The sequence below is a fragment of the Salvelinus sp. IW2-2015 genome, unplaced genomic scaffold (assembly GCF_002910315.2).
Source record: "Salvelinus sp. IW2-2015 unplaced genomic scaffold, ASM291031v2 Un_scaffold16312, whole genome shotgun sequence".
Taxonomy (NCBI): Eukaryota; Metazoa; Chordata; class Actinopteri; order Salmoniformes; family Salmonidae; genus Salvelinus; species Salvelinus sp. IW2-2015.
Genome location: NW_019957531.1, coordinates 1,248 through 73,336, shown reverse-complemented (window position 1 = coordinate 73,336; position 72,089 = coordinate 1,248). Strand labels below are relative to the sequence as shown.

At 41.5% G+C, this 72,089-nt stretch overlaps 3 protein-coding genes across 9 annotated transcripts in view; all 3 read right to left on the bottom strand.

The window, feature by feature from the left end:
• LOC112080392 (2-oxoglutarate dehydrogenase complex component E1) overlaps positions 1-11,400 on the bottom strand; it is a 123,122-nt gene extending 111,722 nt beyond the window's left edge. For 3 of the 5 annotated variants that reach the window (XM_070442542.1, XM_070442540.1, XM_070442541.1), the window contains exons 1-2: positions 11,244-11,400; positions 4,226-4,593 (exon numbers count right to left, since the gene is read on the bottom strand). In XM_070442542.1, coding sequence (XP_070298643.1) covers positions 4,226-4,441 — 216 coding nt within the window. In that variant the 5' untranslated portion in view covers positions 4,442-4,593; positions 11,244-11,400. Of the gene's footprint in view, positions 1-4,225; positions 4,608-11,243 lie in introns of all 5 variants that reach the window. The other 2 variants (XM_024146129.1, XM_024146130.2) reach the window with 2 other exon arrangements.
• Positions 11,401-23,203: 11,803 nt separating this feature from the next.
• LOC112080391 (spindlin-Z-like) lies at positions 23,204-49,777 on the bottom strand. 2 transcript variants are annotated; one of them, XM_024146128.2, is made up of 7 exons: positions 49,693-49,773; positions 49,047-49,107; positions 32,625-32,784; positions 29,684-29,732; positions 29,315-29,562; positions 27,486-27,719; positions 23,204-27,308 (listed from the first exon to the last, which is right to left on the bottom strand). In XM_024146128.2, the coding sequence occupies exons 3-7, from the start codon at positions 32,674-32,676 to the stop codon at positions 27,109-27,111; spliced, it is 783 nt and encodes a 260-aa protein (XP_024001896.1). In that variant the 5' UTR covers positions 32,677-32,784; positions 49,047-49,107; positions 49,693-49,773; the 3' UTR covers positions 23,204-27,108. The 2 variants fall into 2 exon arrangements, with proteins under 2 accessions (XP_024001896.1, XP_024001895.1); XM_024146127.2 differs by lacking the exon at positions 49,047-49,107 and having other exon boundaries at positions 49,693-49,777.
• A 16,730-nt stretch (positions 49,778-66,507) lies between these two features.
• On the bottom strand, positions 66,508-69,388 carry LOC112080390 (peptidyl-prolyl cis-trans isomerase C). Of its 2 annotated transcripts, XM_024146126.2 has the most exons (6): positions 69,084-69,388; positions 68,917-68,966; positions 68,045-68,158; positions 67,583-67,676; positions 67,087-67,271; positions 66,508-66,811 (listed from the first exon to the last, which is right to left on the bottom strand). In XM_024146126.2, exons 1-6 carry the CDS (start codon positions 69,088-69,090, stop codon positions 66,683-66,685), a joined length of 579 nt encoding a protein of 192 aa, XP_024001894.1. In that variant the 5' UTR covers positions 69,091-69,388; the 3' UTR covers positions 66,508-66,682. The 2 variants fall into 2 exon arrangements, with proteins under 2 accessions (XP_024001894.1, XP_024001893.1); XM_024146125.2 differs by having other exon boundaries at positions 68,917-69,118.
• Between the last annotated feature and the right edge of the window lie 2,701 nt (positions 69,389-72,089).

Genomic DNA, 72,089 nt, shown 5'->3' with positions numbered 1-72,089 from the left:
TACAAGGAGTCGCTCATTTCGTGAAGAAAAACATTGCAGCACTGCGCTAAGCTCCGTCTGCCCTGTTTGTGTATTGTTTGTCGACCCCTTGAGTTTAGAGAGCCAAGAATTACATCCCAAATGGCAACATTCCCTATATAGTGCAATACTTAGATCAAGGCCCATATGGCTCTGGTCAATAGTGCACCATGTAAGGAATACGGTGACATTTCGGACACAACCATGACGTTAATCTTCCTCTTTCAGATAATAGGCCAACTTGCCATCCGCTAAGCCCGATTCTAGTATATCGTTAATACTATGTATTAACATAGCCATTGTAAGCAAAAACTCACCTCTAATGCAGATAACCATCTATTGAGGTGATATGCAAGAGCTATTTGACATTGTACTGTATATGGACAACCCAGAGCAATGTTATTATGCAAGAAGACAAAGGATATTGGATTAATTAAAAGTTCATCATGTTCCTAAACACCAGTCAAAACCACAATAGTTTGTGCCAAGTAGTCTGTTGCAGACTAGTGGTAAAGTGGAGGCACCAACTTCACTGCAAATTACTGCTGAGCTCTAACAGCGGTTAGTGTGGTCAGACGTGATGTAAAACATCTTAAATTAAACAATCAAGTAGAACAGCCCATTTATCATTCTGTATAACAGAGAGGAGAAAAGCTTTCCAAAACACACCCTGGCACTGGAAATATAATATGGAATCTGTCTGAAGGATGGTGGGAAATGTAAGTAACAATATGAATAAGTAACAATATGAATAAGCCCCCTCCCATCTTGCCTGTGTGAGTCGGGAGCACTCAACCCAGCCCTCCAGCTCCCAACTGACGGGCCAGCTGTCTGAGAGCTGTTAAACGAAATGTCGGTTATTAAAGCACTGTTTGTGAAGGATCACCTTGATCTTGCCCTGGACCAAGGGTTTGTAAATGTTTTCGCTCAGGCCAGCTTTGGGCAACATCCCACGTGCCACATCTATTTTTCTATTGGCACAAGCACTGTTAACACGCATCTTGTTGGTGGGGAGAATGTGCAGTTTCAAGCAAATTTTCTTGCAATTCTATACTTTTTGCCACATCTAATGTGTATTCATGTGATATGAGTGACTCAAACATTACTATAAAATATATGAGATAAGAAACCTAGCATGGTTTAGTTCATTAGACATTTCTGAGAAGTTATAAATGGCTCTCCAAGGTATGACAAGAGAAACTGATGCACTACCAATTTCGATATTACATTGTACTATTAATTTCAAGAGTTGAAAGCCGAAAGTTGAAAAGCTGGGATGTGGGGGGGGCACAGTTTGGGAACCACTGCCCTAGACCTTCTACAATTTGCATACCGCCCAACAGATACCGCCCAACAGATCCACGGATGACACAATTGCCATCGCACTGCACACTTCCCTATCCCATCTGGACAAGAGGAATACTCATGTAAAAATGCTGTTCAACTACAGCTCAGCCTTCAACACCAAAGTGCCCTCCAAGCTCATCACTAAGCTTGGGGTCCTGGGTCTGGACCCTACAAGGGTACGTGCTCAGCCCCCTCCTGTACTCTCGGTTCACCCATGACTGCATGGCCACACACCTCAAGTGCAATCCAGTTTGCAGATGACAACAATGACGAGACAGCCTACAAGGAGTAGGTGAGGGCCCTGGCGGAGTGGTGCCAGGAAAAAAAAATAAAAATCTACTCTTCGGTTAACTTCTTTGGGACTAAGGGGGCAGTATTGAGTAGCTTGGATGAAAAGGTGCCCAGAGTAAACTGCCTGCTACTCAGGCCCAAAAGCTAGAATATGCATATAATTAGTAGATTTGGATAGAAAACACTGAAGTTTCCAAAACTGTTTGAATGATGTCTGTGAGTATAACAGAACTCATATGGCAGGCAAAACCTGAGAAAAAAATCCAACCAGGAAGTGAGAAATCTGAGGTTTGTAGGTTTTCAAGTCTTTGCCTATCCAATATAGTGTCTATGGGGTCATATTGCACTTCCACTAGATGTCAACAGTCTTTAGAACATTGTTTCAGGCTTCTACCATGAAGGGGGAGAGAATGAGATCTGTTTCAACCAGGTGTCTTGCAGAGTGCCATGAGCTCAGTCAGGCGCGCCCCCGTGAGAGGTAGCTGCGTTCCATCGCATTTCTACAGACAAAGGAATTCTCCGGTTGAAACATTTTGAAGATTTATGTTAAAAACATCCTAAAGATTGATTCTATACATCGTTTGACATGTTTCTACAAAATGTAATATAACTGACTTTTCATCTGGCCTGCGCATCGTGAATTTGGATTTGTGAACTAAACGTGAACAAAAAGGAGGTATTTGGACATAAATTATGGACTTTATCGAACAAAACAAACATTTGTGGAACTGGGATTCCTGGTAGTTCATTCTGATGAAGATCAAAGGTAAGTGAATATTTATAATGCTTTTTATGACTTCTGTTGACTCCACAACATGGCGGGTATCTGTATGCCTTGTTTTGGTCTCTGAGCGCTGTACTCAGATTATTGCATGGTGTGTTTTTTCAGTAAAGCTTTTTTGAAATCTGACACAGCGGTTGCATTAAGGAGAAGTATATTTATAATTCCATGTATAACACTTGTATTTTCATAAAGGTTTATGATGAGTATTTCTGTAAATTGATGTGGCTCTCTGCAAAAATCACCGGATGTTTTGGAAGCAAAACATTACTGAACATAACGCGCCAATGTAAACTGAGATTTTTGGATATAAATATGAACTTTATCGAACAAAACATACATGTATTGTGTAACATGAAGTCCTATGAGTGTCATCTGATGATCATCAAAGGTTAGTGATTAATTTTAGTTCTATCTGCTTTTTGCGACTCCTCTCTTTGGCTGGAGAAATGGCTGTGTTTTTCTGTGACTAGGTGCTGACCTAACATAATCGCATGGTATGCTTTCGTCGTAAATCCTTTTTGAAATCGGACACTGTGGTGGGATTAACAAGTTTATCTTTAAAATGCAATAAATGCAAATTAATTACTTAAAAATCATACAATGTGATTTTCTGGATTTTGGTTTTAGATTCCGTCTCACAGTTGAAGTGTACCTATGATAAAAAAATACAGACCTCTACATGCTTTGTAAGTAGGAAAACCTGCAAAATCGTCAATGTATCAAATACTTGTTCTCCCCACTGTATATACACAGATTATTTTATTAGTTATACTATTTTGATATTGATTACTGCACTGTTGGATAGAGCTTGAACTTGATGACTTTAAGGAATGAAAAATAAAGTCTAATAAAAACATAGAAATATACACAAATGGAGATATTTTATTATTTCATAGAAATTTCCTATTGATGTCTACCCAATGTGGACCTGACTGAGACAATGGGATGTTTTGGCAATTGAATGTTCCCTATTTTTGGCTTTGGAAAAAAATATTGAAACCCAAAACCGTTATTATTTTAATAACCAAAGCACTAATCGCAATGGCACAGAGGACTGGCTCTGGTCTATACTGCCGACCTGCATTCAGGCTAAAGGCTAGCCTAATAATAGCAGAACAGGCAGACCGTGGTCAGAGATCACAGCAATCCTATGACAACGCTCCAGTAGCTAGCTATAAATACACAAACTGGGATCCCAGCAATGTGACCTTGCTGTCAAACAGGTGCCTATGCTGCTGTACATAATTAACCTGGCTTTCCTAAATTCATTATATTATGTAAACTGGTAACGTTTAAAACCATCAAAGAATTACTCAAAGCTACAATTGGTGTGTGCACGGAGTAAGAGTAAGTTAAATGTTAAATGGCAGCAGAACTCATTCTGGAGCAATTGCTTTTGTCACAGGACTGTAATGTTCGAGTAGTGAGAATGTTTCATAGGCAGTATTGGTTAATAACCGTGTTTTTTGGGGGGGGCATTAACAAAACATTAAAAACCCTTGTAACGCATGGGCATATTTGGGGATGCAGTCTACAAATACTTTGCCACTTGGTATTGCAAGCGTTTTTTAAAATAACCAAAGAAAAACGCCTCTGAATCATGTCTATGATAATTAGACCATCATACATGTTAACAATGCTGCATTCTCTGCACTGTAACTGCCCATGAATTTCACACCACAAAAAAAGAGAACCCCCAGAGACAGGAGAGAGAAGGAACATCTCCCTCTATAGGAGGTAGATGTCCCTCCAGCACCCCAATATTCTGGAAGTAAAGGGCCTTACCTTATGCACACTCTTGGGGTCCTCTAACCATGAATAGTACATCTCCTCCACGTAATTAGAGCTCGTTCCATTGAGGAAAGGCTCTGCAGCCACAGGTGAAGTGTAGCATCTGACTGGCTGAAACGTCTTTGGTACGGCCGCAGGCCTCTGCTGTGAAAAGGTCTGAGAGACAGTCAGTGGCCGCAGCCGGGCAGCACAAGTCCTTAAGCGGTGCATCGCAGTCCTTTAGCACACACACAACTCGCCTGTCTCTCCAAAACAACCACAGAGCAGGTTTGAGACTACTTTCACTTCAACCAAACTGCAGTCAAATGATCCACTGGAAACCTATTTCTCCAGAGGGCCTTTGATTTCCACTTGTCAGCGGTCTTTGTTTCCTGACCTGCAAAAGATTGAGAGGTTGTGTGAATATATAGGCAATGATAACAGAGAGGAAAAGGGACAGCCCGATACTTAAAATAAAACAGGGCAAAGCCAACTTTGATTGATGTCACTGCCAGTACAATTCTTTACACCAAGGTTCAGCAACCTTTTCTAGCATGAGAGCTACTTTTAAAACATGAAACGTCACAAGCTAGTGTTTTTTATAGCTTTCAAATAGTCCCATTCTTCTGCTTTACCCTGCAACTCTTCCCCGGGTCCTTGGTGTACAAGAGTGTTGTGTCAATATACACCTAGTAAAATAAATGGTTAATACATTTTTTTCTCTCAATATTACAATTATTCAGAGAAACAACGAAATTGGAAAAAATATGAAAAAACAATGCATGTAGCCTCCTTTCAGAATTGCATGGCAAGCTACTCATAGGTGGGCTGCGAGCTACTGGAAGCTCACGATCTACCTGTTGGAGACCCCTGCTATATATACACACACACAGAGAGAGTAATAAACTGTCAAAATTTAAATTGCATCATTTGTTTTAAGGGCATGAGAGTACAGTTTAATGAGGGCTGGGTTAAAGCCCCAAAACATCTCATGACTGAAACTTAAGTTCATCTCAGATGGGTAAAAAATAAAATAAAAAAAATAAAAAATACTTTTTTTTTTAAAGTGGCCTTGGGGGCCACACCGGATTTTCTAAATTCAAACGGTAGGCCGCACAGATTTTTTTTATGACCAATTTGTTTATCAAAATTGATTTGCGGGCCAGAAAAAGGCTAGTCGTTTGAAAATATATAGGTCCATTATACAGTGTACAAAACCTTATCACCTGATATTTCCATGACAGACTGACCAGGTGAATCCAGGTGAAAGCTATGATCCGCTTCAATCAGTATCGAAGGTAGAAGGCTTGAGACAATTGAGACATGGATTGATTATGTGTGCCATTCAAAGGGTGAATGGGCAAGACAAAATACTTAAGTGCCTTTGAACGGGTTATGGTAAGTAGGTGCCAGGCGCACTGGTAAGTGTCAAGAACTGCAACGCTGCTGGGTTTTTCACAATCAACAATATCCCGTGTATCAAATGGTCCACCGCCCAAAGAACATTCAGCCAACTTGAAAACTGGGACGCAGTCCCTGTGGAATGCCCCAAGAAATTGAGGCTGTTCTGAGACAAAAAGGGAGGTGCAACTCAATATTAAGGTGTTCAGTATAATTTCTAGACTTTATCTAGTTTTAGACGTTCAAGTGTGGCCTTGAGTTTTACAACCCCCCCCCCCCCCCCCAAAAAAAAAGATGTACTTCAAAACTTCAATTAAATGCAGTCTCAAATAGCCACCTGTCCCTTTTAATAGCCGGACAATGGCACACATTTCAGCAAATAAACAATGGCTCTAAATGAATTGTTTACAAGGATACCATTAACTGTTTAAGGTTTAATGTTTGATTTGTTACATTAAATAATTCAGTAATGACTCAGAAAAATGGCAATCAGTTTTTAATCGCCATTAAGAAACGGCTAGCCATTGGCTGCTAACAACTGAGAACTGTTAACTGGCAAGTACAAAAAGTAAAAACAGCAAATGTATCCAACAAATTTGTAGTCACTGTATGAATATGGGACCAAATACTTCACTTTTTACTAGGGTTGTGCCGAGTAGTAGGACAAAACGAGTATCGTAACAGATATGGGCAATTTTCTGGATATTATTATGATCGTTTGACATGTTTCTACGAACTGTAATATGACTTTTCGCCTGGACTTGCCCGCGCCTCCTGAGTTTGGATTTGTGTACTAAACGCACTAACAAAAAGGAGGTATTTGGACATAAATGATAGACTTCATCGAACAAAACAAACATTTATTGTGGAACTGGGATTCCTGGGAGTGCATTCTGATGAAGATCATCAAAGGTAAGTGAATATTTATAATGCTATTTCTGACTTCTGTTGACTCCACAACATGGCAGGTATCTGTATGGGTTGTTTTGGTCTCTGAGCGCTGTACTCAGATTATTGCATGGTGTGCTTTTTCGAAATCTGATACAGCGGTTGCATTAACTTCTTTGGGGTAGGGGGCAGTATTTTCACATCCGGATGAAAAGCGTGCCCAGAGTAAACGGCCTGTTACTCAGCCATAAAAGCTAGAATGTGCATATTATTAGTAGATTTGGATAGAATACACTCTGAAGTTTCTAAAACTGTTTGAATGATGTCTGAGTATAACAGAACTCATATGGCAGGCAAAAACCTGAGTAAAATCCAACCAGGAAGTGGGAAATCTGAGGTTGGTCGATTTTCAACTCTGCCCCTATTGAAGATAGTGGGATATTGGTAATTTTGTACTTCCTAAAGCTTCCACTAGATGTCAACAGTCTTTAGAGCCTTGTCTGACGCTTCTACTGTGAAGTGGGGCCGAATGAGGGGATTGAGTAAGGTCTACCATGAGCTGAACATGCGCTTACCATGCGCGTTCATGTGAGAGCGAGCTCTGTTCCATCGCACTTCTGAAGACAAAGGAATTCTCCGGTTGGAACATTATTGAAGAATTATGTTAAAAACATCCTAAAGATTGATTCAATACTTTGTTTGTCATGTTTTTACAGGCTGTAATATAACTTTTTTTACTTTGCGTCCGTACTTTCCGCTGGACTTGAACGCGCGTCGTGAGTTTGGAAAGTGTACTGAACGCTAGAACAACAAGGAGGAATTTGGACATAAATGATGGACATTATCGAACAAAACAAACATTTATTGTGGAACTGGGATTCCTGGGAGTGCATTCTGATGAAGATCATCAAAGGTAAGTGAATGTTTATAATGTTATTTCTGACTTCAGTTGACTGCACAATATGGCGGATATATTTTTTCTTGATTGGGCTCTGAGCGCCGACCTCAGATTATTGCATGGTTTGCTTTTTCCGTAAAGCTTTTTTGAAATCTGACACAGCGGTTGCATTAAGGAGAAGTGCATCTAAAGTTCCATGCATAACACTTGTACTTTCATCAACAATAATGAGTATTTCTGTAAATTGATGTGGCTCGCTGCAAAATCACCAGATGTTTTGGAACTACTGAACGTAACGCGCCAATGTAAACTCAGATTTTTGGATATAAATATGAACTTTATCGAACAAAACATACATGTATTGTGTAACATGAAGTCCTATGAGTGTCATCTGATGGAGATCAAAGGTTAGTGATTAATTTGATCTATATTTCTGCTTTTTGTGAATCCTCTCTTTGGCTGGAAAAATTGCTGTGTTATTCTGTGAATAGGCACTCACCTAACATAATCGTTTGGTTTGCTTTCGTCGTAAAGCCTTTTTCAAATCGGACACTGTGGCTGGATTTACAACAAGTGTATCTTTAAAATAGTGTAAAATACATGTATGTTTGAGGAATTGTAATTATGGGATTTCTGTTGTTTTGAATTTGGTGCCGTGCAATTTCACTGGCTGTTGGCGAGGTGGGACGCTACGTCCCACATATCCCAGAGAGGTTAACACCCTTACTCTTACGATAAGTGCCATGGGATCTTTAGTGACCACAGAGTCAGGACACCCGTTTTTAACGTCCCATCCGAAAGACAGTACCCTGCACAGGACAATGTCCCCAATCACTGCCCTGGGTCATTGGAATATTTTTTTATAGACCAACGGGTGCCTCCTACTGGCCCTCCAACACCACTTCCAGCAGCATCTGGTCTCCCATCCAGGGACTGGCCAGGACCAACCCTGCTTAGCTTTAAAAGCAAGCCAGCAGCTGGATTTAACTGTATCAGTAGTCAAAGTGAGTTGGGAGAAAACTGAAATAATGCCCATTTCGAGTTTAATTTTCAAGCGTAGAAAGTAGATTTTAGTGGAAATGGTAAACCTGGGTGTGACATACCTAAGTGTATTGATACCATGCAATTTGTGACCTATTTCAGGAAGCTAGGCGTATGTCACTACTTCACAGAAGGCATTAGAACGTTTTTAAAAAATGATCAGGAACATATGAAATTTCCTGTGCCTCAATAACAAACTTGCATGCCATCTGTAAATACAAATAAAATTGTTAAATTACTAGTTGGTTTAGCCACGGAAAAAGCCAGGAACTTTCCCGATAGCCATGATTGGCTGAGAATTAATGGGCTGGACATGAGATTAGTTCAGATTGGTTGACACCACGGGCAAAAAAAAGCATTAATCCATGGATATGGTAAGAGTCTAGCTACATTTTCAGATATTATGTTTCTAATTTCGTCAGAAAGTCATTTTCATTGCACGTTAAAGTGTAATGTTAGCTAGCCAGCGAATGTTAGCTTGTTGGCTCGCTAGATAACACCACGTGTATGATCTTTGTATCTCAGAAATCCCATTTGCATTGCTAGTTATAGCATAATGTTAGCTAGCTAACATTGAACATAGTTGGTTAGCTTTTGCTGCAGATTCATACTACAGCATTTCATGCATGGTGACTAGCTATGATAAACCATCTGTACTGTATCTATGGGTTGGGAGTTTGGTTCATTATTCATCTTGCAGGCAATTTTTGTGGGGTGAAATACTCTGAATTCTGCATTAACACAACCCCTAAATTCAACATGCTATTTAATCCAAGTAAGTGGCCGAATTAATAAGGTGCCAGGGCATAATATTGTGTTAGCTTTCTGCCGTGTTCGACAAGTCTTCTCTCCCCTGTTCTCGGAGTAGAGCAGGCCTGTTGCCCTAGGGCAGGGCTGTCCAACCCTGTTCCTGGAGAGCTATCCTACTCTAGGTTTTCAATCCAACCCCAGTTGTAACCAACCTGATTCAGCTTTTCAAGCAGCTAATTATTAGAATCAGGTGCACTAGATGAGGGTTGGAGTGAAAACCTACAGGATGGTAGATCTCCAGGAACAGGGTTGGACAGCCCTGCCCTAGGGACTCCAGACAGACAACGTGTAGCCTACACATGCTGCTCCACAGCCAGTACTGTTCATTTGCACAATGTCTCTTGTTCACATCCGCTTGTAAATGTCCAAACTCACCAAAAATGACATTCGGTAGCTCCCCCACACATATATAAACTTTATGAGTTGGATTGCCTATCTTTGCAATTTGGCTATTTTCGTTAGGGCTCGTTAGCAAATGTAATGGTTATTTCTTAATTTTCTGGCGCACCCTTGTGCAACGTATATCCCGAGTGGCGCAGCGGTCTAAGGCACTGCATCATCCGGCCGTGATAGGGAGTCCCATTGGGCTGCACACAATTTGCCCAGCGTCATCCGGGTTTGGCCGTCATTGTAAATAAGACTGTTCTTAACTGACTTGGATAGTTAAATAATGATTAAAAAATTCTAAAAAATGAGACAGTATGAAAATCTGAATAAAGTCCAACCCTAGAGGCTATGTTTTTGGTGCATTCGTGGACATGCTGTGGTGTGTACTGTGCATAGTATGGGGTGCTGCAGGACCCCCTGAAAAATCGGAATGAAAAAAATATATATATATATATATAACCAAAGTAGTGCACTGGGCGTTTACTACTACTACTTCTGTAGTATCCGCACGGATATAGCCGTCTGTAGCGCGGGCAACAAAACTATCAGCATGAGATTTGTCACTAGCCGCTTACCAATGAAAGTCGCTGGAGGGGTCTGAAAACTCGCTAAAAATAGCAGCAATGGCCGCTACGCCTGTTTTGATCTTGCATTCATACTTTAAATATTCTCATTCACCACCTAATGTGAAGCCGCCTAAAATTGCTTTTCTAAAAGAGCCCATTGGTTCTCTAAATGAAATCCCGCATGAAAACAGGACCAAATGTCAAAAACTTTGTTCATACAAGACATGGGTTTCCGACTCGCAAAACACAATGTTCTAACGTCAGTTAACAAACAAGCATATTTTGAATTCTAACAGTTGGTTTGTAGTTTCTATACTTATTTAGATACCTTTAGTCAAATGATATACTAAGCCGGGCGAGGGGCCTGCTTCAATGACATGATTCTCTCGCACACACAAGATAGCTAACGGAGCGAATTAACGTTAGCTGGCTAGTTATCCAACTAACGTTATCTATCTTTTAGCCGCTAACTATCTGCTAGATAACATAGATATCGACCATTACTTACCACAAACCATTAAAACGTGTGAATGTTTTTTTTTTTTACTGTTAATTAGGAACAAAGTTCCCAAGAATTGCTGGCTAGCCAACTCTTGAGAAACCAGAACTGGGTGGGTATAATTTGTGGAACGTTCCAATAGGAATCTGTTCCAAAAACGTCGTAAACAACGCATACAACGTTGTATAGCGGCAGAGTAAGATACCAGGTAGGGAGTGAGCAATTTTGTTGAGTTTTTCCACTCACCACGTTTATTCCTAAAAATGTCTAACCTCACACTGGTAGCCTATGGACAAACATTAAGAATAAGCTACGTGGTGAGTTGATGCCTATTCGGCAGCTAGTTAGCTAGGTGAATTGATCATGCTACGTTGTATGCATTGTTTGTTGACATCCTTGTTATTTACGCAGTTTTGGGAACAGATTCCTGTTGGAACGTTCCCCAAATTATACCCACCCACCAGAACTAGCTAACGTTACTTCGTCGCAGCGACTACTGGACTGACAATGCCCCTCGTTGAAGCAAAATTGTATAAACTTCACAAAATCACCTACTTTCAATATCAAGTCGTTTGAAGATTGAATATGACGCTAATCCAGTGGCTCCTAAATTACCTCTTTCTCGTTGCCCTCTGTGTCCTGAATGAAAGTGACAGCTAAGCACACACAAAAGCAACAGCGATATGTGTAGGAGCCTGCTTCTTCTTCTATGGTATAAATGCTTCCTCTTCGATGGGGTTTATTGGTGCAATTACCGCCACCAGCTGGACGGGGTATTGAATAAGAAACAAAAACTGCGGGAAAGGGGGAAAACGACATCATACAAAATTAAACACTTCAACTAACAAAACCCATACTACTTCAATCACAGTCCACTCCAAAATACATCCATACACACGCTCAAGGTCCTGTGATGGCAGAGCATTCAACAACAGGATTTCTTTCAAGGCCTCGGCTGTGAAATCACAAAGACCCCAAAAACGTTCAGCTGCATTCACAATAATTCCAATTGTCTTAGACTTCTCCTCCGCTTGTACTGTACAGTTTATGACCATTGCAATAAATAATAGAAAGTCCACTTTTTTAACATGTATCATTTCACTATCCCTCGGTCGATGAGAAACCATCAAATCAAACTTTATTGGTCACATACAAGTGTTTAGCAGATGTTATTGCGGGTGTAGCGAAATGCGTGTGCTTCTAGCTCCAACAGTGCAGTAATATCTAACAATATATACCCAATACACACAAATCTAAGTAGAAATGAATTAAGACTATATACATATGGCCTAGCGATGTCCGAGCGGAACGGACTAAGATACAGTAAAATAGCATAGAAAAACAGTATATACATATGAGATGAGTAATGCAAGATATGTAAGTATTATTAAGTGAATGAGATACCGTAGAATAGTATAGAAAACAGTATATACACATGAGATGAGTAATGCCAGATATGTAAACATTATTAAGTGACTAAGAAACCGTAGAATAGTATAGAATATAGTATATACATATGAGATCAGTAATGCCAGATCTGTGACTAGTGTTCCATTCCTTAAAGTGGTCAGTGATTCCTAGGCTGTGCCTATAGGCAGAAGCCTCTAATGTGCTAGTGATGGCTGTTTAACAGTCTGATGGCCTTGAGATAGAAGCTGTTTTTCAGTCTCTCAGTAACTGCCATTTGTTCCTTAACTATAGACTTAAGAAGAAAGTTAAGCAAAGTTGCTATTCCTCAATAAAGTTATTGGAAATGTTCTTAATTGTTTTCCTGAGTTTCTTCCTTCAGAAGAAATTTAAGAAGAAATGGATTCTTGAAAATAATGCTTTAGGATTTGTTCTTGGAAATGTACCTTTAGGACAGCTAAACCCGTCTCTTGTGCAGACTGGGCCCAGGAGGTGAGCGTTTTAAAAATACATTATAACTAAAAACACCAATGTAAACCTTAATTTGAAAAGCTTTTAATGACATATTTGACAATAATTAGTATTATTATTATAATTTTTGAAATGGTCATAATATCAAATGATGACAAACGCTAAATGTATTGATTAGAAAAGCTATTAAAATAACATAAGTCAAAAAACAGAATAATCAAACTGGAATATTTAGTAATTCAAAGCTTTTCTAATACTGTACATTAAAGGATTCTTTGGGTAGGTGCTAGAGAGAGGGAGAACCCACAGAGACCTCTCAGAGATCGGATGAATCCTCGACATGTCCCTGACCATGTTCTAGTGAGGAAATATCGACTACCACGAGACTCTATCATGTACTTGGCTGATCTTCTAAATGAAAACTTAAAAAGAAAGACCATGAGATCATGATAGCACTGAGATTCCTAGCATCGGGATCCTTTCAAGCCTTGCTTGCAGGGACAGTGGGAGTTAGTCAGTCCTCTGTGAGTCGGGTGGCTAGTGCGGTGTGTGATGCACTGTGTCGTCATGTGCAAAGATTCATCAAGTTCTCATCAACTGCAGCTGAACAAATAAGCACCAAACAAAAGTTTGAGGTGGCTAACTTCCCCAATGTCCTTGGTGTTGTGGATGGGACCCATGTGGCAGAAAAGGTCAGTGACGATAACCAGCTTCTGTCAAAACATGTCTACATAAGTAGAGTTTGCACACCATCAAAATGTATTATTTCAGTAGTATCGTGTCTTTGGCATCATTAAAGTGAAGACTGTTATTTTATCAAATCAATTCTCTGTAATTATTGTTACGTGATTAAACTAATCATGTAAATGTAATTAACTAGGAAGTCGAGGCACCAAGGAAAATCTTCAGATTACAAAGTTATATTTTCCTAATATAACTCCTTAGATAATTTAATATCTGATCAATTAGTCTTCTAATTAATGAATTATTCTTTACCTCACGTTAGTCTCATTCCAAACATCGTAAATTGTTGGTTATCTGTACGAACCCAGCCTTTACTATGAATCATCCATACACCAATTGTCTTAATAATTTATTTACTAACTAACAAAATAATCACAGAAATGCATAAACAAACAAACAGTAGATAAGGTTACAAGGAAATGATAGGGGAGGTTCCCTAGCGGGCTAAGCCGATATGACGGCTTGGTGGACAAAGGGAAGTGGGTGTGGACTGAGAACAGCGGGAAAGACAAAAAAGGAATCACTACACAGTTGATATTTATATTAATTGAAATGCTAATCCTTTAAACATGAACTCATTCGGGAATAACTCCAATCAATATACACTGCTCAAAAAAATAAAGGGAACACTTAAACAACACAATGTAACTCCAAGTCAATCACACTTCTGTGAAATCAAACTGTCCACTTAGGAAGCAACACTGATTGACAATAAATTTCACATGCTGTTGTGCAAATGGAATAGACAACAGGTGGAAATTATAGGCAATTAGCAAGACACCCCCAATAAAGGAGTGGTTCTGCAGGTGGTGACCACAGACCCCTTCTCAGTTCCTATGCTTCCTGGCTGATGTTTTGGTCACTTTTGAATGCTGGCGGTGCTTTCACTCTAGTGGTAGCATGAGACGGAGTCTACAACCCACACAAGTGGCTCAGGTAGTGCAGCTCATCCAGGATGGCACATCAATGCGAGCTGTGGCAAGAAGGTTTGCTGTGTCTGTCAGCGTAGTGTCCAGAGCATGGAGGCGCTACCAGGAGACAGGCCAGTACATCAGGAGACGTGGAGGAGGCCGTAGGAGGGCAACAACCCAGCAGCAGGACCGCTACCTCCGCCTTTGTGCAAGGAGGAGCACTGCCAGAGCCCTGCAAAATGACCTCCAGCAGGCCACAAATGTGCAAAAAAATCCTACTAATATTAGGCTGTTTGCCTCATAGCCTACCTTAGCCAGTTAAGTTATTTTATATAGGCTCTGAAGAAATAGACTCAAATTAAGCCCTCTTGTTTTTTGTAAATTAAAATTAAAATAATGATTATTGTTGAAATGAATTGCTTGACTGGTGTAGGTTTTCTCCATCTGTTGGTGTGCAACACTTGCATAACAAGTTAGCTATATTTTCAGCACCAGCCACTGTTCACCTCTTATTGATTGCGCTGTTGTTGCCGGCAGTTTTTTAAATTGAACCTTTATTTAACTAGGCAAGTCAGGTAGGAACAAATTCTTATTTACAATGACGGCCTACCCCGGCCAAATCCGGATGACGCTGGGCCAATTGTGCGCCACCTTATGGCACTCCCAATCACGGTCGGATGTAATACAGCCTGAATTCAAGCCAGGGACTGTAGTAAAGCCTCTTGCACCGAGCTGCAGTGACTTAGACCACTGCGCAACTCTGGAGCCATGATGTCATGGCAAATTGAGGGGGAGGGGGGTTCACACCTAGCGCGGCTATTAGACAATTCTTTAGTAAAGGTTGAATAGTCTATTGTTCAGCTAATAGCCCATCCTGCTAAGCTTGTGAAAAACTATAATAATATTTTTTCCCTTTCCACATGTTAAAGATTTCAGTTGATAAAGTTTTTTTAGCCACAATCGGCCCCAACCCCAATTAATACATTTGGTGCAATTAATCAATAGTGTGCTGGACTTCGGGCAAGATTGTTGAGGGTTCGAAACCTGCTCCCTGCTTGTTTCATTACATTATTATGCCGGTCTCAGAGCAAATAGCCTGGCTTGTTACTTCCATCTCGTTCCTCGCTCTCTTACACACGTCATTCTCCGCCTGAGTGGCTCGCTTGTGGGCGTGCTGGAAGGATGTACTGTTTTTATTCTGTTTATATGATTTACAAATCAGCCTTTAGTTAAATCATGTTTCTAGTCTATTGCATAGTTACAATGTGTAATCTATGATGTCCCAGGAGCAGGAGTGGTAAAAACTGTTGAAGTGTATAATTTTAATACATACATGCATACACAGCATCATTCAAAGAATGGAGTTTGATACACCTGGTATTGGATATGACTGGAAAAATCTTGCTAAATAGAAATTTTTGTAAATTAACTTTATGACAAACAAATATGCACAATCGTTTGTCTCTACATTAACTAACATATTCCTCTCAATTGTAATTTTTTTGCTTGACCTGTTATGACGTTATAATTACTTACATTTGCTTCCACCATAAAGTCACCAGGGACGGGTGGTTCGCGTCAAATTCGTCATTGGAACCACTCGATATGATTGGTCATATAAAAACCTTGGGACCCAACTGCATAATGAGTGCTCTAACTCCCCATTGCGGTGGTCTGGAGCAATGAAGCCGTGCCGCTGGGTACCTTTAAGTCCCGCGGTGTAAGCTCGCAACTTTCAAAGGAGGAACCACTGTACCTCTGCTTGTTCTTCTGTCAAATGATCATAATGATCCATGGCTCCCACATCCGGCCACATGGGCATATGGATGAGGTCCAGTGTTATTCCTGGAAGATCATACACATCGTGTCGGCATGACAACAACATTTCAAGAGCTGTAGGCTCGATATGATGAGAGAAGTAAACAAGTGTGACGTTAGCTGCACGACTGGATACTTTTGTAACCATTAACGTAATCTTGGGCCACTGCCAAAGACGGCTACCAAACATTTAAATAAGGCAAGAAAACGAATTAAACGTGATGTATCTAGCTAGCTAGTAATTAACAATATATTACAATATTCTAGAAGTGTTATATAGCTAGAGTTAGCTCGTCAATTTGCAAAGAACTTGTCTAAATTAGCTAACGTTAACATCGTTAGCTATGTTGGCTAATTAGCTAACGTTAATGTTGTTTCGCGTTAGCTAGCTAGATAACTTACCAGTCGCGCAGTCCAAGTCGATGCCCCGAACGCAGTCCCTCTACCAACGTCTGTCCTGTCATGGACAACACCTTCTCCTCTAGCTGATCCACATGAACGGTCGATACCCCCCCTCCAGTCTACTTCAACTCCCTGCTTCTCTCAGCTCCCTTTTTCTTAGCAGCCGACTTGATGTCGGCCCACATCTTTTTTCACGGCGTCACTGTCCCTTGCCATACCCCCGACGGCAGAGACAGACTCGGCCACTATCGTCCATCCTCTCTTTTTGGTCTCTGCAGTGACCCCACAGTTATCGAGTCTCCCCAACAGCAACCTTTTCCTGGCTGCTATTTCTTTACCTAGCAGAGACCTGTAGATGACCTGGAGCCAGTGGGTTTGGCGATGAGTATGAAGCGAGTGCCAGCCAACGAGAGCGTACAGGTCGCAATGGTGGTAGTCTATGGGGCTTTGGTGACAAAACGGATGGCCCTGTGATAGAATGCATCCAATTTGTTGAGTAGAGTGTTGGAGGCTATTTTGTAAATGACATCACCGAAGTCGAGGATCGGTAGGATGGTCAGTTTTACGAGGGTATGTTTGGCAGCATGAGTGAAGGATGCTTTGTTGCGATATAGGAAGCCGATTCTAGATTTAATTTTGGATTGGAGATGCTTAATGTGAGTCTGGAAGGAGAGTTTACAGTCTAACCAGACACCTAGGTATTTGTAGTTGTCCACGTATTCTAAGTCAGAGCCATCCAGAGTAGTGATGCTGGACGGGCGGGCAGTGATCGATTGAATAGCATGCATTTAGTTTTACATGCATTTAAGAGCAGTTGGAGGCCACGGAAGGACAGTTGTATGGCATTGAAGCTCGTCTGGAGGTTAGTTAACACAGTGTCCAAAGAGGGGCCAGAAGTATACAGAATGGTGTCGTCTGCGTAGATGTGGATCAAGGAATCACCCGCAGCAAGAGCGACATCATTGATATATACAGAGTAAAGGGTCGGCCCGAGATTTGAACCCTGTGGTACCCCCATAGAGACTGCCAGAGGTCCGGACAACAGGCCCTCCAATTTGACACACTGAACTCTATCTGAGAAGTAGTTGGTGAACCAGGCAAGGCAGTCATTTGAGAAACCAAGGCTGTTGAATCTGCCGATAAGAATGTGGTGATTGACAGAGTTAAATGCCTTGGCCAGGTCGATGAAGATGGCTGCACAGTACTGTCTTTTATTGATGGCGATTATGATATCGTTTAGTACCTTGAGCGTGGCTGAGGTGCACCCGTGACCAGCTCGGAAACCGGATTGCACAGTGGAGAAGGTACGGTGGGATTCAAAATGGTCAGTGATCTGTGTTAACTTGGCTTTCGAAGACTTTGGAAAGGCAGGGTAGGATGGATATAGGTCTGTAACAGTTTGGGTCTAGAGTGTCACCGCCTTTGAAGAGGGGGATGACCGCGGCAGCTTTCCAATCTTTAGGAATCTCAGACGATACGAAAGAGAGGTTGAACAGACTAGAGTACCACAGTATAAGTCATAATACCCATAAAACCAAGAGATCAAACAGGGAAATGGTTCCAGTCGTTTTCCACCATTCATTTTTCCCATAGGGGGTTTAAAGCACTTAAAATAAATAAAATCAAATCTTATTGGCAACATACACATGGTTAGCAGATGTTAGTGCGAGTGTAGCAAAATGCTTTTGCTTCTAGTTCCGACCATGCAGTAATTTCTAACAAGTAATCTAACAATTTCACGACAACTACCTTTTACACACAAGTGTAAAGGAATGAATAAGAATATGTACATATAAATATATGGGTGAGCGATGGCCGAACGACATAGGCAAGATGCAGTAGATGGTATAGAGTACAGTATATACATATGAGATGAGTAATGTAGGGTATGTAAACATTATATAAAGTGTCATTGTTTAAAGTGACTAGTGACACATTTATTACATGCAATTTTTAATTATTAAAGTGGCTAGAGATTTGAGTCAGTATGTTGGCAGCAGCCACTCAATGTTAGTGATGGCTGTTTAACAGTCTGATGGCCTTGAGATAGAAGCTGTTTTTCAGTCTCTCGGTCCCTGCTTTGATGCACCTGTACTGACCTCGCCTTCTGGATGATAGCGGGGTGAACAGGCAGTGGCTCGGGTGGTTGTTGTCCTTGATGTCTTTATGGCCTTCCTGTGACATCGGGTGGTGTAGGTGTCCTGGAGGGCAGGTAGTTTGCCCCCAGTGATGCGTTGTGCAGACTACCCTCTGGAGAGCCTTACGGTTGTGGGCGGAGCAGTTGCCGTACCAGGCGGTGATACAGCCCGACAGGATGCTCTCGATTGTTCATCTGTAAAAGTATGTGAGGGTTTTTGTTGACAAGACAAATTTCTTCAGCCTCCTGAGGTTGAAGAGGCGCTGTTGCGCCTTCTTCACCACGCTGTCTGTGTGGGTGGACCATTTCAGTTTGTCCGTGATGTGTAAGTCGAGGAACTTAAAACTTTCCACCTTCTCCACAACTGTCCTGTCGATGTGGATAGGGGGGTGCTCCTTCTGCTGTTTCCTGAAGTCCACGATCATCTCCTTTGTTTTGTTGACGTTAAGTGTGAGGTTATTTTCCTGACACCACACTCCGAGGGCCCGTTACCTCCTCTCTGTAGGCTGTCTCGTCGTTGTTGGTAATCAAGCTTACCACTGTAGTGTCGTCTGAAAACTTGATGATTGAGTTGGAGGCGTGCATGGCCACGCAGTCATGGGTGAACAGGGAGTACAGGAGAGGGCAGAGAACGCACCCTTGTGGGGCCCCAGTGTTGAGGATCAGCGGGGTGGAGATGTTGTTTCCTACCCTCACCACCTGGGAGCGTCCTGTAAGAAAGTCCAGAACCCAGTTGCACAGGGCAGGTCGAGCCCTATGGTGTTAAATGCTGAGCTGTAGTCGATGAACAGCATTCTTACATAGGTATTCCTCTTGTCCAGATGGGTTAGGGCAGTGTACAGTGTGATTGTAATTGCGTCATCTGTGGACCTATTGGGGCGGTAAGCAAATTGGAGTGGGTCTAGGGTCTGAGGTAGGGTGGAGGTGATATGATCCTTGACTAGTCTCTCAAAGCACTTCATGATGAAGGAAGTGAGTGCTATGGGGCGATAGTCGTTTAGCTCAAATAAGGGATGTGTTTCATGCAGATTTACCCTGGCCTAACATTTTGATAACCGTCGAAATCTCTCTCAGACAAGATAACTTTAATCAGTATATTCACCTGTATTTACCCCCCCAAAATGAAATGCTAATTAGCTGCTATTATGGTTATCATAAACTACAAATGCCATGATGATCTGGATGAGACTTCCGAAACGAGGCTAAGGTAAGAATCTCTGGATTAACTACAGTGCATTTGGAAAGTATTCAGACCCATTGACATTTTCCACATTTTGTTATGTTACAGCCTCATTCTAAAATGGATTATAGTTTTTCCCCCTCATCAATCTACACACAATACCCCATATTGACAAAGCAAAAACTGGTTTTTAGACATTTTTGCACATTTATACAACATTAAAAAATATATATCACATTTACATAAGTATTTAGAACCTTTACTCAGTACTTTATTGAAGCACCTTTGGCAGCGATTAATCCCTGGAGTCTTCTCGGGTATGACACTACAAGGTTGGTACACCTGTATTTGGGGAGTTTTTCCCATTCTTCTCTGCAGATCCTCTCAAGCTCTGTCAGGTTGTATGGGGAGCGTCGCTGCACAGCTATTTTCAGGTCTCTCCAGAGATGTTAGATCGGGTTCAAGTCCAGGCTCTGGCTGTGCGACTCCGGGACAAGTCTCTGAATGTCCTTAAGACACTTCTGCGTTGTCTTGGCTGTGTGCTTAGGGTCGTTGTCCTGTTGGAAGGTGAACCTTCTCCCCCAGTTTGAGGTGCTGAGCTCTCCGGAACTGGTTGTCATCAAGGATCTCTCTGTACTTTTCTCCGTTCATCTTTCCCTCGATCCCGACTAGTCTCCCAGTCCCTGCCACTGAAAAACATCCCCACAGCATGATGCTGCCACCACCATGATTCACCGTAGGGATGGTGCCAGGTTTCCTCCAGACGTGACGCTTGGCATTCAGGCCGAAGAGTTCAATCTTGGTTTCATCAGACCAGAGAATCTTGTTCATTAGTTGCCTTTTGGCAAACTCAAAGCGGGCGGTCATGTGCCTTTTACTGAGCAGTGTCTTCCGTCTGGTCACTTTACCATAAAGGCCCAATTGCTCAGTTTGGCCGGGCAGCCAGCTCTAGGAAGAGTCTTGGTGGTTCCAAACTTCTTCCATTTAAGAATGATGGAGGCCACTGTGTTCTTGGGGACCTTCAATGCTGCAGATTTTTTCCCCCTCTGACATGCACTGTCAACTGTGGGACATTATGTAGACAGGTGTGTGCCTTTCCAAATCATGTCCAATCAATTGAATTTACCACAGGTGGACTCCAATCAAGTTGTAGAAACATCTCAAGGATGATCAATAGAAACAGGATCCACCGGAGCTCAATTTCGAGTTTCATAGAAAAGGGTCTGAATACTTATGTAAATAAGATATGTTTTTTTATTTTTAATACATTTGCAACAATTTCTAAACCTGTTTTTGCTTTGTCATTATGGGGTATTGTGTGTATATTGAAAAAAATATTTTTATCATCAATCTATTTTAGAATAAGGCTGTAACGTAACGATTGGAACCATTTCCCTGTTTGACCACTAGGTTTTATGACACTTCCACTGTGTGGCTCCAAAGGCCTACTGTAGCTCTGATTGACTATGGCACATCAGTCTGTGTAGAATCTGGTCCTGGACAAGACAGATGTTTTTATTAGGTTTATTTACTGCAGTGTCTATTAATTGTCCAAATGCATGGCTGCTTTCACACAGTATATTGCTAAACATTCTATGAATGTATGTAAACGTAAAAATGCCCATATCTAAGTGCTTGCTTGTCAGAAAATGTGTTATATCAAGCGTTTCCACTGCCATTTCTCACATAATTCAGTTGTCTTTTCTTTTTTAGATAACTAGTAGCTAGCTTTTGCTACTCTTATCTAAAATGAGTGAGCTAGCGTAACATAAGGGATTCCATTCCAAGCACAGAGGAGTTATTCTATTTGTTAGAGGAATGTTATTAGGTTCCATACAAGCCTTTCATTCTAATAGTAATACATCATATTCTTGACCTTCAACACATGCACAGCCTTTGGAAGGAAAAAAACAAAGTTGGGAGAGTAAAAGTCTCCCATTCAATGGTGTTCTGTTTCAAGTTGTGGGCACAAAGACATGAATGCCACCTGGGGAAAGGCAAAAGCCAAAGAGAAATATGCTGCTGAATTGAACAAGGCGGCAGTCATTTCTACGACAGATCACTGTAATTTATACTATACATTTGTACAAAATTCATTTCATTTTAATAATGTTGAAGTACTAACTAACAATGGAATGTTACTCAATAAAATTTAAGAAGATGGGACTTTAAATGGGTGTCCCAACTCTTTGGTCACTAAAGATCCCATGGCACTTATTGCAAGAGAATGTAATGATAAGTACCATTTCATGTGTAATGTGTATGTCAAACTGTATTCTTACCATGTAATACTGTGTATAAAAGTACCATGTATGTAAAGTATATGAATAATGTACTATATTTGTGACAGAAATTGTGTAAAAAACTAAAATGACTCAAGTAAAAGTCCACCAGTAAAATAATACTTGAGTAAAAGTTTCTGGTTTTAAATATAAGTACAGTGGTACCCCAAAAAGTACTCAAATATTATACATCCAATTAAGCAAATCAGACAGCATGATTATCTTGTTTTTATATTTATGGACAGCCAGAGACACAGTCCAACCCTCAGACATCACAAACGCAGTATTTGTGTTTAGTGAGTCCGCCAGATCAGAGGCAGTAGGGATGACAACGCGTTATATGGATAGGTGTGCGAATTGGACCATATTGCTGTCCTGCCTGAGCATTACAAATTTATATTTTGGGTGTCAGGGAAAATGTGAGTAAAAAGTACATATTTTCTTTAGGAATGTAGTGGAGTAAAAGTTATCAAAAATATAAAATAATGCAGCCCAAAAAACTACTTAAGCAGTACTTAAGGCCTAGCTCCTAGACTATTGTTTCTGCTCACGATATGCCTGAGTATTGATAAAGAAATCAGCTAATAAATTATACAAACTTTGACAATATTCTGCAGCTAAATACAAAGATCCTACAATTTGTATTCTGTATGTAATTATATTAATATTTCTCAGAGTTGGCATGACAAAGGGAATGGCTAGTATGTGAGTTCTGCAACACTCAATATTATGAAAGCTTTTCCATGGACCCCATTTGGACTACTACACCCACCACACAAATAATGGATCTTCCACTGTTGTGTGAAAACGAAACATAACATTAAAAAAATAAACATTACATAGGCCTACTTCTTTCTTTTAATATTCAGGTTAGTCCTTCATTATCAAATCTTCTTAAAGAATTCTGTAACATTAAAGTGTTTGTGCCAGATGACTAAACTGTAACCATTTTCATAAAAAAAGGCCATTAAGACAGAATTCTACCTCTATTTTGATATATAAACATATACAAATTGCAGAAAAGTACTTTACTACTGTCCCTTATTTAAATCTATTTTAACATATAACGACTGACTGAATATGTACGCACAAGGTCCATCCTTACATGCACACACATTTCTCCCAATCAAATAAGGAAAGCTCTTTATGGATACATATAAATAAGCCAGTAATTTTTTTAAATAAACTGACAAATGATTTATTTACAAATGTTACCCCTTAAATGCTGTACAAGACTGGCACCTTTAGTTGGCACTCATTTAGCATGATCAGTGCGTTCCTGTAATGCACAGTACAAAAACAACAAAATGTCACAATTGACATATGCTAATAACTTTGAAAACAAACTTACATGCAACTCACATCAACTTACATTTAGCTATATGCATGCGACATAAGTCTGCTTTTCAGAAGTGGAACTGACAATATACACAGTACATTACAATAGTAATGTAAAATGTTAAATGCTTTGACTCCCACAGCCATTGGCAGCATATGATGATTTCCACACTTTGGAAATCACGAAGGGGCAATCAAGGATTTTAAATAGACCTGTTGCCCGCTTTCAAGATGTCTTAATAATACTACAGAGGTTAGCAGGATCTCATCTTTGTGCGGGAGTGTGACTAGTGGTGGCAAGCAAACCTGCAGAAGCTCCAGACATACAGTGCATTCAGAAAGTATTCAGACCCCTTCCCTTTTTCCACACTTTGTTAGGTTACAGCCTTATTCTAAAATGTATTACATTAAATCAATCTATTCACAATAACCCATAATGACAAAAGCAAAAACAGGTAAAAAATGTTTGCAAATGTATAAAAAATAAAAGTAGTCAGACCTTTTGCTAGGAGACTCAAAATTGAGCTCAGGTGCATTCTGTTCCCATTAATCATCCTTGAGATGTTTCTAGAACATGAGTCCACCTGTGGTAAATTCAATTGATTGGACATGATTTGGAAATGGCCACACCTGTCTATATAAAAAGGTCCCACAGTTGACAGTGCATGTCAGAGCAAAAACCAAGACATGAGGTCGAAGGAATTGTCCGTAGACCTCAGAGACAGGATTCTATCGAGTCACAGATCTGGAGAAGGGTACCAAAAAATGTCTGCAGCATTGAAGGTCCCCAAGAACACAGTGGCTTTCATCATTCTTAAAATGGAATAAGTTTGGAACCACCAAGACTTCCTAGAGCTGGCATCCTGGCCTAACTGAGCAATCAGGGGAGAAGGGCCTTGGTCAGGGATGTGACCAAGAACCCAATGGTCACTGACAGAGCTGTAGAGTTCCTCTGTGGAAATGGGAGAACCTTCCAGAAGGACAACCATCTCTGCAGCACTCCACCAAATCAGGCCTTTATGGTAGAGTGGCCAGACAGGAAGCCACTCCTCAGTAAAAGGCACGACAGCCCGCTTTGAGTTTGCCAAAAGGCACCTAAAGACCATGAGAAACAAGATTCTCTGGTCCGATGAAACCAAGATTGAACTCTTTGGCCTGAATGCCAAACGTCACATCTGGAGGAAACCTGGCACCATCCCTACGGTGAAGCATGGTGCTGGCAGCATCATGATCGAGGGAAAGATGAAAGGAGAAAAGTACAGAGAGATCCTTGATGAAAACCTGATCCAGAGCGCTCAGGACTAGGGTGAAGATTCACCTTCCAACAGGACAACGTCACAGTGGCTTCGGGACAAGTCTCTGAATGTCCTTGAGTGGTGCAGCCGGAGCCACGACTTGAATCTGATCAAACATCTCTGGAGAGACCTGAAAATAGCTGTGCAACAACGCTCCCCATCCAATCTGACAGAGCTTGAGAGGATCTGCAGAGAAGAATGGGGGAAACTCCCCAAATACAGGTGTGCCGAGCTTTTAGCGTCATACCCAAGAAGACTCAAGGCTGTAATCATTGCCAAAGGTGCTTCAACAAAAGCACTGAGTAAAGGGTCTAAATACTTATCACATTTACATATTTCAATTTTTTAGTTTTTAATACAATTCAAAAAAACTGTTTTTGCTTTTGTTAAAAGGCTATTGTGTGTAGATTGAATAGGGGAAAACAAATATTTAATCCATTTTAGAATAAGGCTGTACCATAACAAAATGTGGAAAAAGTCAAGGGGTCTGAATACTTTCCGAATGCACTGTAGGCTTCAGTAACACAATTTGAACATGCTAACAATACAATTCTAAAATAACCATGACATGTTGACCATTTAAATATCTTTCTAAATCCTTGGTTGAAATTCAAAATGTTGCAAGTGATGTATAATACTATTATACAGTATCAAGTTAAATCATGAAATCAACCTAGGCTCAGGTCAGAAAACAGCAAGCAATTCATATTTGCTTAAATGAGAAATAAGCGTATGGATTGGATTGATGCTGAATTCAATTAAACAATGACATTTTCAAAATTAACCTCATTGATGGTAGGTGGCTCAGTGGCATATGACCCAAAATCCATTAGAACATTAACAGACCCTTTGCTTATTCAATTTAGACCACACATTCTTTGATAGAAACATTTCTGAGATCTATCACTCTGAAAACATATGGCACAGACATGAAACAGGCAAAATGGGCATGTAGAATTGAAGGTAAGTCGTAAAAATACTTCCAAATGTATCACAATGCTAACAAGAAGATAATTGATTAACTATATTTCATGTAAGCCACATTTATAATCGTCTTTCATATACATTGATTGTACAAAACATTAAGAACACCTGCTCTTTTCACGACAAACTGATCAGGTGAAAGCTATGATCCCCTTATTGATGTCACCTGTTAAATACACTACAAGTGTAGATGAAGAGGAGAAGACAGGTTTAAAAATGATTTTTAAGCCTCGAGACAATTGAGACATGGCTTGTGTATGCGTGCCATTCAAAGGGTGAATAGGCAAGTGCCTATTTAAGTGCCTTTGGATGGGGTAGTAGGTGCCAGGGGTTCTTAATGTTTTGTACACTCAGTGTATAGTTAGTTATGTGTATCAATCATTATCCTTTTAGTGTTTTTGACAACAAAGTTGCAATACAGTAGCTCTAGCAAAGGGGTAAGAGTGGAATGTGTTAATACACATTTTAAATCAGATTTGGATGATACAGAGTATTACATAACAAAACGAATAATTTCAGGTTGAAGGAAATTAAAATGAATTCTAAAAGCCAAAGTAAACAAAAAATATTATAATTAAATAATTGATGAACTTTGCACAATCAATCAGCCAAATTGTTAAGGGAAATTACTCTAATACAATTTCGATTTGACAGAGTAGTAGAGGTCTAGACACCCATTTCGGGAGAATGCAAGTGTGGCCGACATAAAATAACACCGATTAAAAACTAAAAGGAAGAAGCGCTTGGATTTCCTTGGTCTCAGAAACTACCCTTATGTGAAGGACAATTTCACAATGGCAGTTCATACAAGTACAGAAGTAAGGAATAAAATGAAATCACAGAATTTCATGTAATACCCTTCTTTTTAAACTGATTACTAGGGTGTTTGACTGATACAGTAATATGCCATTTAGCCGACGCTTGTATCCAAAGCGACTTACAGTCACGCGTGCATACATTTTACATATGGATGGGGGAATCGAATCCACTACCCTGGCGTTACAAGTGCCATGCTCTACCAACTGAGCTACAAAGGACCACAGCTGTTGGACTGATGCATGCTAAATTCTGAGGATGTTAAACCCACAAGTTAACAAAAGTGGCGGAAACATGTTACGAGCACCTCACAAGAATTCATTTACAGCATCATAGACATGAAAAAAAAAAAAAAACTGATTAGGCTCCTGGTGTCTGGCCCAATTGAACAGAGTAAATGTTCAGACATGGTGAATTCTGCAGAGGTCTCTTCTTTTCAAACAAAAGTGGACTTCAGACAAAGTACACTAAAAGCTTTCGCATTGGAAGCAGTGACACAGGAAATGACAAGTTTCACATTCGTAGCCTGTGAAGGAATTGTCCATTTAACTGGAAATTGATGTCTCAAAGAAATCCTGAAACCATTTGCCACGGTCTGTGAATCAATGATTTTCTCAATTATCCTAAGACGTTTTTACTAAATCGTAGACGTAGATGTGAAAGTCGTCATCAAACTTGATGAAATACACAGAGGGTTTGGCATCAACCTGATGGATAACCATGCCTGTCCTTTTGCCGCCATCCTCTTTGGCATATTCCACTTGTTTGCCAACAAGGCTATCCACCACTTCTCCAGGCTCTCTCTCGGTTGGGGTCGAGTCATCTGCAAAAGCATAGAATATTACCAGCTTTAGTGAGATAATTTGTTGACTACATTTATGTAGTATGATTGTATCTACCGTAATACAAATTAGAATTACATGTTTTTAAAGAAAGAGTGATAGAGACATTAAACAACGCCTACAGTGTTAACACTAAATATAATTTCTGATGGACTCACTTGAATCAGGCATTATCCGGAGATCCCCCTCTTTGTAGTCATCCAAGAGCTGGTACATGTACAAAACAGGGTCCTTTTCGTAAGTAATGTAGAACCATGTGTTCATAATGGGAGCCCGTGCTAGCACCATGCCCCTCCACTCCTCCTTTGGTCCTTCATCTTGCTCAAACATGTGCTCCACTGCTTTGCCTATCATGGTTTCTGCTAGCTGTGCATCACTGACGCGAGCTGGAGCTGCATTACAGAGAGCAGTTTCAAATGAATAGCAAATATGGCTATGAAAAGACATGTAAAGTAATTTGTAACAAACTAAGCAACAAAAAAAACGTCCCCTTTTCAGGACCCTGTCTTTCAAAGATAATTTGTAAAAATCCAAATAACTTCACAGATCTTCATTGTAAAGTGTTTAAACACTGTTTCCCATGCTTGTTCAATGAACCATAAACAATTAATGAACATGCACCTGTGGAACGGTCGTTAAGACACTAACAGCTTACAGACGGTAGGCAATTAAGGTGACAGTTATGAAAACTTAGGACACTAGAGAGGCCTTTCTACTGACTCTGAAAAACACCAAAAGAAAGATGTCCAGTGTCCCTGCTCATATGCGTGAACGTGCCTCAGGCATGCTGCAAGGAGGCATGAGGACTGCAGATGTGGCCAGGCGAACAAATTGCAATGTTCGTACTGTACTCTAAGACAGTGACACAGGGAGACAGGACGGACAGCTGATCGTCCTCGCAGTGGCAGACCATGTGTAACAACACCTGCAGGACAGGTACAGGATGGCAACAACAACTGCCGAGTTACACCAGGAACGCACAATCACTCCATCAGTGCTTAGACTGCCCACAATAGGCTGAGAGAGGCTGGACTGAGGGCTTGTAGGCCTGTTGTAAGGCAAGTCCTCACCGGCAACAACGTCGCCTATGGGCACAAACTCCCTGTCGCTGGACTGGGAAAAAGTGCTCTTCACTGACGAGTCGCGGTTTGGTCAGATTTGCGTTTATCGCCGAAGGAATGAGCGTTACACCGAGGCCTGTACTCTGGAGCGGGATCGATTTGGAGGTGGAGGGTCCGTCATGGTCTGGGGCGGTGTGTCACAGCATCATCGGACTGAGCTTGTTGTCATTGCAGGCAATCTCAACGTGGTGCGTTACAGGGTAGACATCCTCCTCCCTCATGTGGTACCCTTCCTGCAGGCTCTTCCTGACATGACGCTTCAGCATGACAATGCCACCAGCCATACTGCTCGCTCTGTGCGTGATTTCCTGCAAGACAGGAATGTCAGTGTTCTGCCTAGGCCAGCGAAGAGCCCGGATCTCAATCCCATTGAGCACATCTGGGACCTGTTGGATCGGAGGGTGAGGGTTAGGGCCATTCCCCCCAGAATTGTCCGGGAACTTGCAGGTGCCTCGGTGGAAGAGTGGGGTAACATCTCACAGCAAGAACTGGCAAATCTGGTGCAGTCCATGAGGAGGCCACACCAGATACTGACTGTTACTTTTGATTTTGGCCCCCCCCCCCTGTTCAGGGAAACATTATTCCATTTCTGTTAGTCACATGTCTGTGGAACTTGTTCAGTTTATGTCTCACGTGTTGAATTTTGTTATCTTCATACAAATATTTACACATGTTAAGTTTGCTGAAAATAAACGCAGTTGACAGTGAGAGGACATTTCTTTTTTTGCAGAGTTTGTAAGGTATGCATGATCAAAAACACATCTAGCACGAGTGCATTGGTTCTAACATACTCATACTATACAGACAAATGTAATATGCTTATGGTAGAGCAAGGCCGACTTTTGTCATGTCTTCACAATACCTACCAACTCGGTCTGGTAAAACCTCCAGGCCTTGCACCCTCTCATCTTTGTGAAGCTCAAGTCCATAGATGCAGTCAAATCCATCATACTTGATCAGGTAGAGAGATGGGTTGACAGGGACTTGATCGAGAACTGTTCCTTTCCACTGGGAAACCTTGGTATCTTCCTTCCACTGGTGCGTTATCCTGCAACCCACTATGTTTCGTCTGGGTTGGGCAATAGGCTTGCTTGGACCAACATTCTTCTGCTTCCTATAGAGATCCCAATATGAGGAGGAGGTACGTAATGTCAAATCAATATATCCACACATCTGTCTGTTTGGAAGACAACCTGCTTTTGGTCTTATGCTGTATCTACACAATGAGAACTTACTTGTGGGAATTTTTCTTCTTGATCAGATTTGCAGATACCCCAGTATTCCCTAAAATGACAAACAAACATGTGCATGAAATATCTCCCCAAAATTACAAGAATAAATCAGCCTACAGAAAGTATTCATACCTCTTGACTTATTCCACACTTTGTTGTTACAGCCTGAATTCTAAATGTATTAAATATATTTTTTTTTCCTAAATACCCATTATGACAAAGTGTAAACATGTTTTTTGAAATTGAGAAATGTATTGAAAATGAAATACATACAGTTGTCGGAAGTCTACATACACCTTAGCCAAATACATTTAAACTAAGTTTTACAATTTCTGACATTTAATCCTAGTAAAAATTCCCTGTCTTAGGTTAGTTAGGATCACCAATTTATTTTAAGAATGTGAAATGTCAGAATAATAATAATTGAGAATGATTTATTTCAGCTTTTTTTTTCTTCATCACATTTCAAGTGGGTCAGAAGTTTAAATACACTCAATTAGTATTTGGTAGCATTGCCTTTAAATTGTTTAACAATAAGTTGGGTAAATTTTTGCCAATTCCCCCTGACAGAGCTGGTGTAACACAGTCAAGATTGTAGGCCTCCTTGCTCGCACACGCTTATTCAGTTCTGCCCACAATTCTTCTATGGGATTGAGGTCAGGGCTTTGTGATGGCCACTCCAATACCTTGACTTTGTTGTCCTTAAGCCATTTTGCCACAACTTTGGAAGTATGCTTGGGGTCATTGTCCATTTGGAAGACGCCATTTGCGACCAAGCTTTAACTTCCTGACTGATGTCTTGAGATGTTGCTTCAATTCTATCACAATTTTCTTTCCTCGTGATGCCATCTATTTTGTGAAGTGCCAGTCCCTCCTGCAGCAAAGCACCCCCACAATATGATGCTGCCACCCCGGTGCTTCACGGTTGGGATGGTGTTTTCGGCTTGCAAAAGCCCCCCCCCTTTTCCTCCAAACATAACGATGGTGATTATGTCCAATCACAGTTCTATTTTTGTTTCATCAGACCAGAGGACATTTCTCCCAAAAGTACAATCTTTGTCCCCATGTGCAGTTGCAAACCGTAGTCTGGCTTTTATATGGCGGTTTTGGAGCAGTGGCTTCTTCCTTGCTGAGTGGCCTTTCAGGTTATGTCAATATAGGACTCGTTTTACTGTGGATTTAGATACTTCTGTTCCCGTTCCCTCCAACATCTTCACAAGTTCCTTTGCTGTTGTTCTGGCATTTATTTGCACTTTTCGCACCTAAGTACGTTCATCTCTAGGAGACAGAACGCGTCTCCTTCCTGAGCGGTATGACGGCTGTGCTGTCCCATGGTGTTTATACTTGCGTACTGTTGTTTGTACAGATGAACGTGGTACCGTCAGGCATTTGGAAATTGCTCCCAAGGATGAACCAGACTTGTGGAGGTCTACAATAATTTTTCTGAGGTCTTGGCTGATTTCTTTTGATTTTTTCATGATGTCAAGCAAAGAGGCACTGCGTTAGAAGGTAGGCCTTGAAATACATCCACAGGTACACCTCCAATTGACTCAAATGATGTCAATTAGGCTATCAGAAGATGCTAAAGCCTTGACATAATTTTCTGGAATTTTCCAAGCTGTTTAAAAGGCACAGTCAACTTAGTGTATGTAAACTTCTGACCCACTGGAAGTGTGATACAGTGAATTAAAAGTGAAATAATCTGTCGGAAAAATGACTTGTCATGCACAAAGTAGATGTCCTAACCGACTTGCCAAAATTATAATTTTTTTAACAAGAAATTTGTGGAGTTGTTGAAAAACGAGTTTTGATGACTCCAACCTAAGTGTATGTAAACTTCCGACTTCAACTGTAAATCTCATTTACATAAGTATTCACAGCCCTGAGTCTTGCCATAGATTTTCAAGCAGATTTAAGTCAAAATTGTAACTCGGCCATATAAACTCTCCAGTCCTGAACGATTACAAGCATACCAGCCACCAAAATATGGAGAGTGGTACTCGGTAATGTGTTGTATTTACCCCAAACATTACACTTTGTATTCAGGACAAAAAATATATTGCTTTGCCACATATTTTGCAGTATTACTTCAGTGCCTTGTTGCAAACATGATGCATGTTTTGGAATATTTTTATCCTGTACAGGCTTCCTTCTTTTCACTCTGTCAATTAGGTTAGTATTGTGGAGTACTACAATGTTGTTGATCCATCCTCAGTTTTCGCATATCACCGCAATTAAACTCTGTTTTAAAGTAACCATTGGCCTAATGCTGAAATCCCTGAGCAGTTTCCTTCCTCTTCGGCAATTGCGTTAGGAAGGACGCCTATATCTTTGTAGTGACTGGGTGTATTAATATACCATCCAAAGTGTAATTAATAACTTCACCATGCTCAAAGGGATATTAAATGTTTTTTTTTACCCATCTAACAAAAGGTGCCCTTATTTGCAAAGCCTTGGAAAACCTCCCTGGTCTTTGTGGTTGAATCTGTTTGAAATTCACCGCTAAGGGACCTTAAAGATAATTGTATGTGTTGGGTACAGAGATGAGGTCATTCAAAGATCATGTTTAACATTATTATTGCACACAGAGTGAGTCAATGCAACTTATGTGACTTGTTAAGCACATTTTTTTGTGAACATGGGGTTGAATACTTAAATTTCTCAAGGCATTTCAGCTTACATTTTTTAATTAATTTGTAAACATTTCTAAAAACATAATTCCACTTTGACATTATGGGGTATTGTGTGTAGAGCATTGACAAAAAATCTAAATGTAATCAATTTTAAATTCAGGCTGTAACAGAACAAAATGTTGAAAAAGTAAAGGGGTGTGAATACTTTCTGAAGGCAGGCACTGTATCATACTTATATCTTAAAAAAAACATATGGTTTAGTAGTAACGTTTCGGCTACATTCATGTACACAAGCCGTGAGTTTCTCTCACCCCCATCAGCTCTGGGGCGCTGGCCTGGTGTCTTTCCAAATGGGGTTTTCATTGATATACATGTAGGTGAGCAGCCAGGCTGCCAGACTATAGGGTGACAATGTATCTACTAGGGAATCAGGAGAGAGAGGGACACTCCCATCCAGTGCAGGAAAACAGACTGTTGAAAAATGAACATGTGTTAAACATGGGGCACAGAAGAGAAACTCTGCAACATTATGATGAATGACTTTGGGGTAGAAAATGCATTCATTAGCAATTATCTCCAAATTTAACTGTTATGAACACAGTCAGTCATGCTGACTCATGTTTACTATAGACATATCCTTCAGCAATTACACAATCATATAGTTTAGCTGCCTAAAAACAACGGCAGAACAGTAAATCATTTTTGTTGCAGGCTTACTTAAGGGCTTTCAAATCAAACTGTTTTGTCAAATGTGTCGTAAACAACAGGTATAGACTAACAGTAAAATATTTACGGGCCTTTCCCAACAATGCAGAGATAAAATAAATAAGTAATAACATGTAATAAAAGTAATAATACATAGACAATAAGAAATTATAACTTGGCTATGTACACGGGGTACCAGTCCTGAGTCGATGTGGAGTGGTACAAGGTAATCGAGGTAGATTTGTACATATAACTAGGAATAAAGTGACTAAGCAACGAAAAAGATAAACAGTAGCAGCAGAGTATGTGATGAGTCAAAAAAGTTTGTGCAAAAGGGGTCAATGCAGATAGTTAAATAGTTAACCAAATAGCTACCCGGGCTAACTATTTAGCATCTTATGGCTTGGGGGTAGAAGCTGTTTAGAGTCCTGTTGATTACAGTCTTGGTGCATCAGTACCACTTGCCGTGCGGTAACAAAAATTACAGTTGATGTCTTGGGTGGCAATTTTTAGGGCCTTCCTCTGACACAGCCTGGTATAGAGGTCCTGGATGGCAAGGAGTTCGGCCCCAGTGATGTACTGGGCCGTATGCACTACCCTCTGCGGCTGGATGCCAAGCAGTTGCCATACCAAGCAGTGATGCAGGGTCCTTAGCTTAGTGATGAGCTTGGAGGACACTATGGTGTTGAACGCTGAGCTGTAGTCAATGAACAGCAATCTCACATAGGTGTTCCTCTTGTCCAGGTGGGAGAGGGCAGTGTGGATAAGCATCCGGATTAGTGACCCACTCCTTGAAAGCGGCAGCTCCATCCTTCAGCTCAGTGCGGCTGTTGCTTGTAATCCATTGTTTCTGGATAGAATATGTACATATGGGCAATGTGGCGACGTAAATGCACTTTTTAACGAAGCCAGTGACTGATGTTGTAAACTCCTTAATGACATTGGATGAATCCCGGAACATATTCCAGTCTTTGATACCAAAACAGTCCTGTAGCCTAGCATCTGCTTCATCGGACCACTTCATTATTGGTACTTCCTGTTCAAATACTTCCCGTTTGAGTTTTTGCTTGTAAACAGAAATCAGGAGGATAGAGTTAGTCAGATTTGCCAAATAGAGGGCGAGCTTTGTATGTGTTTCTGTGTGTGGAGTAAAGGTCCTCTGGTTGCGCAGATGACATGCTAGTAGAAATGAGGTAAAATGGATTTCAGTTTCCCTGAGAGTATTTTCTTGTTTGCTTATGGCCTAATACAGCTCGTTGAGTGTTGTCTTAGTGCCAGCATCGGTTTGTGGTGGTAAATAGACTGCTACTAAAAATATAGATGAAAAATCTGTTGGTAAATAGTATGCTCTACAGCTAATCATGAAGAATTCTAAACGGAGGAGAGAAGAACCTCGAGACTTCCTTAATATTAGAGATCGAGCATTTGTTGTTAACAAAGAGACACATCCCTCCCCCTAACCTTACCCAACGCTGGCGTACGGTTTTGACAACGCATTAAAACAAAACAGCAAGATGTATATTATCCATGCCCAGCCACGACTCAGAGAAACATAAAATCAAATGTATTTATATAGCCCTTCTTAGATCAGCTGATATCTCAAAGTGCTGTACAGAAACCCAGCCTAAAACCCCAAACAGCAAGCAATGCAGGTGTACAGTCGTGGCCAAAAGTTTTGAGAATGACACAAATATTAATTTTCACAAAGTTTGCTGCTTCAGTGTCTTTAGATATTTTTGTCAGATGTTACTATGGAGTACTGAAGTATAATTACAAGCATTTCATAAGGGTCAAAGGCTTTTATTGACAATTACATTAAGTTGATGCAAAGAGTCAATATTTGCAGTGCTGACCCTTCTTTTTCAAGACCTCTGCAATCCGCCCTGGCATGCTGTCAATTCACTTCTGGGCCACATCCTGACAGATGGCAGCCCATTCTTGCATAATCAATGCTTGGAATTTGTCAGAAATTGTTTGGTTTGTTTGTCCACCGGCCTCTTGAGGATTGACCACAAGTTCTCAATGGGATTAAGGTCTGGGGAGTTTCTTGGCCATGGAATCAAAATATCAATATTTATTTCCCCGAGCCACTTAGTATCACTTTTGCCTTATGGCAAGGTGCTCATCATGCTGGAAAAGGCATTGTTCGTCACCAAACTGTTCCTGGATGGTTGGGAGAAGTTGCTCTCGGAGGATGTGTTGGTACCATTCTTTATTCATGGCTGTGTTCTTAGGCAAAATTGTGAGTGAGCCTTGGCTGAGAAGCAACCCACACATGAATGGTCTCAGGATGCTTTACTGTTGGCATGACACAGGACTGATGGTAGCGCTCACCTTGTCTTCTCCGGACAAGCTTTTTTCCGGATTCCCCAAACAATCGGAAAGGGATTCATCAGAGAAAATGACTAACCCATTCCTCAGCAGTCCAATCCCTGTACCTTTTGCAGAATATCAGTCTGTCCCTGATGTTTTTCCTGGAGAGAAGTGGCTTCTTTGCTGCCCTTCTTGACACCAGGCCATCCTCCAAAAGTCTTTGCCTCACTGTGCGTGCAGATGCACTCACACCTGCCTGCTGCCATTCCTGAGCAAGCTCTGTACTGGTGGTGCCCCGATCCCGCAGCTGAATCAACTTTAGGAGATGGTCCTGGCGCTTGCTGGACTTTCTTGGGCGCCCTGAAGCCTTCTTCACAACAATTGAACCGCTCTCCTTGAAGTTCTTGATGACCCGATAAATGGTTGATTTAGGTGCAATCTTACTGGCAGCAATATCCTTGCCTGTGAAGCCCTTTTTGTGCAAAGCAATGATGATGGCACGTGTTTCCCTATAGGCAACCATGGTTGACAGAGGAAGAACAATGATTCCAAGCACCACCCTCTTTTTGAAGCTTCCAGTCTGTTATTCAAACTCAATCAGCATGACAAAGTGATCTCCAGCATTGTCCTTGTCAACACTGTTAACGAGAGAATCAGAAGCTTCTAATTTTCTGGAATTTTCCAAACTGTTTACAGGCACAGTCAACTTAGTGTATGTAAAGTTCTAACCCAATGGAAGTGTGATACAGTGAATTATAAGTGAAATAATCTGTCTGTAAACAATTGTTGGAAACTATAGTTTGTTAACAAGAAATTTGTGGAGTGGTTGAAAAACGAGTTAATGACTCCAACCTAAGTGTATGTAAACTTCCGACTTCAACTGCACATATCTACCTCAAATCTCTCCAACTCGGTACTGCTACCCCATGTATATAGCCCCGATATATATATCGTTCATTAAGCGTTATTACTTTATTATTTCTGTACATTGTTGGGAAGGGCCCTTAAATAAGCATTTCACTGTTGGTCTTATACCCGTTCTTTTATGAAGCATGTGACGAATAACATTTTATTTGCATCTTGGAAATAGACCTGTAAACACATAGATACAACAGTCGGAAATATTAACTAGGAATATTTATGATGAACGTAAACTTTACTTTTTGGTAGCAGTTCAATATACAACTTTCAAAGTAAAATTTTCTCATTCAGTGCTGTATGGTCCTGCCTGACAAAAATGCATACAGTTACACTGCAATAATCCCAACATCCTGATAAGATCGTTCCATGTCATTTCAGCAAGCCATGACACCCACTCAGATTGTTCTGAAGTAATTTCTGTAGTTAGATAAGATAAGCATTCCTGTGACATTTTTTGGTTGAAATATAATTTGAGCTTTGAGAAATTAAGCTAATTGATTGCACCGAAATATACCATTTTAATTTATAGGATTCATATAACATTCAATAAATATAGTACCTAACATCCAATTTGGACCAACTTTTTAATATTTTTTTTTACTAATGTGTAAGACATGAGGAATCCAAAGTAATAGTCAAAAGCCACCTATGGACCCCCCATCCCATTCTAAGAATGAGTATACAGTATCAATCAGTTCTCTATGTCTAATAAGTAGTATGGAGCTGCACCTCTGAGTATGGTTTCTTCCTCCTATGTTATGTATTATCAGTAAATTTGGTGGGTTTTTTCCCATCTTTTCAGAGAAATTGTTAATTTCATTTCACATCCCATCCTACATACTGTGATTACCAGGTTCTGACCACTAGATAGTGCTCTTCCTACTATGTTATTTATTTTTTAAAGATTACACCCCCTACCCCCAATGTTAAAGGGATAGTTCACCAAATCCCATATTGGTTTCCTTACCCTGTTAGCAGTTTATGGACAAGATATGACAGTAACCCATGCATTGGTTGTTTACCTGGCCAATGTTTTAAATGCACAAATCCAATGGGTGGGGGGGTTCTTTAAAAAAAAAATCTACTGAAACAGCACCATGTAGTGCTCAGAACTTGGTAATATCAGGATGTAGAATTGGACATAAATGTAACCACTTCAATTACTAATTTCTCTGAACATGAGGGGGAAAAAAACAACCAAATTCACTGGAAATACATTACATAGGATGAATAAACAATACTCTGAGCCACAGCTACATACGACTTGTCAGACAGAGAAATTATACTATATATTAGTTGTGGGGTGGGATGTGTTGGGTCCGTGGCATGCTTTTGACAATTTCTTCGGATTCCTCATGTCAACTCATTATCTAGGTTTCCATCCAATTGGCGACAGATTTTCATGCAAAGATGTAAAGATTTGCATTTAAACTTTGTTGTCATAAAACTGCCTTGTGGATAAAAGGCTGTGTGCGTGATGACGTAGTGCACATAAAAATAAATTTTGCGGTTAAATTCCCATGTATCGAAAAGAATACAAGTTAAATGGGTTTCCACCGCATTTTCAACTCTGATGGTTTTCTCACAAAAAAATATTGCGGTATATAGCGAGTGTGCCCACTCTAGTATTAGCACCTGCGCTCTTGCCAACAGCTTGCAGATACAATGCAGGTATAGCCTATATCACAGGTGTTAAACTCATTCCATAGAGGGCCGAGTTGTCTGCGGGTTTCCACTCCTCCCTTGTACTTGATTGATGAATTAAGGTCACTGATTAGTACGGAACTCTCCTCACCTCGTTGTCTAGATCTTATTTGAAGAAAAATTAATTCCGGAGTTCCAAATTAAGCAGCAGCAGCTGAAAAGATGAGCTCCTACAAATATTGAAATTTAAATGTTTTTTTAGAGTAAAGTACATCGAAAAAAAATCAAAAGAAAACTGCAAACTGAATAGGAGACCAAACAAGCAGCAAACAAAGAAGAAAGGCTTTTGAAAAAGTAACAATTTTTCATAAAATTATACCGTTTTCTTAGCTAGCTAAGTTGTTTACCTGTTGCTAGGCAGTTGCTAGGGACATTCCTGAAAGAAGCTAGCTAGCTAACAAGGAGTGTCTAGTTGGCAGAAGAGAAGAAGGGACAAAGAAGGGACAAAGTGGGACAAAATAGGACAGAAGAAAGGGGAAAGGGGACATTAAGGTGAAGCAGTCCTCTAAAGACACAAAAGACAATATACAAGAAACAACACTTCTATTGCCTCTCCCTCTACGATACGCACTTCCGGGTTGGAGCGAGTAGTTGCATTCCGCTTTGCTCCACAGGTAGTATTCAATTTCATTTCATTACAGTACAACGATTTGATTTGTTTGATCTTAGCTGGCTACATAGCCGTCTTTGTATCCAAGATAATTGTGTAGTCTAGAGTAATTGTCGAGGTTACCTAGCCAGCTACACTTTCAAACAAAGTCAACAACGCAGCCACTGCTAGCTAGCCTATTTCACCAGCCAGCAGTACTATTATTTTAGTCAATAAGATTTTTTGCAACGTAAGCTTAACTTTCTGAACATTCGAGACGTGTAGTCCACTTGTCATTCCAATCTCCTTTGCATTAGCGTAGCCTCTTCTGTAGCCTGTCAACTATGTGTCTGTCTATCCTGTTCTCTCCTCTCTGCACAGACCTACAAACGCTTCACCCGCGTGGCCGCTGCTACTCTAACCTGGTGGTCCCAGCGCGCACGACCCACGTGGAGTTCCAGGTCTCAGGCAGCCTCTGGAACTGCCGATCTGCGGCCAACAAGGCAGAGTTCATCTCAGCCTATGCTTCCTCCTGTCCTCGACTTCTTGGCACTGACGGAAACATGGATTAACACTGATAACACTGCTACTCCTACTGCCCTCTCCTCGTCTGCCCACGTGTTCTCGCACACCGAGAGCTTCTGGTCAGCGGGTGGTGGGCACTGGGCTCATCTCTCCCAAGTGGACATTCTCTCTTTCTCCCCTGACCCATCTGTCTATCGCCTCCTTTGAATTCCATGCTGTCACAGTTACCAGCCCTTTCAAGCTTAACATCTTTCATATTATCGCCCTCCAGGTTCCCTTGGAGAGTTCATCAATGAGCTTGACGCCTGATAAGTCTTTCCTGAGGATGGCTCACCTCTCACAGTTCTGGGTGACTTTAACCTCCCCACGTCTACTTTGACTCATTCCTCTCTGCCTCCTTCTTTCCACTCCTCTCTCTTTTTGACCTCACCCTCTCACCTTCCCCCTACTCACACAGGCAGCAATACGCTTGACCTCATTACTAGATGCTGTTCTTCCACTATCCATTGCAACTCCCCTCCAAGTCTCCGACCACTACCTTGTATCCTTTTCCCTCTCGCTCTCATCCAACACTTCCCACACTGCCCCTACTCGGATGGTATCGCGCCGTCCCAACCTTCGCTCTCTCCTCTCTTCCATCCTATCATCTCTTCCCTCTGCTCAACCTTCTCCAACCTATCTCCTGATTCTGCCTCCTCAAACCTCCTCTCCTCCCTTTCTGCATCCTTTGACTCTCTATGTCCCCTATCCTCCAGGCCGGCTCGTCCCCCCTCCTGCTCCGTGGCTCGACGACTCATTGCGAGCTCACAGAACAGGGCTCCGGGCAGCCGAGCGGAAATGGAGGAAACTCGCCTCCCTGCGGACCTGGCATCCTTTCACTCCCTCCTCTCTACATTCTCCTCTTCTGTCTCTGCTGCTAAAGCCAATTTCTACCACTCTAAATTCCAAGCATCTGCCTCTAACCCTAGGAAGCTCTTTGCCACTTCTCCCCTCCTGAATCCTCCTCCCCCTCCTCCCTCTCTGCTGATGACTTCGTCAACCATTTTGAAAAGAAGGTCGACGACATCCGATCCTCGTTTGCTAAGTCAAACGACACAGCTGGTTCTGCTCACACTGCCCTACCCTGTGCTTTGACCTCTTTCTCCCTCTCTCTCCAGATGAAATCTTGCGTCTTGTGACGGCCGCGCCCAACAACCTGCCCGCTTGACCCTATCCCCTCCTCTCTTCTCGACCATTTCCGAGGACCTTCTCCCTTACCTCACCCCGCTCATCAACTCATCTTGACCGCTGGCTACGTCCCTTCCGTCTTCAAGAGAGCGAGAGTTGCACCCTTCTGAAAAAACCTACACTCGATCCTCCGATGTCAACAACTACAGACCAGTATCCCTTCTTTCTTTTCTCTCCAAAACTCTTGAACGTGCCGTCCTTGGCCAGCTCTCCTGCTATCTCTCTCAGAATGACCTTCTTGATCCAAATCAGTCAGGTTTCAAGACTAGTCATTCAACTGAACTGCTCTTCTCTGTGTCACGGAGGCGCTCCGCACTGCTAAAGCTAACTCTCTCTCCTCTGCTCTCATCCTTCTAGACCTATCGGCTGCCTTTGATACTGTGAACCATCAGATCCTCCTCTCCACCCTCTCCGAGCTGGGCATCTCCGCGCGGCCCACGCTTGGATTGCGTCCTACCTGACAGGTCGCTCCTACCAGGTGGCGTGGCGAGAATCTGTCTCCGCACCACGTGCTCTCACCACTGGTGTCCCCAGGGCTCTGTTCTAGGCCTCTCCTATTCTCGCTATACACCAAGTCACTTGGCTCTGTCATATCCTCACATGGTCTCTCCTATCATTGCTATGCAGACGACACACAATTAATCTTCTCCTTTCCCCCTCTGATAACCAGGTGGTGAATCGCATCTCTGCATGTCTGGCAGACATACAGTGTGGATGACGGATCACCACCTCAAGCTGAACCTCGGCAAGACGGAGCTGCTCTTCTCCCGGGGAAGGACTGGCCGTTCCATGATCTCGCCATCACGGTTGACAACTCCATTGTGTCCTCTCCAGAGTGCTAAGAACCTTGGCGTGATCCTGGACAACACCCTGTCGTTCTCAACTAACATCAAGGCGGTGACCCGTTCCTGTAGGTTCATGCTCTACAACATTCGCAGAGTACGACCTGCCTCACGCAGGAAGCGGCGCAGGTCCTAATCCAGGCACTTGTCATCTCCCGTCTGGATTACTGCAACTCGCTGTTGGCTGGGCTCCCTGCCTGTGCCATTAAACCCCTACAACTCATCCAGAACGCCGCAGCCCGTCTGGTGTTCAACTTTCCCAAGTTCTCTCACGTCACCCGCTCCTCCGCTCTCTCCACTGGCTTCCAGTTGAAGCTCGCATCCGCTACAAGACCATGGTGCTTGCCTACGGAGCTGTGAGGGGAACGGCACCTCCGTACTTCAGGCTCTGATCAGGCCCTACACCCAAACAAGGGCACTGCGTTCATCCACCTCTGGCCTGCTCGCCTCCCTACCTCTGAGGAAGTACAGTTCCCGCTCAGCCCAGTCAAAACTGTTCGCTGCTCTGGCACCCCAATGGTGGAACAAACTCCCTCACGACGCCAAGGTCAGCGGAGTCAATCACCACCTTCCGGAGACACCTGAAACCCCACCTCTAAGGAATACCTAGGATAGGATAAAGTAATCCTTCTAACCCGCCCCCCCCTTAAAAGAGTTAGATGCACTATTGTAAAGTGGTTGTTCCACTGGATATCATAAGGTGAATGCACAAATTTGTAAGTCGCTCTGGATAAGAGCGTCTGCTAAATGACTTAAATGTAATGTAAATGTAAATGTAAAAAAAACAGCTGACACTAGGCCCTCCATGGAATTCATTTGAAACCCCTGGCCTACATGAGATTATTATGAACAAACGGCAGCCAAGCATTGATGATCATGTCACCAGAATAAGACCCTCGATATTTATTGGAAAGGAGCATCAAGCTCATCACCATGCACTTTCACCACCATGTGAAGTTCATCATAACGCATTTCATCTGTAGCCTAATAAACTGCATGGTTTCCCGACGAGTCGTAGTGGGAGGACCACCCAAAATGTCATTGCGTGACTCCAAGTTCACTTCAATATGATGGTTGTTATATCAATTTGCGCTTAAAAGCGTTTCCACCGACATTCTTGCATAATTAATTTTACTGACACAAAAAGATCACACCCTAGAGTATTTTGTTTTGTCGACGTTTGAAAGTTTACCGACAAATGTTCTGTTTCCATCAGGCTTGTCATGACATTTTTGTATTTTACGAGCATAAAAAAGGTTGGACGGTAACCAGAGGGCTGCTGAGGGAAGAACGGCTCATAATAATCACCATAATGGAACAGAGCAAATGGAATGGCAACAAACACCTGGAAACCACGTGTTTGATGCATTTGTTACCATTCCACTAATTCCGCTCCAGTAATTACCACGAGCCTGTTCTCCCCAAATAAGGTGCAACCAACCTCCTGTGATAGAAACCTGATTATTGTTAGAAAAAAAGTTGGGTGCAAATCGGATGTTAGGTTCTATATTTATTCAATATTAGGCCTGTATGATGACCAGTTTGGGTGCAATTAATTAGCTTAACTTCTCAGAGACCAAATTATATTTCAACAAAATGTTGCAGGAATGCTAATCTTAACTATTTCTAACAGAAACAGTGTCAGAACAATCTGAGATGGTGGGTGTCGAAATCCTCTTGTGCTTTTTGAGGTGGAACGGCCCCTAAAACTTGCTGTATGTGATCGTTTATTGTTGCTGGGGATTGACTGTGAGGAAGTGGTCTTTGTGTGCCATGTTTGATCAGCTCCACATCTGCAACCCTTTTACTGTTTATCAAAGCCCAGGGATCTTCAAATGTACATTGCATTATATTAATTTATAGTATGAAGAATACAATTGAACATAGCTGAATAAAATAGAACATATATTTTCTCCAAACGATTTGAGGGAGTGCGCACATGAGGCTATTCTGTGTTGAGCGGTTAACAAAGAAATAGGTACTTTTATGCTTAGAGTTATTAAAGTTACTTTAGTTGTAATACAAATGTTGGGCTACACAGTGCATTCGGAAAGTATTCAGACCCCTTGACTTTTTCCACATTGTTACGTTACAGCCTTATTCTAAAATTGATTCAATCGTTTTCCCCTTCATCAATCTACATACAATACCCCAAAATGACAAAGCAAAAACTGGTTTTTAGACATGGTTGTAAATGTATAAAAAAAAAGCCATGTAAATATCACATTTACATAAGTATTCAGACCCTTCACTCAGTACTTCTGTTAAAGCACCTTTGGAAGCGATTACAGCTTAGTCTTCTTGGGTATGACGCTACAAGCTTGGCACACCTGTATTTTGGGGAGTTTCTCCCATCCTTCTCTGCAGATCCTCAAGCTCTGTCAGGTTGGATGGGGAGCGTCACTGCACAGCTATTTTCAGGTCTCACCAGAGATGTTTGATCGGGTTCAAGTCCGGACATTGAGACTTGTCCTGTAGTCACTCCTGTGTTGTATTGGCTGTGTGCTTAAGGTTGTTGTCCTGTTGGAAGGTGAACCGTCGCCCCAGTCTGAGGTCCTGAGCGCTCTGGAGCAGGTTTTCATCAAGGACCTCTCTGTACTTTGCTCTGTTCATCTTTCCCTCGATCCTGACCAGTCTCCCAGTCTGTGTCTCTGAAAAACATCCCCACAGCATGCTGCTGCAACCACCATGCTTCACCGTAGGGATGGTGCCAGGTTTCCTCCAGATGTGACGCTTGGCATTCAGGCCAAAGAGTTCAATCTTGGTTTCATCAGACCAGAGAATCATGTCCTTTAGGTGCCTTTTGGCAAACTCAGTGCCTTTTTACTGAGTGAGGGGCTTCCATCTGGCCACTCTACCATAAAGGCCTGATTGGTGGAGTGCTGCAGAGATGGTTGTCCTTCTGGAAGGTTATCCCACCTCCACAGAGGAACTCTGGATCTCTGTCAGCATGACCATCGGGTTCTTGGTCACCTCCCTGACCAAGGCGCTTCTCCCCCGATTGCTCAGTTTGGCCGGACGGCCAGCTCTAGGAAGAGTCTTGGTGGTTGCAAACTTCTTCCCTTTAAGAATATTGGAGGCCACTGTTCTTGGGGACCTTCAATGCTGCAGGAATGTTTTGGTACCCTTCCCCAGATCTGTCCCTCGTCACAATCATGTCTCGGAGCTCTACGGACAATTCCTTTGACATCATGGCTTGGTTTTTGCTCTGACATGCACTGTCAACTGTTGGACCTTACATAGATAGGTGTGTGCCTTTCCAAATCATGTCCAATCAATTGAATTTACCACAGGTGGACTCCAATCAAGTTGTAGATACATCTAGGATGATCAATGGAAACAGGATGCATAGCAAAGGGTCTGAATACTTAAGAAAATAAGGTATGTTTTTATTTTTAATACATTTGCAAAAATTCCTGAAAACCTGTTTGCTTTTCATTATGGGGTATTGTGTGTAGACATTACCGCCGGTGTGATGTTGAGGTAATACGGTCACCGTAACAGCCATAGCAATGATAGAGTAATTATCTTTGATCGCCAATGCCATTGTTGTGAATGGCCAAATCGGCCATTCACAAATTCCCGAGAGTTATCATGTTCCTCAGTTAATTCATCGCATTTCATCTCGACACTGAGCGCGCTCAGGACGCACCCAGAGTATAGCATTGTTGAATTATACAAATGTTGTAACGGCAGTCAAATGACAAAAGTAAAATGACCAAAGTTGCTAAGCTTGCTAGAGAACCTCCAATGAATTACAGAATAACTTCTCCTATACTATATTTGACAAAATAGAATGGATGATTTTACAGATAGCAGATCAGCTCATGAATAACAGAGAGATGAAGAGTGCAAAAAGTTTAAATATCAAGGTATCTTAACATGCATAGGGGAGAGACATGCTTTGATAATGCAACCTACATATTACAGAATAAAGTTTGGGATTTTCATGTGAGACGGGAGTCAGGATTTTGGGTTTTAGTGAGATTGGGACTGGACAGGAAAACATCCTAGGTTCTAGGACAGGTGAAGAAAGCATTTTCCCTCACGTCTCTCTGTATTGTTAAAAGACTTCATGTCTATGACAGAGATGCATATGTAGTGAATTGTTCATTGACCTATCAAATGTGTGACTGTCTGAAGAGACAGGTCAGAGAGGCACACATTCTTTTATAAGCTATACTGTAGAGGCTTCCTGTAGGGTTTGTTAGCTGCATTCGGGGCGCATGTGCAACCTGGCAGTCTCAATTATGTGTGTGCTTTGAATTTATGCAGACTTTTTGTGAAGTAAATACACTAGGCTAAAGGCTTCCATTCAACAACCTGTTTAGATAACGTGCCATTTCATTTTTTGCTAATCTGATGCTGCTCATGTTGTGTATTTTGTGGAACTGCCTTAGTGCCGACATTGGGGGGAAATGTTTTAATTGGCTACAGGTTCATCTGCCTCACCTAAAGCCCATTCTTGTGGGAAGCTGCTATAGAGCACCAAGTGCAAACAGTCAGTATCTGGATAATGTGTGTGAAATGCATGTGATATCAGAGAAGTATATTTTCTGGGTGATTTAAATAGACTGGCTCTCATCAAGCTGCCCACTCAAGCAAAGGTGTTGTCAGTCAACCTATCAGGGCAGTTACAAACAGCACAGGAATTAAATCATCAACATGTATTGATCACATCTTTACTAACGCTGCAGAATTTTGCTTTAAAGCAGTATCCATAGGATGTAGTGATCACAATATAGTAGCCATATCTAGGAAAACTAAAACTAAAGTTCCAAAGGCTGGGCATAATATAGTGAATAAGAGGTCATACAATAAGTTTTGTAGTGATTCATATGTTGATGTAAAGAATATTTGCTTGTCTGTGGTGTTTAATTTGGAGCAACCAGACGCTGCACTTGACAGATTTATGAAATTGCTTATTCCAGCTAATAATAAGCACGCACCCATTAAGAAAATGACTGTAAAAACTGATGGGTTCTGACTATAAACTTGAAATATCCCTAATCAAGTCACTAAGGGAGGGGAATTCTGAACGTTTACATTCTGTCAGAACATGTTATTGTTAGACATCAGGTATCCTATGGAAAGGAGAAGGGCCACAGTCTGGTTTCAGTTGTTGGGTTGCAATTTGAAATACTTGCTACACCAAAAGTTAATGGTTATCTGTAGGGGGAATGGGGGTCAATTAAGGTTGGATATGAGCCAGGGGCTTGGGAATGTTACTGAGTAAGGGATAGGCAATCACATGGTTGTGGTCACTGATAAGGGTGGAGAGCTGTGGATTAGTGAAGAATGGGGGCCGAGGTCAGGTCACATTATGGGAGAAGGAACAGTTAATTACCCACACTTAAACTTCCTGCCTAGCAATAAAGATGTAATGTTTAGAGAAAAGGAGGAGACATCACCTAAAGTGAGGAATACATACTTGTTCTGGTGGGAACATATATGTTGTCTGTTCAACTGTCTGAACCATTGGGTGAATAAACTAGGTTTGAACTTGTCCTAGTTGCCTGGTAGTTTTTACTATTTTTATTTAGAACCTAACAACTGTTTAATCCTCATGGATTGATGAAGATTTGAAAAACTGTATGGTTGAGAGGGATGAGGCAAAAGGTATGACAAATAAGTCTGAAAGCCCAACTGATTGGCAAACGTACTGCAAATAAGAAATCATGTGACTAAACTAGATAAAAAGAAACTATACTATGAAACCAAAAATTATTGATATAAAGAATGATAGTAAAAAGCTTTAGAGCACCTTAAAATGACATTTCAGCTCCACCATTCATTGAATCAGATGGCTCATTCATCAAAACCCACTGACATTGCCAACTACTTTAATGACTTTTCATTGGCAAGATAAGCAAACTTAGGTATGACATGCAAGCAACCAAAACGCTGACACTTCACGGGTCATTCTCATGAAACAATTAAAATGCCATGGCAGTAATGCTTTTAAATATAAAACATGTCATTTAGTAATACAGTATAACAAAATAAAGATGTGTTCTCTACCTTGCACAAAGAGTAATTTCAACATAGGAATTAATTATTTTAGTATTTTACAGCATTTTCTGATGAAATTCTCATTACCGCAACGCGTCCAGCTCTGTCTGAATGTATGTTATGTTGTAATTTAAACAGAGTAACATTTAAATATCCTGAGAAAAAAGAATTGATGTTCTAATAGTTGTTTTCAAATGACAGAAAAATTATTAACTGAATATTCGTGTATAATAATGAAAAAAGTGGAAAAATCAAGTGTCCATGACTGATGTCATCCTCCGCAACATTTTTGAAGGACTGAGAATTTTAAATAAAGTTTGATTTTGAATGAAGCAACACATCTGCCAGTACCTTCAAGATGGCTACCAGGTAAGCAGATCTCTTTATATTTATCCAGTTAAAAAGTTAAACAATCTCGTCAGACTGCATACATGACAGTATTGATTAGCATGACTTTTTGCCACATTCAACATAAGAAACTCCACACACAGGCCAATTAGGCATTGGAAAGATCTAAAGGCAAGTCTGTTTGTGACAGCCCTTTCACAGGCTTTCCCTCACAACCAGACAACCAACCATTCCACTACTGGAGTATCCCCAGTGTCATTCAGGCTTCGATAACATTCCAGTTAGTCAATGGGTCTCTTTGGTATGCAAGCTGCATCTGCTGACTGCCTATAGCGAACCGTGTAAATGGAAACTGATCACCCAACAGCCCCAATACCCCGCCAGTGATACAGGAAGGATACCACCCTTGCCGCTGCAGCTTGGCCAGAATGACCAGTTAGCTGTGTAAGCTGGTCAGGCCCCAAAACTACAACCACAACTAGCTACTTTGTCTCCTCTCCCTTTATTAAAAACACACTCATTTCCTGGAGACCTCAAAGACTTTGGATCAAGCTTACAAAACTTAATTTTAGTGGGTAAAAGAGGGCTGTACATATACACTACTAGAGTAGCTGAGTGTGGTATCATGGTTGCTTTCCTGTAACTTGGTTACGCTACTGTGTGCTTGTGTCATGAAAGGCTTGTTATTATATTTTGTAGAATTGCCCATTGTTGATATGCTGTAAGTGTGTGAATGAGATTAAAACAAACACATTGAAGTTGGCTTCGGCTATTGAAACACAGAGTCATGGCAGTGCCACTCATAGTTAGATATACCAAGAGCCTTATGAAACCATTTTAAAAGACAGAATAACACATACAAAATGAACAAGGGCTACTTACGTGCAGGTGAAGGTGTTGGAGTGTAATCATGTTGGCCATATTGGATTCAGAATCAAATTGATTCACACCAGCCTTTATAGTCATAAGTGTTGTAAACTACATAATAATTTTGGATGGCATATTGAATGAGGCAAAATATAAAGATAATGTGATGGCCCCATGACTTAATTGAAATACTAGGGGATAAAAGATACAAAAGTCTTTAAGGAACATTAACCCCCCCCCAAAATAAATATATATATTATAGATATTTCCACCTATTGTATCTGTGTGTTTACAGGTCTATATTTCCAAGATGCATTCAGACAGCCTAATGCTGTTTGTTTATGTATGTAGGGCTGACAGGTGACTACTTTTATTCCAAATTAGAGCAATATCAGAGCTTGCAATATTGGGTTACATGAGTTTATGTGGCCCATTCTCTTCAGTCAGGCATTATTCTGCACTTTTTGAGTTTAGGGGGATGTTTTCTTTAGAGCAGATTACAATAGCCACAACATAAAATAAAAAGTGTTACTGTATGTATTTTTTATCAGGCAGGATCATTTAGCACTGTGAGTTAAGGGTGTGTGTCACAATATCTATCAATTTAACCACTTTTACAGTAAAAACAAATGTCACACAACCATCCACTTTATACATGAGATAAACGTGGTTTATTTTACCTCAGATAGGGGTAACAAGAAAATGTGGGAGCCTTGCCACTAGCCTAATAGGCTGTAATTCCTGAAAATGTATACACAATTTGGATTAGAATTAGCTCCACCCAGTTCATACATGTTTTTTTCAAAAAATATTTACCTACAGATAACATTGAAACAATGTGTATCTGTCTCATTTCCCCCGACCTAACTATACTTTTATTTAACAGACATGGAAAGCAGTTATAGATAAGTAAATCTACTCAATATTCTCTGGAGTGACCCAAGAATGTATAGGATTGCCATTTATACAATAAATAAAAAGTCAAAGGGAGGAACTATTTTGCATGCAGTTGCATATGTAAACACATGTGCATCCTGAAGCACTGATTCGCTTGAGTGCCAAATAGGTGGATTGACTTGATCCTAACAATGTCAGCCATGTTGAACCAGCAGTACATACAAACCCCGCATCAGTGTACAAAAACGGCGCAAGCGAACAAAGGAAGGGAAGGTATATGGTCTGTCTGACATGCATTCGAAATGCAAACAACAAACCAGTTTTATACACAAATGTCCCATGCACCCTCATAACTCCCATGGAAACTAGTGGTCGTCTGAGTCCATGCATTTCATTATCAATCGAGTGATTCGTTTGAGGGTTGCTTACCCAATGAATTGTAAATCGAATTAATTGGTCCCCTCTCGCATTTCCTCCAGCTCCGTTTGCATGCAACCCTAAAGCTATGACCGAATCCACCGCTGTGAAGCAGGCAAGAATAATTAAGTAGTTCCGGGTCATGGATTTTTGGAATCCTTCAGAATAAGAGCCCCGTCCTGTATACTTAGTAAATTAATAATTAGGTTGAAAATGATGGAAAATATGCACAACTATCTTTATATTTCATACTTGTTATTATACATGGAATAATTAAAAGTATTTTTGTCAACAATGTTTTTTGTGTGCGTACTATCATTTATTGCACCGTGTACAATTTGATGCACGTTGTGTCGCTGTAAAAGGGGGGCCCATTCTACTCAGGAGCACTTCCAGTTTCCAAATCCACAGAGTTTACACCCAGAAGAGCGTCGCTGCTCCTTCTGCAGCCCTTAAAGAGTGGAAAAATCATCTTAAATACATTGTTGCAGTAAAAGGTTTCTACAGCCCTTAAAGCGAGTGTACAGAAGTGCAGACTGGACCACTGTTTTATGGACACAATCAATTGTTTTTCCTGCACAGTGCTTTATAAATTTATTTCAAATCAAATGTATTTATTTATATAGCCCTTCGTACATCAGCTGATATCTCAAAGTGCTGTACAGAAACCCAGCCTAAAACCCCAAACAGCAAGCAATGCAGGTGTAGAAGCACGGTGGCTAGGAAAAACTCCCTAGAAAGGCCAAAACCTAGGAAGAAACCTAGAGAGGAACCAGGCTATGAGGGGTGGCCAGTCCTCTTCTGGCTGTGCCGGGTGGAGATTATAACAAAACATGGCCAAGATGTTCAAATGTTCATAAATGACCAGCATGATCAAATAATAATAATCACAGTAGTTGTCGAGGGTGCAGCACCTCAGGAGTAAATGTCAGTTGGCTTTTCATTCATTAAGAGTATCTCTACCGCTCCTGCGGTCTCTAGAGAGTTGAAAACAGCAGGTCTGGGACAGGTAGCACATCCGGTGAACAGGTCAGGGTTCCATAGCCGCAAGCAGAACAGTTGAAACTGGAACAGCAGCACGGCCAGGTGGACTGGGGACAGCAAGGAGTCATCATGTCAGGTCGTCCTGAGGCATGGTCCTAGGGCTCAGGTCCTCCGAGAGAGAGAAAGAAAGAGAGAAAGAGAGAATTAAGAGAGAGCATACTTAAATTCACACAGGACACCGGATAAGACAGGAAAAGTACTCCAGTTATAACAAACTGACCCTAGCCCCCCGACACATAAACTAATGCAACATAAATACTAGAGGAGGGGGGGGTCAGGAGACACTGTGGCCCCATCCGATGATACCCCCGGACAGGGCCAACTTACTTTATAAGTATCATATAGTGTCCAGAGGCCCCAGGCAAACATATTTGATCACAGTCAAAGTTTATTCCACACAAAGAGATGCATACCAAGCTCTCCCCCGCCCTCCATTTGGCAAATCTGACCATAATTATATCCTCCTGATTCCTGCTTACAAGCAAAAACTAAAGCAGGAAGTACCAGTGATTCACTCAATACGGATGTGGTTAGATGACGTGGATGCTACACTACACAACTATTTTGCTAGCACAGACTGGAATATGTTCCGGGATTCATCCAATGGCATTGAGGAGTATACCACCTCAGTCATCGGCTTCATCAATAAGTGCATCGACGACGTCATCCCCTCAGTGACCGTACGTACATATCCCAACCAGAAGCCAAGGGTTACAGGCAACATCCGCATCGAACTAAAGGCTAGAGCAGCCGCTTTCAAGGAGTGGGACTCTAACCTAGAAGCTTATAAGAAATCCCGCTATGCACACCGACGAACCATCAAACAGGCAATACAGGACAAAGATCAAATCGTACTGCACCTGTCTGAGTTTGTAATATCAACACGTTTCAAGCAGACCACCATGGTCCCTGTGCCCAAGAACACTAAGGTAACCTGCCTAAATGACTACCAAACCGTAGCATTCACATCTGTTGTCATGAAATGCTTAGAAAGGCTGGTCATGGCTCACATCAACATCATTATACCAGAAACCCTAGACCCACTACAATTTGCATACCGCCCCAACAGATCCACAGATGATGCGATCTCTATTGCACTCCACACTGCACTTTCACACCTGGACAAAAGGAACATCATGTGAGAATGCTATTTATTGACTACAGCTCAGCGTTCAACACCATAGTGCCCTCAAACCTCATCACTAAGCTAAGGACCCTGGGACTAAACACCTCCCTCTGCAACTGGATCCTGGACTTCTTGACGGGCCACCGCCAGGTGGTAAGGGTAGGTAACAACACATCCGCCACGCTGATCCTCAACACGGGGGCCACTCAGGGGTTGAGTGCTCAGTCCCCTCCTGTACTCCCTATTCACTCAAAACTGTGACATCCATCAGGCTCCCGAGGACTGGAATTGCCCACACCTGTCCTATAGGGAGGAGGTCAGACCCCTGACAGTGTGGTGCAAGGACAACAACCTCTAACACAATGTGATCAAGACAAAGGAGATGATTGTGGACCACAAGAAAAGGAGGACTGAGCACGCCCCCATTCTCATCAACGGGGCTGTAGTGGAGCAGATTGAGAGCTTCAAGTTCCTTGGCGTCCACATCACCAACAAACAAACATGGTCCAAGCACACCAAGACAGTCATGAAGCTTGCACGACAAAACCTATTCCCCCTCAGGAGACTGAAAATATTTGTCATGGGTCCTCAGATCCTCAAAAGGTTCTACAGCTGCACCATCGAGAGTATCCTGATGGGTTGCATCACTGCCTGGTATGGCAACTGCTCGGCCTCTGATCGCAAGGCACTACAGAGGGTAGTGCGTATGGCCCAGTACATCACTAGGGCCAAGCTTCCTGCCATCCAGGACCTCTATACCAGGCGGTGTCAGAGGAAGGCCCTAAAAATGGTCAGGCTCCAGCCACCCTAGTCATAGATTGTTCTTTCTGCTACCACACGGCAAGCAGTACCGGAGCGCCAAGTCTAGGTCCAAGAGGCTCCAAAATAGCTTCTACCACCAAGCCATAAGACTCCTGAACAGCTAATCAAATGGCTACCCAGACTACTTGCATGCCACCCCCCCCCCCCGGAAAACTGCTGCTACTCTATTATCTATGCATAGTCACTTTATTAATCTATGCATAGTAACTTTATTAACTTTATTAACTTTACTAACCTACATGTACATATTACCTCAATTACCTCGACACCGGAGCCCCTGCACATTGATTCTGTACCGGTACCCCCTGTATATAGCCCCGCTATTGTTATTTACTGCTGCTCTTTTATCATTGGTTATTCTTATCTCTTTACTATTTTTTGTATTTTCTTAACTGCATTGTTGGTTAAGCGCTTGTAAGTAAGCATTTCACATTTTGGCGCATGTGATAAATAACATTTTATTTGAAAATAACATGCAAAACAGGTAAGCCCCCCCAAAACTTTTTTTAATTGTTTTTTTTATCTTTAGATAAAAATGTGGGTCTCAAAACAGGTATTGGTGCTGAATGACTGGTCGCCACTATTCCTGTCAGACAAAAATTGAAGGCATGGTACTTTGCACAAGCCGTGCACTTTTAAAATGGCTGTGTTTCTATGGGAATTTGTGCATGTTTGGATCGCCGACATTAGGTAAAAGACATGACTAAAAATAATAATAAACAATTCCTTTTGGAACAGTAATTGGTGACATTTTCTTTCAAATTTAGACTTTCAAATCGCTTATTCCCCAACATTCGACCATCACGCCCAATTTTGGCAGGTCATCCAAAAAGTTAGATATTGCAACTTTAAAGATAACCCATTGGCCCATTGACTACTTTTATGGCGACAACATTAAGTTGTAAAATACTGAATTTACCCTTTTAATGTTAATCTTTCAACATAATTAAATGCACTAATGGGTTGAACAGGATTAATAGTGATGACATGACCAAAAGTATGTGGACACCTGCACCTCAAACATCTCATTCCAAAATCATGGACATTAATATGGAGTTGGTCCCCCTTTGCTGCTATAACAGCCTCCACTCTTCTGGAAAGCATTTCCACTAGATGTTGGAACATTGCTGCGGGGACTTGCTTCCATTCAGCCACAAAAGCATTAGTGAGGTCGGGCACTGATGTTGGGCGATTAGGCCTGGCTGACAGTCGGCGTTCCAATTCATCCCAAAGGTGTTCGATGTGGTTGAGGTCAGGGCTCTGTGCAGGCCAGTCAAGTTCTTCCACACCGATCTCGACAAACCATTTCTGTATGGGATCCTAACTTTGTGCATGGCGGTATTGTCCTGCTGAAACAGGAAAGGGCCTTTCCCAAACTGCCACAAATTTGGAAGCACAGAATCGTCTAGAATGTCATTGTATGCTGTAGCGTTAAGATTTCCATGAAAAACAGCCCCCGACCATTATTCCTCCTCCCCAACCTTTACAGTTGCCACTATGCATTGGGCAGGTAGCGTTCTCCTGGCATCCCGCAAACCCAGATTTGTCCGTTGGACTGCCAGATGCGTAAATCATCACTCCAGAGAACGCGTGTCCAATGGCGGCGAGCTTTACACCACTCCAGCCAACACTTAGCATTGCGCATGGTGATCTTAGGCTTGTGTGCAGCTGCACACTGCAGCTGCATTGAACCTCATTTCATGAAGCTCCTGATGAACAGTACTTGTGCTAATGTTGCTTCCAGAGGCAGTTTGGAACTCGATAGTGAGTGTTGCAACCAAAGAAAGACGATTTTATGGGCTACACGCTTCAGCACTCGGCGGTCGTGTTCTGTGAGCTTGTGTGGCCTACCACTTCTCGGCTGAGCCGTTGTTGCTCCTAGGCGTTTCCACTTCACTATAACAGCACTTACAGTTGACCAGGCAGATCTAGCAGGGCAGATATTTGACGAACTGACTTGTTGGAAAGGTCCTCCTGTGACGGTGCCACCTTGAAAGTCACTGAGCTCTTCAGGAAGGCCATTGTACTGCCAATATTTGTCTACAGAGATTAAATGGCTGTGTGCTCGATTTGTACAACTGTCAGCAACGGGTGTGCCTGAAATAGCCAATCCACTAATTTGAAGGGGTGTCGACATACTGGTGTTGTGTGTGTGTGTGTGTGTGTGTGTGTGTGTGTGTGTGTGTGTGTGTGTGTGTGTGTGTGTGTGTGTGTGTGTGTGTGTGTGTGTGTGTGTGTGTGTGTCGACAAGGCGTATTTTGCAAGTCAAGACTTCACAGGAGAGCATTTTTCAAAATGCAGTTTTTGGCAGAAATGCTTTCTCGAACAAGTGAACTTTAATGTGCCTTAATAACAAACTTCTATGCCACCTGTAAATACTAATACCATGTTAAATTAGCCTTGTTGATTAAGCCACAGAAAAAGTTAACAACCTTCCCACTAGCCATGAATTGCTGAGATAATGATTGGGCTGGACATGCTGAGAGAGGAGTTCGAATTGGTCTGCCATATACAGTTGATTTCGGAAGTTTACATACACTTAGGTTGGAGTCATTAAAATTCGTTTTTCAACCACTCCACAAATTTCTTGTTTACAAACTATAGTTTTGGCAAGTCGGGTAGGAAATGTACTTTGTGCATGGCACAAGTCATTTTTCCAACAATTGTTTACAAACAGATTATTTCACTTACAATTCACTGTGTCATAATTCCAGTGGGTCAGAAGTATACATACACTGAGTTGACTGTACCTTTAAACAGCTTGGAAAATTCCAGAAAATGATGTTATGGTTTTAGAAGCTTCTGATATGCTAATTGACATCATTTGAGTCAATTGGAGGATGTATTTCAAGGCCTACCTTCTAGCTCAGTGCCTCTTTGCTTGACATCATGGGAAAATCAAAAGAAATCAGCCAAGACCTCAGAGAAATAATTGTAGACCTCCACAAGTCTGGTTCATCCTTGGGAGCAATTTCCAAACGCCTGAAGGTACCATGTTCATCTGTACCAACAATAATACGCAAGTATGAACACAATGGGACCACGCAGCCATCATATTGCTCAGAAAGGAGATGTGTTCTGTCTCCTAGAGATGAACGTACTTTGGTGCAAAAAGTGCAAATCAATCCCAGAACAACATCAAAGGACCGTGTGAAGATTCTGGGGGAAACAGGTACAAAAGTATCTATATCTACAGTAAAACGAGTCCTATATCGACATAACCTGAAAGGCCGCTCAGAAAGGAAGAAGCCACTGCTCCAAATCCACCATAAAAATGCCAGACTACGGTTTGCAACTGCACATGGGAACAAAGATCGTACTTTTTGGAGAAATGTCCTCTGGTCTGATGAAACAAAAATCTGACTGTTTGGCCGTAATGACCATCGTTATGTTTGGAGGAACAAGGGGGAGGCTTGCAAGCCGAAGAACACCATCCCAACCGTGAAGCACGGGGATGGCAGCATCATGTTGTGGGGGTGCTTTGCTGCAGGAGGGACTGGTGCACTTCACAAAATAGATGGCATCATGAGGGAGGAAAATTATGTGGATATATTGAAGCAACATCTCAAGACATCAGTCAGGAAGTTAAAGCTTGTTCACAAATGGGTCTTCTAAATGGACAATGACCCCAAACATACTTCCAAAGTTGTGGCAAAATGGCTTAAGGACAACAAAGTCAAGGTATTGGAGTGCCCATCACAAAGCTCTGACCTCAATCCTATAAACAATTTGTGGACAAAACTGAAAAAGCGTGTGCGAGCAAGGAGTCGTACAAACCTGACTCCAATACGCAAGCTTTGTCAGGGGGAATGGGCCAAAATTCACCCAACTTATTGTGGGAAGCTTGTGGATGGCTACCCGAAACATTTGATCCAAGTTAAACAATTTAAAGGCAATGCTACCAAATACTAATTGAGTGTATGTAAACTTCTGACCCACTGGGAATGTGATGAAAGAAATAAAAGCTGAAATAAATCATTCTCTCAGAATGATCAGACACTCAACAAGGTCTGATTTCATTATTACTTAAACAGGACCCAAGTTGTAAATATAAAGATCCAGTCCATTTAAAAAATTGGAGGCCCCTTATTAAAGTTAATAGCAAAATGCACAGAATTGTCAGATATTATTCATCCTAATAATCCTAATTTTTTTCATGGATGATACATTGGAGATAATATAAAACTGTACTGGAAACAATAGAACACTATTAGAAATATGGGAAACAGATTTTTTTTTTTTTTTTGTATAATCTTTAAATGATAACCCCACCAGTTTATGATGTGTCTCACATGCAGCTAGCAAAAATATACTGTAGATTACAAAATAGTTTAAAAGATTTTTCACTTACCGATTACATGGCACATGGTTTATGAACAGATACACAAAATGACATCGGATTCAAAACTTAGAAATATTATACAAAATTCTTGCAACCAATAGAATGTTATATGTGGGGGATACAACCATCCCAGCTCTGCAGATTTTTCTGCAAAGAGAGAGAATCATTAGTTCAATTGTTTTGGTAGTATCCATATGTATCTTGTTTTTGATCGCAAGTTAAGGAAAAATGTATTTAAACTATTTCATGTGAACTGGAGTTGATCCAAACATGAACCCAGCTAACTGAGAACATGATTTTCAATGTAACTTTACTTGTATTTGTATCGTTTTGAGTTAAGTTGAACAGGCTTTTAAAAGCCATCAAACTAAGCCAATTGGAATGTGTCAAACTGGGATTATCTGAGATGTATCTTCAATTGTGAGGATGTTGAATCACAGGGTATTCAATCTAGTGTTTTTTTTCAAACCCAGACAAAGTGAATTATGTCTGATGTGAAGAGTAAAATCGAATTGATTGTAAACCAATAACAAAACATTTATTTTGTCATTACAGGTATTTGGCATCTGGAGACTCTATTTGCAGCCTGGCCTTCACCTATCGTCTTGGATTCGAAACAGTGTCGCAGTGCATTATTAAGACCTGTAAGGCAATAGATGGGAGGATGCTGGCGTCCCATTTGCCACAACCCACTGAGGAAACCTGGAGACAAACTTCTCAAGAGTTTCATGAAAAATGGGACTTTCCCAAATGTTTGGGATCGGTTGATGGAAAACATATTATGATCACCAAACCACCAAACTTAGGGAGCCGTTTTTTCAATTATAAAGGAACCATCTCTGTGGTGTTACTCGCCCTTGTGGATGCCAATTACCACTTCACAGCTATTCAAGTGGAGGATTTCGGGAGAAACAGTGACGGAGGAGTCTATGACAACTCCCCACTTGGAAGGGCAATGGCATCAAAAACCCTGCAGGCGCGCCAAGATTCCTTTCTGCCTGCAGGTGAAGATTTGGGAAAGATACTGTTACGGATACAGGTATCCTGTATGTATTTGTTTTCTCTCCTTCTGCCCTAGTTACAGGTAACAGTCATCAGTCACAAATCAGTCGCCAATCTGAAGACACACCTGCTCCTTTTCCCTTACCCAATCACATCCCCTTTCCCTTGGTTTAAAAATCCAGTCAGTCTCTCTCTCTCTTTTGTGCCTACATCTCACATTGTCCGTATCATGTGAGTATGCATTGCTGTGGTGTATGGCTGTTTGTTTGTTTGGTGGGAAAGTGGGATACCAAGTCGCCCTTGGGCATACATTACCCGTAGGAATACCTTTGTCTAAATACCCTAGTTAGAACTTGTTTCCCTAAAGAATGAAGAAGCATCTTAGCGTCCGGTTAAAATCCTTAGAGATACTGGTGCGGCGCAGTCGTTTATATTGTCTGATGTGTTGCCCTTATCCGACAATACCTACTGTGGTTCCAGTGCGTTAGTTCAGTGTATTGAAATGGGTTTTGTCCCAGTACCATTGCACTTTGTGAATGTACACTCTGAGTTAATCAGTGGAATATTCAGAGTGAGGGTACATCCTATGTTGCCAGTAAAAGGTGTGACCTTTATAATGGGTAACGATATTGCCGGAGGAAAGGTGGTACCCGTATTGGAAGTATTGGATGAAAGTGACCACTCTCTCTCCAATGAGCTGGCACAGAGTTAGCCACATGTGTTCCCCGCTTGTGCTGTCACTCGTGCTCAGGCACGACAAGTGGGTGACGTAATAGATTTGTCGAACACTGTTCTGTTCAAAGAGTTTGATCAAGAGGATGGGTTGTGTGCTACCTCTGGGAAGCTGATCCCCTCTGACAAACAGCCCAGGGAAGAATCGAAGTATATTGAACTTATTGCTGATGCAATACCAGTCACTCGTGAGCAGCTGATTGCTAACCAAAAGGTTCACAACAGGCTTGCTAAATGCTTTTCTGGGGTTGTCTCATTGGAAGAGTTAAAGAAGAAGAACGTGGCTTACTTCATTGATGGTAATCTCCTCATGCGTAAATGGACATCCCATGTTGACGCGGGCGGAGATTGGAATGCTGTTTACCAAATAGTGATTCCTACAGCCTTTAGACAAAATGTGTTATCCCTTGCTCATGATCACCAGTGGTCCGGTCATTTAGGAATCACCAAGACTTATGATCGGGTCCTTCGACATTTCTTTTGGCCAGGTTTAAAACAAGAGGTGGCTCAGTTCTGTCGGACATGCCACACATATAAACAAAAATATAAAACGCAACACACAACAATTTCAATGATTTTACTGAGTTACAGTTCATATAAGGAAATCAGTCAGTTGAAATCAATTAATTAGGCCCTTATCTATGGATTTCACATTCCTGGGCATGGCCGCCACCACGGGTGGGCCTGGGAGGGCATAGGCCCACCCATTTGGGCTCTAGGCCCACCCAGTGGGGAACAAGGCCCAGCCAATCAAAATGAGTTTTCCCCCACAAAAGGGCATTATTACAGACATAAATTCTCCTCAGTTTCATCAGCTGTCCGGGTGGATGGTCTCAGATGGTCCCTCAGCTGAAGAAGCCGGATGTGGAGGTCCTGGCCTGGCGTGGTTACATGTGGTCTGCAGTTGTGAGGCCGGTTGGACATACTGCCAAATTCTTTAAAATGGCGTTGGAGGCGGCTTTGGTAGAGAAATTAACATAAAATGATCTGGCAACAGCTATGGTGGACATTCCTGCAGTCAGCATGCCAATTGCATGCTACCTCAAAACTTGAGACATCTGTGGCATTGTGTTGTGTGACAAAACGGCACATTTGATTAGTATTGCCCAACACATGTATTAATATTTTGTGTCACTGAACCACAGGAGTCTTTCTTCTGAACCAGAGGTTTTTGTTGCTAAGCCAACTGAGATTACTTATTACTTGTAGCATTTAATGTAATGTTCTCCAGCTATGTTTTTCACAGCTTGCTGCATCTAATATGGCCAGCCCTGCTTGATTATGCACTTGTTAATTGGTCATTTTCACTGATGGTTGTTATTAGAAGGGTCATTTCACTGCTGGAAGTAAAATCTCTGCAGAGCATGGCCACTCAGTAAAGTCCATTTATTCCCAGGCCAAGTCTAATTACTCTGCCTGGCCTGCCGCAGCTTTGGGCCACTTTGATCCAAGTCACAGCTGCCCCAGCACAGCACCGATAAGAAAATAGTCATTGTTTTCTTTGCTTTGTCTCCCAAGGGACCCGAATCACTTAATCAAGAGAAATGATTCCTTCTCTTGATTCGCCTACTATTCTGAAAATATTTGAGTTGTGCAGGCAAGGAGGAAGGAAATCTTTGCTCCTGTTACCGGTTGGGCCATTAACTTGAAACTGGCCAAATACCCTGAAAACAAATCTAGTAAATAAAGGGGGAAATAGATGATGGTTGCAGGACATTGTTCACTGATAGTTGTATTTGTATTTATAATGGATCCCAATGGAGACTGGTGACTTGAAAAAATGAGGAGGATGGGAGACCCACGGTATAGGCGCGTAACGCACAGAGACAACAAAGTGTGTTTCATAAATCGTCAAAGACTAACTATTTTAACCTAAATCATTTAATAAAGACATTTATAGTTTATTATGGGGAATGGGAATGAGAGGGATACTTACACCGTGTTGGAAAGGGATCACAGCAGTGATTGAATGAGGGTATGAGGCATGAGTGTTCAGAGGCTTGACCAGTGCAGGACAGGATTTGACGTGGCTTCAGTTCATCTCAGGAGAAAGTTGACAAAGGTAGTGGAGTGGAGTAGTCATCACCTCTTAATCAGGGAACAGGAGAGGACTTAGCTGTAAATACAAACAGCAGATACATTCCATTACAGCTGCGCCATCGTAGGTTTGAACAACGAGTTTCTCTATGAACTTAAACATCACAAAATTCATAAAGTCAAACACAGACTGCGCATCTCGCCCACTTGACATATCAAAGTATCCCAAGAAACGTTCATGAATAAAGCCCTGATCATCCACATACCTGACGATAACTGACAACTGCAAGCAGACTGGTGCCACCATAGGTCCCAGAGCGGTGGGGCAATTTGTACCCCCTGGGGCCTGGAGTTTTTCCTTATATGTTAACCTAACTAGGAAAACTCTGGAACCTATAAGGTTTGACAGTGATTAATCAGATGTAAAAATGTTTTATATGGGCTATGATGGGACCAGTTTTCCCTAATCAGGTCACAAAAACTCCTGGCCCTGGGGGAGTGAAAACCCTGTCAAACTGCGGCTACCTTATATTTGTTCATATAAATTATATTTAGACTAGATTAGGAGGGGGATTTCCTCTACCCAGACACAGACAACAACTGATAGAACTCACAGGGCTGAGCTTGCTTTATGCATGTTTGCATCATGCAGGCCTATGCAACTGTAGGCCTTACAAAACATTTACTCACAGCCGTCATCACTATTATGTTGATTCATTAATTCCAGTTAATCATTATGGATTAAAAACGTATAGGCAGCCTAAGCAGCCCAATTTTGAATATAAACAATATTTGATCACATTCACATTTTCTCCTGACACACAAATGGACTATAAATACATAACGTTACCAATTAGTTTACCCTGACCAGCTGGACAGGGCACATAGGCTGTATTTCTGCTGCTCTTATTAGTAGCCTACAGTTGATCAGACTGAAAAATAGTCTCGTTTTCATCCCATACAGCATGTCAGATTTCCAATGTTTAGGTGTAGCCTAGGATGCTGCAACATTTATATCATGAGTTTTTGCTTGTGTCTGTCCGGAGGGATTATGTGTTATCATCTTTGCTAAATAAATACCAGAGGAAAGTGGAAAGTCTACTTGAGCGTACGCGAAAAATTGCTCTGCTTCAAACTCTCTTTAATCTTTTAATGGATGATGCGATGGAAGCTATCAAATCATTTGGAATTGTTTTTGACATCCCAGAAAAGACAGTCGAAAGTTTGATATGTTCAGCAAGTAAAGCATTGTAACGTGCGAATAAAGTAAACTCACCCCATTCCGTACAAATGTGTGCAACCGCGACATTCAAACGAGGCTGCAAAGAAAACTAATGGGACTGTAGTGACTGTGTTGACTTCAAAATCTGGGGTGTGAACTACGTTTCTATTCAAACATTGATCGACATGGTAATGGCTCTATAGTATTGGAGAAAAGTTGAAAAAACTGACCCTCCGTTACATGCCGTAACGTACAGCACGCATAAAGCAACTATTTCTGTCTTACAATCTCTCTCCACCAGGTGTAGCACTTCTCTCATCGTTTAACAACAAGAAATGGACAGTGACGGGGGTAAGGGGGGGATACCTAGTAATTTTTTGCGCCATCACCGCAAGCGATCATGACTCTCAAAGATCACTTTAGCATCGCCCTAAAAACCCGATTCAAATTCGACACAAACCTTCAAATAGGTATGTGATGACACATTATATAAACTCTTTAGTGTTTTATTTACATTTTAGAGGCGATAAGGTGATAAGTTGGACAGATCACTATCACGCATTAGTTTCGCTTTCCCACCCGCCATTTTTAAAAAGACCCGACGGAGTTCATTGCCTTCTTGAATCATGCAGAAACGGGCAGCGTGGAGGTCATGTAATTGATTCTGTTGGAAAGGGGAGAAATTGTGCTTAACAATGGTATTAACATTACAGTTGATCTGGAACTATTACGTTTTTGGGGCTCTAAAATAAGGTTAATTGTACGGACCAAGGCGATGTACAAAAGTGAGTGAGTTCACGTTACCTCTACGCCTTGTAGTTGCCCTTGTCGGCGGAACTTTCCATCTCGCCGTGTCCTCTAAAAGTAAATTCTTGCCTGCCCAAAAACGCAGGGAAGTTCAGCAATACAGGTGGCTTGATGAAAGGCTCCCTATCAACTTTTGATACCAGGTGGTATTGAACGCCCTCACCTTTTCATCCTTCTTCATGAAACTGATCTCAGGCAGAGGTCGACGCTCGCTTTTAATTCATACCTTTTCCGTGTACCCCAGAAGGTAGGGGTTCTTCAACAAAAAGTACACAAAATTTTCGGCAGCGTTGGCCATTCTACCATTCTGGCACAGAAAACTGCACACTCACGCTGGTACAGTAGCTAGCTAGCTACTGAAGTTAGCAAGGCAAATTGAAATAAATTGCACTTACTGGACACAAAAATAAAGTTCTAAAACCAAGAAAACAATTTAGAATATGCCTCAGTTTCCTGTAACTTGAAAAAAATAATTAGAGTTGAATAATATCAAAAAAATGCTCAATTATCACTTTTCACTCTTAATCTCTAACCAACAATGTCACCAAGCTAATCAACACATAAAACCCCCATAATGCTCTGTGGCACAATCACAATACAACTCAGTAGGTTCATTCCTGAACCTAATTATATGATTGGATGGACAACATGTCAATTCATACTACAAAAGTTTGATTGGTTGGAGGACGTCCTCCGGAAGTGGTCATAATTACCATGTATGTCTATGGAAGGGGGTGAGTTCTATGAGCCTTCTAGGTTTTGAATTAAAGTCAATGTAGCCAGAGGAGGAGCATGGACGCTAGCTTTTTCTCCGGCTGCACCACGGTGCTACCCCAGACCGTGCTGTTGAAGTTACTGTAGACCTTCATTGTAGACCTTCTGTCACGCCCTGACCATAGAGAGCCTTTTAATCTCTATGTTGGTTAGGTCGGGGTGTGACTAGGGTGGGTTATCTAGGTTATTGTATGTCTATGTTGGCCTGGTATGGTTCCCAATCAGAGGCAGCTGTTTATCGTTGTCTCTGATTGGAGATAATATTTAGGCAGCCATTTCCCCACTGTGTTTTGTGGGATCTTGTTTGGAGTTAGTGCATGTTGCACCTCTAGCGTCACGTTTCGTTTGTGCTTTATATATTTTTTTGTTGCCGGTTCACTAAATAAAATGTTGAACCCATACCACGCTGCACTTTGGTCCGATAATCCTTACAACGACGTTCGTGACACCTTCACTGCAAAACATTTTTATTTAATCAATTATTTGGTGACATATGAATATATTTAATATAGTTTTATGTAAAAAGGATAACCTTTTAAATGTTTCACTATTTTCATGAAATTTCACTGAGGAGGATGGTCCTCCCCTTCCTCTGAGGAGCCTCCACTGATGGATGCCAAGGCAGCAGCTACTCTTCCTTGCATCATCATTTGCAGAACCTATTTCCTCTACATGACTCATTAGAGACTAAATTAACACGACCCCCCCAATTGTTCTTAAAGGGGAATTTCCCCGTGGGGGAATCTGGGCTTGTTTTCATAATTTCTGAGGCATTTCTAGGACAGTGATATGTAATTGCCCAGGAGGAAGGCAGGTCAGTGATCCAAAAATGAATGTAGTCCTGCTTCGCGGCATTTCACGAAGGCAATTTTTTATACTGATCGCACTATACGTTTTTGTGGGTGTTGATATGGTTGTCCTTGTTCGATAGATCCATTGGACGTATTTCAGAGGTGTTCCTATTGGCGGATTCATTGATAAATATACAAGCAGACATTTTTTCCAGTCTCTGAAAGACTACAACTTGTATTGGGCGGTGCTTTATGCTCTGGCCCCCGTTCCTCCCCCAAGGCGAACATTAAAACCTCTTAGATGTAATGGCAAAACGTAGAATTCCGTCTAAATAGACATATCCAAAGGTAACTGCTATTCATGTGTAATTACATGATTCTGACATGCCAAAACTTGGTGTATTTGGAAAGAATACATTATGAGGAAAGAACATTATGAGGAAATGATCAGAAGATAGGAGTTACATAGTTCAGAATACACAAGACCAAGCACACACAAAATAACTTTTATTTTTTATGTCATCTTTCATTGACAAGCTATAAGTGAGTGGTTGAAAAACGAGTTTTAATGACTCCAACCTAAGTGTATGTAAACTTCCGAGTTCAACTGTATATGATATGCTTGTGGATATCTCTGAAAGGCGAGCTACTGTTTATGATAAGATTGATGAATTGCTAGGTTTTTAAAACAACTAATCTATGGATGAAAATTTTAAAAGAATGTTATTCCCATATGACAAAGGGCATTTCCATCTAAAAGGATCCATGAGCACCAACATGTGAACGTCATAGGAGCATGTCAAATTGGGTGTCAAATCAAAGCTAAGAGTCTATATTCTTGAGAAATCATGGCATAACATGATTTCGTCCGTTCCTCGCCCCGGGCTCGAACCAGGGACCCTCTGCACACATAGACAACTGACACCCACGAAGCATCGTTACCCATCGCGCCACAAAAGCCACGGCCCTTGCAGAGCAAGGGGAACAACTACTTCACGTCACCGATTGAAACGCTATTAGCGCGCACCACCGCTAACTAGATAGCCATTTCACATCGGTTACATACATACATGTATATCTAAAAAAAAATCCATCCAAAAATGTTGGACTTTGATTTCTGGTCAAACAGATGGAAAATTGGTCTTGGACAACATCTACCAGAAAAAGTACATCAAAACACAATAATGTTGAAGAGTGCTGAACATATCTACTCTACTGTGCTATACTGTACTGTACTCTGGTCCATACCAACCAAATGCTCATTACAATAATAGCCAGTGTGTAGAAAAAAACTCTAATATGCAAAACAAGGATATTGCATATTTCTATCTATGTGTACCTATTCAGGATACATCACCATGATGAGAATGATATTCATATCCTTCGTTATGCATTTCTGTTTAGTACAGATCAGGGATCCATGATGCAATTCCATTACCGTAATTCCGTTACCAGATGTAAATCCACTTCACCTACTGTAGTTCAATAACCAAAATAAATTATTTCAAACTGAAGGTGTCATGTCATAACTGACACCCCATTCTTTCTGCATACATATTTGAATCTTAATTATTGGAAAACGTGGTTGCATAAGAAACTGATGGAGATTTTACCGTAATTCTATTACCAAACTTTGCATCTGCACAGTTCTTTAAGTAAATGTAAGTGTAAATTGTTCAAAGTACTCATTGTGCATGGAGTTATATGGTTTGTTAAACTTGGAAATCAATATTTTTGTTTGGCATACATTTTAAAGTGAAACATCTGAGTCAGTGTAATTCGGTTACCATGGAATTGCCCTGATGTAATCACTAGCAATTTTCTATGCAATTGTGCAATAGTTTTTGAAATATTATTAACTTTGCAGCTTGCTACTACATCGTCCAGATTAATCCCCACAATTTAATTTCTCATAAATAATAAAACATACTCACAAAGGGAACCTCATTAACATATTCAAACACATTTCACAACATACAGCTGCTGTGATTACATTTGATATGTGAAAATAAGTAAAGTATTGTATACTTTGTGTAGTCTTTCAACATTGTAAAAAACTAAAAGTTATTTCAGCTTAGCATGACAAAGTGCTGAGTGGATAGTGCAAATGACATACTGATAATTTTGGCAGTTAATGAGTGTAGGTTAACAAACTAAATTACAACGGTTTTAAGATATAAATTGTAAATGACATCTTCTCATAATGACTGTATTCATTTTGTTAAAAGTTAGTATACACATCAGAGAGCCATAAACAACTGCATAATATTTCTCTGAATACAGTAACACGCATAGTGATAACCCTACCAACCCTCCACATCCACAATAAATGGCTCTTTGACTTCTATCTTCCCACTGTTGACAATGACACACTCTGTGTAGGGCAGGTTCCGGTCATTTGTGTCTTGGAGCTCGATGGTGTGAACCACAGACTGAAAAAATAAGATTAGAATATGTATTAGTGTTGAATTGGACAACTATGTATCACCTGTGTGTGTGTTCTGTGTGTGTGTTCTGTGTGTGTGTGTGTGTGTGTGTGTGTGTGTGTGTTGTGTGTGTGTGTGTGTGTGTGTGTGTGTGTGTGTGTGTGTGTGTGTGTGTGTGAGTGTATGTGTGAGTGACAGATGATTTTCCAATGTCTGTGGCCACAAAACAATTCAAACTCTAACAGCAAATTGTGAGCCTCCAGTAGTGTGCCTCCACTTACCATGCCCTCCAGGATCTTCCCAAACACCACGTGCTTTCCGTCCAGCCAAGGAGCCCTGGACGCAGTGATGAAGAACTGAGAGCCATTGGTGTCTGGGCCCGCGTTGGCCATGCTGACCCAACCTGCTCCCATGTGCTTCAGCTTGAAGTTCTCATCAGCAAATTGGTTCCCGTAAATGCTTCTACCTGTGCCAGCAAATTAGTAAACAGCATTTAGGGACTGTGTGGTGACAGATGGAGACACTGGGACTGGAGACTATGAGCCCATGTCAAAAGTAGTGCACTCTACAGGGAATAGGGTTCCCTCTAGGATGGGCCCACTGAGAACTTTAAGGGAGTGTACATAACCACCTTTTCTGCTTTGTTGATGCCCTATGAGAAAAACGCTTTACAAATTAAATGAATTATTATTATTGTTACTATTCCCAACATTCAACATGAGATCAAATGTCTAAGACAGGTCAAACTCTACGCGATCATACTTAAATCTTTCTTACCTCCATTTCCATCTCCAGCTGTGAAGTCACCTCCTTGGATCATGAAGTCCTTGATCACCCGGTGAAACGTACTTCCTTTGTAGCCATATCCTTTCTGCAAAAACAACGATTTTGGAAATTCAAATGAGTATCGCTTATCCATTTCCCTCCAGGATGCTGGTGATCTATTAGCTAGCAACCGTGTGTTAGAATCAAATACTGTAAATGGCACCATATTCCCAACTTAGTGGACTACTTTTGACAAGAGCCCCTATGGGCCCTGGTAAAAAAGTACACAATTTAGGGAATAGGGTGCCATTTGAGATGAAGACGGCGTGTTCAGTCTACTCTGCCAAAGCAACATCATGTCAACTCTTAAGACCTATGATCTATGGATGAATATTGGTATTCCGATGCTTTCCTTTGTGTTGTTTAAATCACACAACAATAACAGATTTCACAGACAGCATACAGTAGGCTTACCTCCCCTGTGGCAAGAGCCACAAAGTTATTCACAGTCAGGGGAACAACATCTCCAAACAGGCCAATCACGATCCGGCCAACTTCATGACCTGCCACAGTGATGTCAAAGAACACCTGGGATAGGGAGACAAACACCAAACATACGAGCTTCAATTATGTATTCATATACTGTAGACTGTAGAGTTATACAGTACAGTTTATAGAGTAGAGTTTTTTGAGAAATGTAAAACAGAAGTGATCATATTTGAGTCCTATGATATATTGGTGAACTGGAGAAAATGTCTCATCTAGTTGCACAGGCTTAAAGTCACTGAGAGTAGAACAATCTGAACCTTTGACGTTTACCTAAATAGGCCCACTTTATATTTACACATTTATGGATTGTAAATACTTATTATACACATTTGAATGGCTGAGATATCCCATAAACATAGGCCTACAAGCTGCATTTATGAACGGATATTTTCCTAAATGGTGCAATGGGGAATGAGTGTAGCATATTATGTGGAAAAACGTGGATTTTATAGTCCGACTCCTTCCATTCAATGCCTTGCGCCCAATTGGCAGTAGCCAGCCTAATGGTATAAAAAAAAAGCTATGTTGAGTTTAATCTCCGGTGAACTATTCCTAGCTCCCGATGCTCCTATGTCGATATGTGTAGGCTACCAAGCCGTTTAACGTAAGAATGGGATAAATACAGTGTGCTGTTATTGCGCTATTCCTGTTATGAACATGTAGGTTCTCGTGCTATGTATTCAACAATGCAGCTGTTCTTTGAAGGCTTCCATCGAATTCCCCCCGTAAGGCAAGCCTGTGTTTGTGTATTCTCCGACGTCGCATAAAATAACATGATAGCACGATGCTCTACTAACCTTTTCGGTCACTTTAGGTCCAACCCTTCCTCTAATACATCCGACGTTTTCTGAAAACGCAAAAACCAAGAAAACGAAGCAGGAAATCATTTGCGGCTCCATCTTGCAGACACAAAACAAATAATAATCTCAGTGTACCAAAGATATCAGAAAAAAATGATTTTTACCATCCATCCTTCCTGCATGATAAAACCACACTCCAAATTGGGCCGTGTTTTAGTGGAGAGGTTGGCTTTAGAATGGAGCCCAACCTATGCTTCAACTCAGTGAGAAATTAGATAGATGCCCCGAGCGCTCCTCAAATAGCCTCCCATCCGACAATGCATTCTCTATAATTTCGCGTTAAAACATGTTTACCAATCCAACAAAGCCGTAAAGGGTTTTGTGTCCCGATCAGGAACTGCGCCCTCTGGCAATTTTGGAGACATTACAATTGCACGGCGGTTTGAGGTGAGGCACACATCCAGCATCTGCAGCCCTTGAATTGAGACTCGGCTATATACTCTTGTTGTCGTTGGCTATTGTTTTATTTCCCTGTATACAAACAAATGTGAATAAACTGTGAATAGGTTACAGCATTCAGGACATGGGTAGGCAATTTATTAGACTTTTAAAAAAAAACGTTATTTAACTAGGCAAATCAGTTATGAACAAATTCTAATTTACAATGACACCCGTACAACGCTGGGCCAATTGTGCGCCGCCCTATGGGACTCCCAAACACCGCCTGATTAAATGCAGCCTGGATTTGATCCAGGTACTGCAGCGACGCCTCTTGCACTGAGATGCAGTGTCTTAGATGACTATGCAACACAATTCCAGTGGGTCAGAAGTTTACATACACTAAGTTGACTGTGCCTGTAAACAGCTTGGAAAATTCCAGAAAATGATGTTATGGCTTTAGAAACTTCTGATAGGCTAATTGACACCATTTGATTCAATTGGAGGTGTACCTGTGGATGTATTTCAAGGCCTACCTTCAAACCCAGTGCCTCTTTGCTTGACATCATGGGAAAATCAAAATAAATCTGCCAAGACCTCAGAAAACAATTGTAGACCTCCACAAGTCTGGTTCATCCTTGGGAGCAATTTCCAAACACCTGAAGGTACCACGTTCATATGTACAAACAATAGTACGCAAGTATAAACACCATGGGACCACACAGCCGTCATACCGCTCAGGAAGGAGACGCCATCTGTCTCCTAGAGATGAACGTACTTTGGTGCAAAAAGTGCAAATCAATCCCAGAACAACAGCAAAGGACCTTGTGAAGATGCTGGAGGAAACTGGTACAAAAGTATCTATATCCACAGTAAAACGAGTCCTATATCGACATAACCTGAAAGGCCGCTCAGCAAGGAAGGAGCCACTGCTCCAAAACCACCATAAAAAAGCCAGACTATGGTTTGCAACTGCACATGGGGACAAATATTGTACTTTTTGGAGAAATGTCCTCTGGTCTGATGAAACAAAAATAGAACTGTTTGGCCATAATGACCATCGTTATGTTTGGAGGAACAAGGGGGAGGCTTGCAAGCCGAAGAACACCATCCCAACCGTAACGTACGGGGGTGGCAGCATCACGTTGTGGGGGTGCTTTGCTGCAGGAGGTACTGGTGCACTTCACAAAATAGATGGCATCATGAGGCAGGACAATTATGTAGATATATTGAAACAACATCTCAAGACATCAGTCAGGAAGTTAAAGCTTGGTTGCAAATGGGTCTTCCAAATGGACATTGACCCCAAGCAGACTTCCAAAGTTGTGGCAAAATGGCTTAAGGACACCAAAGTCAAGGTATTGGAGTGGCCATCACAAAGCCCTGACCTCAATCCTATAGAAGATTTGTGGGCAGAACTGAAAAAGTGTGTGCGAGCAAGGAGGCCTACAAACCTGACTCAGTTACACCAACTCTGTCAGGAGGAATGGGCCAAAATTCACCCAACTTATTGTGGGAAGCTTGTGGAAGGCTTCCCGAAACATTTGACCCAAGTTAAGCAATTTAAAGGCAATGCTACCAAATAATAATTTGATGCCTTTGTCTTTAATAGTTTGCAAGCCCTGCCACATCCGACGAGGGTCGGAGCCGGTGTAGTACGATTCGTTCTTAGTCCTGTATTGCTACTTTGCCTGTTTGGTGGCTCGTCGGATGGCATAGCGGGATTTCTTATACGCTTCCGGGTTAGAGTCCCACTCCTTGAAAGTGGCAGCTCTACCCTTTAACTCAATGTAGATGTTGCCTGTAATCCATGGCTTCTGGTTAGGATATGTACATACAGTCACTGTTGGGACGACGTCATCGATGCACTTATTGATGACGCCAATAACTGATGTGGTGTACTCCTCAATGCCTCTGGTTGCACATTTAACATGCTGATAGCGATTTGGTAAAACTGATGTAAGTTTCCCTGCATTAAAGTCCCCGGGTACTAGGAGCACCGCCTCTGGATGAGCATTTTGCTATTTGCTTATGGCGGTATACAGTTAATTGAGTGCGGTCTTAGTGCCAGCATTGGTCTATGGTGGTATGTAGACAGCTACAAAAAGTACAGATGAAAACTCTCTTGGTAGATAGTGTGGTCTACAGCTTATCATGAGATACTATACCTCAGGCGAGCAAAACCTCGAGACTTCCTTAGATATCGTGCACCAGCTGTTGTTTACAAATATACATAGACCGCCACCCATTGTCTTACCAGAGGCTGCTGTTCTAGTGTATAACCCGCCAGCTGTATGTTATCCATGTCGTCGTTCAGCTACAACGCGGTGAAACACAAGATATTACAGTTTTTAATTACAGTTTTATTTGTCCAATTCAGAGCAATCACTGCTCTGATGTCCAGAAGTTATTTTCGGTCATAAGAGACTTTAGCAGCAACATTATATACAAATTAAGTTACAAACAATGCGAAAAAACAAACAAAATAGCACGGTTGGTTAAGAGCCAATAAAACGGCAGCCTTCCACTCCGGCACCATCCACATGCATGTTATGATGTTGAAGTTCAATAATGTAATACAATTCTCAAAATATAATTCTGTAAATATTGAAAATATTGGGGATTTAAGATAGAGTCGGAGAGTTGGTGAAGTATTTGACGATCTTGTTGTTGTTGTTGTTTTCCCACCATTTCTTTCACCTGAAAGTACTAATGAGCTACTATGGTGCGTT

What these genes read in the sequence shown, in the direction of transcription:
- LOC112080391 (XM_024146127.2), bottom strand. Translation starts at nt 32,676, where the DNA reads ATGAAAACCCCATTTGGAAAGACACCAGGCCAGCGCCCCAGAGCTGAT. An exon ending in AAGAAGAAAAATTCCCACAA is followed by an intron (nt 29,563 to 29,683) that starts GTAAGTTCTCAT and finishes GGATCTCTATAG; the next exon opens with GAAGCAGAAGAATGTTGGTC. An exon ending in GGTTTTACCAGACCGAGTTG is followed by an intron (nt 27,720 to 29,314) that starts GTAGGTATTGTG and finishes TCTGTAATGCAG; the next exon opens with CTCCAGCTCGCGTCAGTGAT.
- LOC112080390 (XM_024146125.2), bottom strand. Translation starts at nt 69,018, where the DNA reads ATGGAGCCGCAAATGATTTCCTGCTTCGTTTTCTTGGTTTTTGCGTTT. An exon ending in GACCTAAAGTGACCGAAAAG is followed by an intron (nt 68,159 to 68,916) that starts GTTAGTAGAGCA and finishes TCCCTATCCCAG; the next exon opens with GTGTTCTTTGACATCACTGT. An exon ending in AGCTGGAGATGGAAATGGAG is followed by an intron (nt 67,272 to 67,582) that starts GTAAGAAAGATT and finishes TTGCTGGCACAG; the next exon opens with GTAGAAGCATTTACGGGAAC.